Source organism: Triticum urartu, chromosome 6A, assembly GCF_056163025.1.
Source record: "Triticum urartu cultivar PI428250 chromosome 6A, HENAU_Tu73, whole genome shotgun sequence".
Lineage (NCBI taxonomy): Eukaryota > Viridiplantae > Streptophyta > Magnoliopsida > Poales > Poaceae > Triticum > Triticum urartu.
The window spans coordinates 183869574-183941662 of NC_141878.1; the positions used below are offsets into that span (position 1 = coordinate 183869574).

Consider the following 72089-nt stretch of genomic DNA (forward strand, 5'->3'; position numbering starts at 1 on the left):
ATCAGATTTCTTGGCCCGTATGACTTTCTTGATGCGAACGTGTGTGTCCTTTCCAAAATGATCAAAGGCGGCTGCTTTTGTTTCCAAATTTTGCCGACTTGCCAATTGTGCATTGCTCCTCGTACAAGTTGATCTTCGATACGAGCTAAGTAAAATAAATCCCGATGTCGCTTCTACACCTTCCTTCTACTAGAACCTTTCCGTTTGAGCCTGCAAAAAGAAAGGAAGACATTTTGCCTACATGTGATTATGGGCCTGCCTCTCATCGGGTAAATACGTGTGTGTGCCGGCCGGCCTGCGAATACTCCAGCATGTATGCATGCGTACGTGGCTGCCGCGTATAATCTAACAAAAGAAATACATGCATGCTATCTTACGTTTACGTGTGCATGTAAAGATATAAACTTGCCCTCCAGTGCAGTACGAGGCATGTAATAAACTTAACTTGGATGCATGTGCAAAATTAAACCAAAGACCAGCTAGCACAGGAGTGGGCTACTGTACAGGTACACGTATATGCATGGTTTGAGGCTTGCGGGTATTCGGGTATATACGGGCGCGAGCTTGCCGGCCGGCCGAGACACACGAGTACGTACATATAGCATAGAAATACTAGTCCAAGGCAAAACTCTTCGCGTACACGCAAACCCTCTATTTTTATTTTTGAACATGCATGCATAAGCTATGTACATATGATAATAAGCCCAATCTCACACATACATTACCTGTGCCAAAAAAACTCAAAGATAATCATTAGTAAAGAAAAATATCCATCGAACATAATTCTTGCTGTGCTCAATTGCTATGGATGAAGCAAACTGTTAAGGACTACGGCATCAACATGAAGAATGTGCCTCTCTTCTGTGACAATGAGAGTGCCATCAAGATTGCTCACAACCCAGTTCAGCACTCGAAGACAAAGCACATTCAGATTCGTCATCATTTTCTTCATGATCATGTGTTGAAGGGCGACATTTCTATTGAGCATGTGAAGACTGAAGAACAGCTAGCCGATATCTTCACAAAGCCCTTGGATGAGAAAAGATTTAGCAAGTTGCGGTGTGAGCTAAATATCCTAAAATCTTCGAATGTTCTTTGAAAAGTACACTCATCCTAATACTTATGCAAAATTGATGACTTAGATGTGCAACACATGAAGAAACGTTTTTCTTCAATTCAATGAAGAACAACACTCTTAGTGTGAAGAAATTAACGAAGAATTTGATTCTCAGAACCCTACGATAATTGTACGCGGTGTCTGAAATCATCATTCTTATACGGTGGGTCACGCCACCATCAAAAGTTGAAATTCCTCAATTATTCATATTCTTCAACTTTGCATTGTCTTCACTCTTTCTGTCGTTTTTCTTCATTGACTATGTGTGTGTGTGTGTTTATGTCCTCTACAACATTCACTTATTGCTAATTCTTCAAGTTGGTTTTTCTGCTAAGTGAATGTGATCGGACCCTTCCCCCTCTATGCTATACTCAACCCAATCTATTCACAAATTCTTCATGTGCGTTCTATTTGAAACTCGTTCAAAATCTTCACTGTGTCCTTGTCAGCTGAAGAAATTGCGAATGGAACTTTAAACCCTATCTTATCTAAATTTTCGGCTTTGCCGCTCAAACCATTCCGCATCCCACGTTATACTTATGCACTCACCCACGATCTAACACGATCTCCACCTCTCACTACGTGGGTGACACATGTCAAGCGAATGAGAAGGGTCAGGGGCACATTCGTCCAATTTCTTCAGGCGAGCAGTTTTTTCACCGTGGCTATAAATACCCCTCATTCCCTTCCTCACTTCTTTTACTCCGCTTGACCTCTCTCCAGCTCGAGCTTCTCAAACCCTAGCGCCGCCGCTACTTCATCGCCGCCGGTGAGGAAGAGCTTCACTGCCTCGACCTCGTCGCCGACGTACTCGCACCGACCGCGGAAATCTTCACTCCGCCGCCGCCGTAGCCGTCTTCCTCCGCCAAGTTAGGGCGTGGAAGATCTGCACAGACAAACTTCACATCTCCTTACTCCAGTTCGTTGTGTTCTTCGTCCAGGGTAATTAAAAGTTACTTTTACTACCCTCGTTGATTCGAATGATTATATTCAAAATCTTCAAAGGTGCTTTTTCTTCATAGTTTCACACACTAAACACCTCACAAGTCATCTGTTCTTAATTCGTTTCTCTAAGCATCATTTTTCTTTAAGATTCCTCAATTGCGTGGATCTTCGATCTATACAACTCTGGAACCTAAGACAAAGAACGCTTAGTTAAATTCTTCAAGACTCATCTGGTCAAATTCCTCAAACTTGTTCTTTTTGAAAAACCCTCTGAGAACGCATATGACCTCTCCAAATTCCTCGCAATTATACTCTGTTCACAGGTACACATGTCAGCTGCTGAATCACTAGGTTCTCATCAACTTAACTCATTTGCAGTGTTCCTCGAAGAAAAGTTGCATACTTCTTCAGAGAATTCAATTGTCCAAATTCCTCAACTGAAGAAAATGGCTGACGGTAAGAAGCTACAGAAGGGAGGAAAGAAGCCTGAGATCAATACAACGTTTGAGATCCCTGATGAAATATATGTTGGGTACTGCACACCTACTGAGAAAACCAAGAATGAGCGCAAGGTGCGCATTCAGAAAATAGAAAGGAGATGTGCAAGAGAGTGGAGGGAGTGCAGGTATGTAACTCCAAAGTACATGAAGAAATTCGCACTCAATCCTTCATGCCCAAGAGCTCCATTGGCACCTGGCCAAATCGCTGATCCCACCATCCTCAAGCGCGGTGAGGACTATCCTGATGAATGGGCCAAGCGCCAAGCCAAGTTGGCTAAGCAAGCCAAATAAGAAGTGAGGAAATTCAATGAAGACTTTGCTGCTGATGCCTCTGCTGAGGCCTTTGCTGTCAAGCCAAAGAAGGCTATGTCAAAGAAGCCTGCGCGTAAGCCAAGTGCTTCACCAACAATGCCCTCAAGGCCAAGTTCCTCAGCAATGCCCTCACGGCCAGAATCCTCAAAGCCCTCACGGCCAATTCCTCATGCTGCTCCTATTCCTCCAAAGTCCTCAGCTCCTCAGCCAAAGCCCTCAGCTGTTCCGACTAAATCCTCAACACCTGTGCATCTCGCCTCGTGCCAAAGGACTGCAGGCATCTCCATTGCCTCAGGTGTCTCAGCTAGTTTCTCAGCTGCACCAAGTTCCTCAACTGGCCCCTCACTGCTGAAGACAAAGGCCACTGCTGGACGAGGTCCTCGCCCAAGTCCTGAGAAGAAACAAGTCGTTTTCCAAGTGTAGTCTGAAGAAGACGGAGCTGATGATGATGAACTTGCAGAAATCATCAGAGACAGGCAAGTCAGGGCCGCTAGAGCCAAAGGATCAGAGGTGCCACTGCTTTTGGATCCCAAGTTGATCCTCGACTACATTGATGTCTGGCACAAGGACCCCAACACTCCCATGCCTGACTTTAAGCTGACTCCTGGCCAAAGTCACATGCTGGCCCACTTCATTCAAGAAGAAAAGTGGAAATTTGAGAAGGTCAGGCAGATCAAGAAAGTGCGGTACAAGAAAGAGCGCTATCTGAAGAAAAACGTTGTCTCTATGACAACTAAAGAACTTGTCACTATCCAGACTGAGATCAAGAAACTCAGTGATGACTTTGACGCATATCGCGCTGATTGGCTTGGAGCCAAGGTTCGTTTTGTGAAACTTGCGGATAACTTCACTTCCAATGTTGCAGCCCCAACGCAACAGGAAATTCCTCAGGCTTAAGCATCTGCTCAGCCTACCGAAGAAAATGCCAGCACCGCTGATGACAATCAGGCTGCTGAAGAAAATGTGAGTTCCAAGGCTGATGACTGCATTCCAGCCACTGAAGAAATTGCCAGGGCACCCACTAGTGGTGCGCCTGAAGAAACTGAAGAACTCAGGGCAACTGCATCAGTTGTGCCTGAAGAACATCAACCAGATTCCTCAGCTGCTCCTGCACCAACTTCAACTCCAATCCTTCCATCTGCATCAGATGCGAAGAAGACCAAGGCTGCAGAGCGTGCTGCAGTGAAGAAAAGGAAAGCATCAGTTGCTTCAGATTCTTCAGCTCCGAAGAAAATGAAGCTTATGACAAGTTCATTTGCAAATCCGATTGATGTTGTTCCCATCTCCATCAGTCCATCAAAGGACCTTGTTCCTTTTGATGAAGAATATGTGATCTCCAGCGGATCTGATAAAGAAACTCCTTCTGCTGCTTCGTCTGAACCGTTGGATGAAGAAATTGAAGTGGATGTGATCCCTTCAACACCTATCATCTCCTCGCCTATGCCTCAGTTCACAGCTGAAGAGGCTGGCGTTGAAGAAATGGAAGATGAAGATGTGGACGTTGGCTGCTCCATACCCATAATCAGTGATGAATTCTGGGAAAGTCAGCATCCAAACTCTCCAATGTTCATCCCTCTACAGCAAATTCCTTAGTCCCCCACACAAACTGTACAAATGGGCTCTGAAGAAACTCATCCCACTGCATCTGTCCATGAGGAAATTCCAGCCACTAGCACTGAAGAAACTGCTGCTGCTGAACAACCAACGACGCAGACTGCCACTGAGGAGGAACCAGAAATTCCTCAGCCTGAAGAACATGCGATTGAGATTCCTGAGGTCGTGATGCAACTCACTGACACTCCTCTGCCGAAGCCAAAGGATCCATTCTCACACAAGAAAAAGTTGAAGGCTGATGATTTCTTCGGCGAGCACGTATTCTTCGAAGATTACAACCCATATAACTCTGCTCGCATTAGGAAGAGGCATTTCTGGACTGCTAGTCAAGCCAATTTCTATTCCTCGGTGCTGTTCAAGAAGGAGAAGATCTTCTACCATGAGCATATTCCTCACGTGGATATGAAATCTCTGCCATGCTTCGCACCAGTCCTCAGTGTTCTTCACAATGCTGGACTGCTAAACTTTTGCTCTGACATCTGCGATTGGAATGAAGAACTGATTCTTCAATTCTATGCAACGCTGCACATCACCGGAGATGCTGAAGATGTGAATTCATGGGTGCTGGACTGGATGTCTGAAAACACTCACTACACTGCACCAGCCTCTGAATTGCTTCGTGCTCTACCACTCAGTCCTCCCCTTGAAGAAGATCGCTGCATCTACAGTGAACCTGAGCTCACACATCATTACATGCAGGTGGCTGATGAAACCTTTGAAGCCAGGTCAAGCACCAAGAACCAAATTCCTCGTGAAGGAATTGTTGTACGTGCCTATGACTGTCTATCGTATTCTTACGAGGACAATCAGTCCTATCAAAGGCCATGACTCATCTGATGAGGAAATTGTTGGCATCATGAAGAATCTGGTATTCAACATCGTTCATGGCATTCCTGTCAATTATGACGATTTCTTCATGAGGACTATGGCCAATGTTGCACTGTCTCCGTTTGAGCTGAAGCCTTATGCACCTTGGATTATGAGATTCCTCAAGACAAGGTCTTCACTCAACTACAAAGCTGATTTCCAGAATCACCTCAGCTACTTGCCCCCAATTGAAGTCTTCAAGCAGACATATTCCTAAGTTGATGGAAAGGGCAAGGCACCAGCTGTAATAGATGAAGGCATTCGTCCATTGGATGGTCAGTTTTGCAAAGCTGCATCTTATTCCACCAATGATGACTCTGCCACACATGACTCTGCCAATGCACCCAAGTCCACTGCTCAAGCCACTGCTCCGCGCGTGATGACTGACCGTGAACTTCTGCTTAGTCTTCACCAGAAGGTGGATCGAAATCACAAATGGGTTAAGCGTTAGTTTGGTTCACTTCTTCACAACATGACTGCCACACACAATGCAGTGAAGAAAAACCACTACTACCTCCATCAAGTCTTTGGTCGCACCTGGGCAATCCTGTCACATCTGTATGGTGAAGAAGATCTAAAGAACATGGGTCTCAAAGAAGATTTTGATTGGTCTGCACCTCCACCGAAGAAATTCAAGAAGGTCAAGGTTCCTTCTCTAGTGGCCAACTCATATTCTTCATCGCGCCACACTGATGAAAATGAAGACTTGGACGACACTGCGGCAGGCCCTACTACGACAAATGACCCCAACAACGCTGGCGCTCCTTCATCAACTTGATATTCTTTAGGGGCATTAGTCCTCATATTCGATCATTTTGGTCATTTGATGACAAAGGGGGAGAATTTTGAGTTAGTCTTCAAGCGGGTCTTTCTATATGGGCGTTCTTTGTTAAGTTACAACTCTCGTTCTTCTGAGACTTTATTGGATCGAGTTGTAAACTTAAACCCGATGGTGCTCTGATACTTTTGATATGTTTTGCTGCATGCTTATTCCTCATATATGCTAATGCACGCATGCTGAATTACATCAGTCACCATATTTCATCATGCATTTCAAATTCTTCTCTGTTATATGTCAAATGCGTGTATGAATTACAAGATATAGGGGGAGATCTCCATGATTCAACTCTTCAAGTGTGCATTGCTTCAAAAGCAAATTCCTCACTATGCACTTCTTCAGGGGGAGTTCTTCTATATCTTGCAATCAAATTCCTCAATATCAGTAGTTACACTTCATATGTTTATCCCCGTTGAAAACTTAACCTATATTGTCATCAATCACCAAAAAGGGGGAGATTGTAAGTGCATCTAGTGCCCCTTAGTGATTTTGGTGTATTGAAGACTTATAGGTTAAGGGACTAATGTGTTTGTGAGTGTACATAGGTCTATAAGTCTATGAGGAGCTTGATATTTACAGAGAAAGTCGACCCCTAAAAATGAAGTTCTTCGACTGAAGACTTTGGATCACTGAAGACTTTGAAAGTGAAGAAATTGGTGTGACCTTGAAGACTTGGTATTCGTTCGAGGAACATGAAGCGTGAAGACTTTTGTTTTCGTTGTTTCATTTTCTCTTTCTTGAGTCATAGGAAACACCGTACTATTAAAGGGGGTCAAGAAAATACTAAGGAAAATTTCCACGTGATGCTCAACTCAAAATCCTACACCTACCAATCCCTTTGAGTGAAGCCATTGGAAATCTCATACAGTTCAGTCAATTTCTTCAGTGACAGAGACGAAGTTCTTCTGGTCTCTGAGGAATTTGTCCTGACTGAGGAGTTAGGAATTCGCCAGTGCGGATTGCCTACACAGTGAGGAACATGATAACCCTGAGGATTTTGCTACTCAAAATTCTGACCGTTGCTGTGCTATGCGCCAGCTATCCCAAAATATCTATCCACCTAACGGTCTTATCATTGAAGAGCATTTATGTCTTATCATTGAAGAGCATTTATGTCTTATCATGTCGGACTGCTCCCTAGGCTATAAATAGACGCCCCCTACAACCACTAGTTGGTTGGCTGCTCCAAGAGAAACTGACACTTGTCATTTGATAGCAACCCATCCTCCGAGGACTTTGAGCGAAAATCATCAAGTGAGGAAAAACCAAAAACCCAAAACCCAAACACCTACAAACCCCAAGTGATTGAGCATCACTAAAGATATTGATCCTGCGTGGATCCGACGCTTGTTACCTTTGAAGACTGTGCTTCTTCCAGACGGTTAGGCATCATGGTCTAGAGCATCTAAGAGGAATTGTGGATCGCCGAGTGACCAAGTTTGTGAAGGTTTGGAAGTCGCCTGAAGACTTACCACGAGTGATTGGACGAGGTCTGTGTGACCTTAGTTCAAGGAGAATGGTGAGTACTGGGTGTCCTGAGTTGCGTGTTCAGGACTGGGTGTCTGGGACTGTGTGTCCTCGAGTTTAAATACTCAGCCGCTCCAACCAGACGTACAACTGAGACAGCAGTTGGAACTGGTCTACCAAATCATTGTCTTCACCAAGCTTACTGGTTCTATTTCCTCAACTCTTCCATTTCCTCATAACTGTGTTGTGTGCTTATTCATATCTGTGTTTGAAGACTTTGACTGAAGACTTTCTCAATTTCCTTAGTTAAATTTCTTCAGTTTGTTTGTCTTCATCCTGTGTTATCCTGTGTTTACGCTTCCTGTACTCTGTGCCTGTCTTCATTTCATCATGATGACTATGCTTGTCTTCTGTTATGTTTACTTTTGAGTACTTATTCCGCTGCTAGTAGTTCTTCGCTAAGGAATTTCTTCACCGGCAAATTCCTCAGTGAAGAATTTCATAAAAATTGCCTATTCACCCCCCTCTAGTCGATATAACGCACTTTCAGCTCTCTTCACGAATGAAGAGTGGGTGGAGGGGTATGTTGGGGAACGTAGCAGAAATTCAAAATTTTCTACGCATCACCAAGATCAATCTATGGAGTAATCTAGCAACGAGGGGAAGGAGAGTGCATCTACATACCCTTGTAGATCGCTAAGCGGAAGCATTCAAGTGAACGGGGTTGATGGAGTCGTGCTCATCGTGATCCAAATCACCGATGATCCTAGTGCCGAACGGACGGCACCTCCGTGTTCAACACACGTACAGCCCGGTGACGTCTCCTACGCCTTGATCCAGCAAGGGGAGAAGGAGAGGTTGGGGAAGACTCCATCCAGCAGCAGCACGACAGCGTGGTGGTGGTGGAGGAGCGTGGTACTCCAGCAGGGCTTCGCCAAGCACCGCAAGAGACGAGGAGGGAGAGGGGTGGGGCTGCGCCAAGAAGGAGATGTTCTCATGTGTATGGCAGCCCAAAACCTCAAGTATATATAGGGGAGGGGAGGGGCTGCGCCCCCACCTAGGTTTCCACCCCTAGGGGTGGCGGCCAGCCCTAGATCCCATCTAGGGGGGCGGCCAAGGGGGGAGAGAGGGGGGGCGCACCACTAGGTGGGCCTTAGGCCCATCTGAGCCTAGGGTTTCCCCCTTTTCCCTTCTCTCTTCGCCTTGGACCCTGGTGGGGGGGCACACCAGCCCACCTGGGGCTGGTCCCCTCTCACACTTGGCCCACGCATCCCTCTGGGGCAGGTAGCCCCACCTAGTGGACCCCCGGGACCCTCCCGGTGGTCCCGGTACGTTACCGATAGCACCCGAAACCTTTCCGGTGACCAAAACAGGACTTCCCATATATAAATCTTTACCTCCGGACCATTTCGGAACTCCTCGTGATGTCTGGGATCTCATCCGGGACTCCGAACAACATTCGGTAACCACGTATATCTATTCCCTATAACCCTAGCGTCATCGAACCTTAAGTGTGTAGACCCTACGGGTTCGGGAACCATGCAGACATGACCGAGACAACTCTCCGGCCAATAACCAACAGTGGGATCTGGATACCCATGTTGGCTCCCACATGTTCCACGATGATCTCATCGGAAGAACCACGATGTCGAGGATTCAATCAATCCCGTATACAATTCCCTTTGTCTAGCGGTACGATACTTGCCCGAGATTCGATCGTCGGTATCCCGATACCTTGTTCAATCTTGTTACCGGCAAGTCTCTTTACTCGTTCCGTAACACATCATCCCGTGATCAACTCCTTGGTCACATTGTGCACATTATGATGATGTCCTACCGAGTGGGCCCAGAGATACCTCTCCGTCACACGGAGTGACAAATCCCAGTCTCGATTCGTGCCAACCCAACAGACACTTTCGGAGATACCTGTAGTGAACCTTTATAGCCACCCAGTTATGTTGTGACGTTTGGCACACCCAAAGCACTCCTACGGTATCCGGGAGTTGCACAATCTCATGGTATAAGGAAATGATACTTGACATTAGAAAAGCTTTAGCAAACGAACTACACGATCTTTGTGCTAGGCTTAGGATTGGGTCTTGTCCATCACATCATTCTCCTAATGATGTGATCCCGTTATCAACGACATCCAATGTCCATGGTCAGGAAACCGTAACCATCTATTGATCAACGAGCTAGTCAACTAGAGGCTTACTAGGGACATGGTGTTGTCTATGTATCCACACATGTATCTGAGTTTCCTATCAATACAATTCTAGCATGGATAATAAACGATTATCATGAACAAGGAAATATAATAACCAATTTATTATTGCCTCTAGGGCATATTTCCAACAGTCTCCCACTTGCACTAGAGTCAATAATCTAGTTCACATCGCCATGTGATTAACACTCACAGGTCACATCACCATGTGACCAACATCCAAGAGTCTACTAGACTCAATGATCTAGTTCACATCACTATGTGATTAACACTCAAAGAGTTCTGGGTTTGATCATGTTATGCTTGTGAGAGAGGTTGTGGTCAACGGGTCTTGCCATATTCAGATCCCTATGTATTTCGCAAAACTTTATATCGTAGATGCTGCTACCACGTTCCACTTGGAGCTATTCCAAATTGTTGCTCCATTATACGTATCCGGTATCTCTACTCAAAGCTATCCGGATAGGTGTTAAGCTTGCATCGACGTAACTCTTTACGTCGAACTCTTTATCACCTCCATAACCGAGAAACATTTCCTTATTCCTCTAAGGATAATTTTGACCGCTATCTGGTGATCTACTCCTAGATCACCTTTGTACCCTCTTGCCAGACATGTGGCAAGGCACACATCAGGTGCGATACTCAGCATGGCATACCGTATAGAGCATATGACAAGAGCATAGGGGACGACCTTCGTCCTTCCTCTTTCTTCTGCCATGGTCAAGCTTTGAGTCTTACTCAACTTCACACCTTACAACTCAGGTAAGAACCCCTTCTTTGACTGATCTATTTTGAACTCCTTCAAAAACATGTCAAGGTGTGCGTTCTTTGAAAGTATCATCAGGCGTCTTGATCTATCTCTATAGATCTTGATGCCCAATATGTAAGCAGCTTTATCCAGGTCTTCCTTTGAAAATCACTCTTCAAACAAACCGTTTATGCTTTCCAGAAATTCTACATTATTTCGGATTAACAATATGTCATCCACATATACTTATCAGAAATGTTGTAGTGCTCCCACTCACTTTCTTGTAAATACAAGTTTCTAACAAACATTGTATAAACCTAAAAGCTTTGATTACTCCATCAAAGCATATATTCCGACTCCGAGATGCTTGCTCTAGTCCATAGAAGGATTGCTGGAGCCAGCATACCTTTTAGCATCCTTAGGATCGTCAAAAACTTTTATTGTATCACATACAACTTTTCTTACGAAAACTTGGTAAGAAAACTTGTTTTGACATCCATCTGTAAGATTTCATAATCAAAAAATACAGCTAATGCTAACATGATTCCGACAGACTTAAGCATCGCTACGGGTGAGAAATTCTCATCGTAGTCAACTCCTTGAACTTGTGAAAAGACTCTTTCCCACAAGTCGAGCTTCATGGACGGTAACATTACCGCCCACGTCCGTCTTCTTCTTAAAGACCCATTTATCTCAATGGCTTGCCGGTCATCGGGCAAGTCCACCAAAGTCCATACTTTGTTCTGATACATGGATCCTATCTTGGATTTCATGGCTTCTAACCATTTGTCGGAATACGGGCCCACCATCGCTTCTCCATAGATCGTAGGTTCATTGTTGTCTAACAACATGATATCTAAGACAGGATTACCGTACCACTTAGGAGTAGTACATATCCTTGTCGACCTACGAGGTTCGATAGAAACTTGATCCGAAGCTTCATGATCACTATCATTAACTTCCTATTCAACAGACGTAGGCGCCACAGAAAACATATTTCTGTGTTGCGTCACTCTCTGGTTGAAGTAAAGGTTCGACAACCTCATCAAGTTCTATCTTCTTCCCACTCAATTCTTTCGAGAGAAACTCCTTCTCGAGAAAGGACCTATTCTTAGCGACAAACAATTTGCCCTTGGATCTAAGATTGAAGGTATACCCAACTGTCACCCTTGGGTATCCTATGAAGATGTGTTTGTCCGCTTTGGGTTCGAGCTTCTTCGGCTGAAGCCTTAAGCATCGCAGCCCCAAACATTAAGAAACGACAACTTTGGTTTCTTGCCAAACCATATTCTTACGACGTCGTCTCAACGGACTTAGATGGTGTCCTATCTAAAGTGAATGCAGCTGTCTCTAACGCATAACCTCAAAATGAAAACGGTAGATTGATCATAAATCGCACCATATCTCATAAGGTTCGATTACGACGTCCGGACACACCATGACCCAGTGGTGTTCCAGGTGGCTTCAACTGTGAAACAATTCCACAATGTCTTAAGTGATTGCCAAACTCATAACTCAGAAAATCCCCTTTTGATCAGATCGGAGGAACATGATCTTATTGTTATGATGATTCTTAACTTCACTCTGAAATCGCTCGAACTTTTCAAACGTTTCAGACTTGTGCTTCATTAAGTAGATATACCTATATCTACCCAAATCGTCAGTGAAGATGAGAAAATAGCGATATCCACCGCACGCTTCAATTCTCATTGGATCACACGCATCAGCATGTATGATTTCCAACAAGTCACTTGCCCGTTTCATTGTACCTGAAAACGGGGTCTTAGTCATCCTGCCCATGAGGCATGGCTCGCATGTGTCAAGCGATTCAAAATCAAGTGACTCCAAACATCCATCGACATGGAGTTTCTTCATGCATCTTACGCCAATATGACCTAAGCAGCAATGCCACGAGAAAGTGGTACTATCATTATTAACTCTACATCATTTGGCGTGAACATGTGTATTACCACGACCGAGATTCAATGAACCATTCACATAGGGTGCATGACCATGAAAGGTATCATTCATGTAAACAGAATAACCATTATTCTCTAACTTAAATGAATGACCGTATTGCAATGAACATGATCTAATCATATTCATGCTCAACGTAGACACCTGATAACATTTATCTAGGTTCAATACTAATCCCGAAGGCAGATGGAGCGTGCGATGGTGATCTCATCAACTTTGGAAACACTTCCAACACACATCGTCACCTCGCCCTTAGCCAGTCTCCGTTTAGTCCGTAGCTTTTGCTTCAAGTCACCAATAATAGTAACTGAACCGGTATCCAATACCCAGGTGCTACTAGGAGTACTAGTGAGGTACACATTAATAACACGTATATACTTTGTTGAAGTTGCCAGCCTTCTTATCTACCATGCATTTGGGGTAATTCTGCTACCAGTGACCGTTCCCCTTACAATAGAAGCACTTAGTCTCGGGTTTGGGTTCAACGTTGGGTTCCTTCACTGGAGCGGCAACTAGTTTTCCATCCATGAAGTTTCCCTTCTAGCCCTTGCCCTTCTTGAAACCAATGGTCTTGTTAAACCATCAACACTTGATGCTCTTTCTTGATTTCTACCTCTTGCGGTCTTAAGCACCGCGAACAGCTCCGGGATCAACTCCATCCCTTGCATGTCATAGTTCATCACAAAGATCTAGTAACTTAGTGATAGTGGCTAGAGAACTCTATCAATCACTATCTTATCTGGAAGTTTAACTCCCACTTGATTTAAGTGATTGTAGCACCCAGACATTCTGAGCACATGCTCACTAGCTGAGCTATTCTCCTCCATCTTGTTGGCAAAAGAACTTGTCAGAGGTCTCACACCTCTCAACACGGGCATGAGCCTGAAATCCCAATTTCAGCTCTTGGAACATCTCATATGTTCTATGGCGTTCAAAACGTCATTGGAATCCCGATTCTAAGCCGTAAAGTATGGTGCACTAAACTATCAAGTAGTCATCAGGATGTGTCTGTCAGGTGTTCACAACATCCACAGACGACGTTGTAGGGGTTTGCACATCGAGCGGTGCATCAAAGACGTAAGCCTTCTGTGTAGCAGTGAGGACACTCCTCGGACTATGGACCTAGTCCGCATCAGTGCTTACAATATCTTCGAACTTGGTCTTTCTCTAGGAACGTATTGAAACAGGGAGCTACAACGTGAGCTATTTATCTACAACATATTTGCAAAGACAATTTAGACTATGTTCATGATAATTGAGTTCATTTAATGAACTCCCACTCACATAGACATCCCTCTAGTCATCTAAGTGAAACATGATCCGAGTCAACTAGGCCGTGTCCGATCATCACGTGACACGGACTAGTCAACATCGGTGAACATCTTCATGTTGATCGTATCTTCTATACGACTCATGCTCGACCTTTCGGTCTTCTGTGTTCCGAGGCCATGTCTGTACATGCTAGGCTCGTCAAGTCAACCAAGTGTTTTTGCTGTGTAAATTTGGCTTACACCCGTTGTATTCGAACGTTAGAATCTATCACACCCGATCATCACGTGGTGCTTCGAAACAACGAACCTTCGCAACGGTGCACAGTTAGGGGGAACACCTTTCTTGAAATTTTAGTGAGGGATCATCTTATTTAAGCTACCGTCGTTCTAAGCAAATAAGATGTAAAACATGATAAACATCACATGCAATCAAATAGTGACATGATATGGCCAATATCATTTTGCTCCTCGATCTCCATCTTCGGGGCTCCATGATCATCGTAGTCACCGGCATGACACCATGATCTCCATCATCATGATCTCCATCATCGTGTCTTCTTGAAGTTGTCTCGTCATCTATTACTTCTACTACTATGGCTAACGCTTTAGCAATAAAGTAAAGTAATTACATGACGTTTATGTTGACACGCAGGTCATAAATAAATAAAGACAACTCTTATGGCTCCTGCCGGTTGTCATACTCATCGACATGCAAGTCGTGATTCCTATTACAAGAACATGATCAATCTCATACATCACATAGATCATTCATCACATCCTTTTGGCCATATCACATCACAAGGCATATGCTGCAAAAACAAGTTAGACGTCCTCTAATTGTTGTTGCAAGTTTTTACGTGGCTGCTATAGGTTTCTAGCAAGAATGTTTCTTACCTACGCGAAAACCACAACGCGATATGCCAATTTCTATTTACCCTTCATAAGGACCCTTTTCATCGAATCCGATCCGACTAAAGTGGGAGAGACAGACACCCGCTAGCCACCTTATGCAACTAGTGCATGTCAGTCGGTGGAACCAGTCTCACGTAAGAGTACGTGTAAGGTCGGTCCGGGCCACTTCATCCCACGATGTCGCCGAATCAAGATAAGACTAGTAACGACAAGCAAATTGACAAAATCGATGCCCACAACTGCTTTGTGTTCTACTCGTGCATAGAAACTACGCATAGACCTAGCTCATGATGCCACTGTTGGGGAACGTAGCAGAAATTCAAAATTTTCTACGCATCACCAAGATCAATCTATGGAGTAATCTAGCAACGAGGGGAAGGAGAGTGCATCTACATACCCTTGTAGATCTCTAAGCGGAAGCGTTCAAGTGAACGGGGTTGATGGAGTCGTACTCATCGTGATCCAAATCACCGATGATCCTAGTGCCGAACGGACGGCACCTCCGTGTTCAACACACGTACAGCCCGGTGACGTCTCCTACGCCTTGATCCAGCAAGGGGAGAAGGAGAGGTTGGGGAAGACTCCATCCAGTAGCAGCACGACGGCGTGGTGGTGGTGGAGGATCATGGTACTCCAGCAGGGCTTCGCCAAGCACCGCAAGAGACGAGGAGGGAGAGGGGTGGGGCTGCGCCAAGAAGGAGATGTTCTCATGTGTATGGCAGCCCAAAACCTCAAGTATATATAGGGGAGGGGAGGGGCTGCGCCCCCACCTAGGTTTCCACCCCTAGGGGTGGCGGCCAGCCCTAGATCCCATCTAGGGGGGCGGCCAAGGGGGGAGAGAGGGGGGCGCACCACTAGGTGGGCCTTAGGCCCATCTGAGCCTAGGGTTTCCCCCTTTTCCCTTCTCTCTTCGCCTTGGGCCCTGGTGGGGGGGCGCACCAGCCCACCCGGGGCTGGTCCCCTCTCACACTTGGCCCACGCATCCCTCTGGGACAGGTAGCCCCACCTGGTGGACCCCCGGGACCCTCCCGGTGGTCCCGGTACGTTACCGATAGCACCTGAAACCTTTCCGGTGACCAAAACAGGACTTCCCATATATAAATCTTTACCTCCAGACCATTCTGGAACTCCTCGTGATGTCTGGGATCTCATCCGGGACTCCGAACAACATTCGGTAACCACGTATATCTATTCCCTATAACCCTAGCGTCATCGAACCTTAAGTGTGTAGACCCTACGGGTTCAGGAACCATGCAGACATGACCGAGACAACTCTCCGGCCAATAACCAACAGCGGGATCTGGATACCCATGTTGGCTCCCACATGTTCCACGATGATCTCATCGGATGAACCACGATGTCAAGGATTCAATCAATCCAGTATACAATTCCCTTTGTCTAGCGATACGATACTTGCCCGAGATTCGATCGTCGGTATCCCGATACCTTGTTCAATCTCGTTACCGGCAAGTCTCTTTACTCGTTCCGTAACACATCATCTCATGATCAACTCCTTGGTCACATTGTGCACATTATGATGATGTCCTACCGAGTGGGCCCAGAGATACCTCTCCGTCACACGGAGTGACAAATCCCAGTCTCGATTCGTGCCAACCCAACAGACACTTTCGGAGATACCTATAGTGAACCTTTATAGCCACCCAGTTACGTTGTGACGTTTGGCACACCCAAAGCACTCCTACGGTATCCGGGAGTTGCACAATCTCATGGTATAAGGAAATGATACTTGACATTAGAAAAGCTTTAGCAAACGAACTACACGATCTTTGTGCTAGGCTTAGGATTGGGTCTTGTCCATCACATCATTCTCCTAATGATGTGATCCCGTTATCAACGACATCCAATGTCCGTGGTCAGGAAACCGTAACCATCTATTGATCAACGAGCTAGTCAACTAGAGGCTTACTAGGGACATGGTGTTGTCTATGTATCCACACATGTATCTGAGTTTCCTATCAATACAATTCTAGCATGGATAATAAATGATTATCATGAACAAGGAAATATAATAATAACCAATTTATTATTGCCTCTAGGGCATATTTCCAACAGGGTATATATAGCCTCCACACAAAAACTAACCGTTACACACAATTTACCAATCTCGGTGAGACCGAATTGAGAAACTCGGTCGGACCGATTTAGCAAACCTAGTGACCGTTAGGATTTTCGGTGGGAATGAGATGCAACTCGGTAGGACCGATATGGTTAGGGTTAGGGCATAACGTAATCTTGGTGTGACCGATTACACAAACTCGGTGGGACCGATTTTGGTGATAAGCTAACTAGAGAGTTGGTCAGGTAAACTCGGTGGGACCGATTTGCTCATTTCGGTGGGACCGAAATGTTACAAAAGGGAAACAAAGAGTTTACATTGCAATCTCGGTGGGACCGATCACTCATCTCGGTAGGACCAAAACGTTACGAAGGGAAACAGAGAGATTACAATCCCATCTCGGTGTGACCAAGATCCCTATCGATGAGACCGATTTGCCTAGGGTTTGTGGCAGTGGCTATGACATCTGAACTCGGTGGCGCCGGATAAAAAGAATTGGTGGGGCCAAGTTTGACTTTTGGTTTAGGTCATATGTGGATGTGGGAAGGTAGTTGAGGGTTTTGGAGCATATCACTAAGCACTATGAAGCAAGAACCTCATCAAGCAACACCTCATCCCTCCTTGATAGTATTGGCTTTTCCTATAGACTCAATGTGATCTTGGATCACTAAAATATAAAATGTAGAGTCTTGAGCTTTGAGCTTAAGCCAATCTTTTTGTCCTTAGTATTTTGAGGGGTCCACTTTCCTCATCCATGCCATGCCATTCATTGAGCTTTTCCTGAAATATTAATCTTGGAATAGCATTAGCTCAATGAGCTATATGTTGTTAGAAATTACCAAAACCACCTAGGGATAGTTGCACTTTCAATATGAATCGCTGTTACGCAGTGGTGCACCACCAGCCGACATGTTTGTCTGTTACTTCGCTGACTGCAACAAGGTACATCAACAGCCTGGGTGTTCAGTAACGGAAATGAGACTTGGTTTGAATAACTGAAATGTAGGTTCGTCAACAATGCCGGAGATCAAGCCTAGATGAAACTACATATTGCCACAACCAAAACCCTAGCAATTCGGTTTGAATAAAAATGGATCCCGGTCCCACCGAGATGGCATTGCCAAGTTTCTGTATTGGCATTGTTTCACTTCGGAACCACCGAGTTGAAACAATCAGAAATTCCAAAATGAATTTTTGCCCTAGCCATTGCACTTCGGTCCCACCAAAAAGCACAACGTTCATATCTTTTACACAGATCGGTCTCACCGAGTTTATGTTCGATCTCACTGATTTGGGCAAAAGTGTGCAACGGTTGGATTTTGGGTGAAGGCTATTTATACCCATCCACCCCACTTACTCTCTAAGAGAGCCATCAGAACGAAATACTGCTTCCACCATTCGTTTTCTAAGAGAGAACCACCTACCCATGTGTTGAGATCAAGAGATTCCAATCCTACCATTTGAACCTTGATTTCTATTCTCTTCAAATTTCTTTCCACTCCAATCCTTCTCCTACCCAAGCCAAATCTACGAGAGATAGATTGAGTGTTGAGAAGACTATCATTTGAAGCACAAGAGCAAGGAGTTCGTCACCAACACAACATCTATTATCTTTTGGAGAGTGGTGTCTCCTAGATTCGTTAGGTGTCACTTGGGAGCCTTCAAGATCATGTGGAGTTGAACCATGGAGTTTGTAAGGGCAAGGAGATCGCCTACTTTGTGAAGATTTACTCAAGTGAGGCTAGTCCTTCGTAGACGTAAGCCATGGTGGACCCTTCATGGGTGGAGCCTTCCGTAGACTCAGACAACCGTTACCCTTCGTGGGTTGAAGTCTTCATCAACGTGGATGTACGATAGCATCATCTATCAGAACCGCGCCAAAAATCATCGTGTCTTCATTGCGTTTGAAATCTTCAATCCCTCCTTTATGTTCATATGCAAAGCATTTACTTTCCGCTGCACACCTCTTAGACTTGCATGTGTAAGGTGTATTTGACTTGGTAGAATTGCTAAAACTTGCCCACAACTAAAATTGAGAAAATGATAAGTTTTTATTTGATCAAGTAGTCTAATCATCCCTCTCTAGACATACTTTCGATCCTACAATGCAGCCGTCAGCCCGCAAGATTCCCGGAGTGCCAGAGGACGTCGCGCAATATTTGTGGGAGATCGAGATGCCATGCTTTTGTGTTTTAAAGGAGAGAGACTGTTTGGCTCTTATGGTTGAAACGGAATATATATTAATTAATTGGAAATAGGAGCGAGGCTGCTCGGTTCCTACACTGAGAACTAAACCATTAATGGAAAATAAAGCTGCTATTACTCCATTGGAAGTAGTATTGCATGTGTGTTTCATTAGCCAGCTGCAGCTAACTCGAAAATAAGAGATCTATTTAGTGGTTAAACAGAAAAATAAAAAAATGATGATGTGGCAGGCCGCATGTGCTTGTGTGGCATTATGGGGTATGTGTGATGAGGTGCAGGGGCGGAGCCAGAAAATTTGGCCATTGGGTTCGCTCATTCTCTTTATGAGAATTTGACTCTCTTTTTTCCAACCATTAATTGCAAATGCATCACTCCTAGTTTGTTCTTCATTGTAATCTCTAAAAAGGTATCAGCACAAACAAAAGGCCTTATGCAACTTGGCACTATGCTCAAGCCAACGACCATATTCATCAAACTAATCTGGATTAATTCTACGTTGAGTCTCTCCAACCTTCCTCTGCGAGTAATCAAAATTAGACGATGGCCTGTAAGGTTTCCTTGTTAAATATCTACGCCTAATCTCATCTTGCATCTTTGGATTTCTTCTATACTCTGAAATTATCTTTCGATCAGCTGGTTCATAAGGCAACTCATCTAAATTAATTTCGTTGTCTATAGTGGGCTTCGGAAGACTAGTTGAAGTAACATTTGATGCACTTTGCCTGTCTACTGGGTGACCTTGATGTGCATGTATCATTCTGGATTTGTGTCCGAGTTCTCTTTGAGTAATACCGCTTCATAGCCTTGATCAATCAAAGTCCATGAAGAAAAACAAATAAAAAACTAGGGCAAAAAAATCACTATTACCCTAAGTTAGTAGGCTAGATAGAACATACATAAGAGAGAGAAGATGAGGAGATGTGGCAATGTATTCTAATTACCTGAAATTTTGGGTTAAGGTGGTGTTTGGTTCTCTAGTCCTAGGACTTTTTCTAGTCCCAACTAAAAAGTTCTTAGTCCCTAAAAAGTCCCTCCCTATTTGTTTCCAGAGATTAAAAAGTTCCTAGTCCCTTCCTAGAGGTTATTAAATGACCATGTTGCCCCTAGTATATAGAAAAATAACAATCAAACAACACCATGGGGTGGCGGGCCAATAGATGCATGGAGGGGCATTGTTGGAAAAGTCCCAAAAAGTCCCAAAAAGACTCTCCTTGAGAGTCTTCTTCATTTTGTCTCAAATGCCTAGTTTAATCCCTAAAAAGTCCTTCCCGTTTGGTAAAAAAGTCTTTAAAAGAGACTTTTTTAGTCCCTACACAAAAAAGTCCCTGAAAACAAACACCCCTAAGACTGTTGCCGCTGTGGATCTGTAGCAGCCTGCCTGCTGCTGGTGTGCGGCGGCCGAGACGCTGCCGAGGAACACGAATAAACTAGAGGAGAGATGCGAATTGGAAAACGAACAGATGACGACCCGGGTCCCGAGGAGGCGTGTGGCTGCGTGCGTGCGTGCGTATACGTATACAAAATGTGAGTACAGACTACTAATCGCGGTTTAGGCCTGGCCAGCTGGGCGCCTAGACATTGACAACCCGTGAGCTTTTGGGCCCTTTGCTTACGCTGTTCACATGACCACCTCACGTTATTGGGGTTAGGCATGATTTTTTACTGGGTTCAGGTGAACCAAACATGCACTACACGCAGGTACGTAGAAAAAGTTGTTGGGTTCACTTGAACCCAACGCTTGTGTGCTGGCTCCGTCGCTGATGAAGTGAATAGACTGCATGTTAAGAGAAATAAGATAGTGGGAATGAACTATTTAAGTGTTATAGATAGGTTAGTTCTCAAAAATAATATAAAATTATATAGAAAGTATATAAGATTGATAATATAATATCATGAAATGAAAGAAATTATAGGTATATTGGAGACATATCAACATTCCAAGTTTAATTACTGCTCGTCTTCAAGTAGGTAAATGATGAAAACAAAATTTCTGATGTTGAATGCTACTCTTACCTACCATATTTATCATGTAATCTTTTTACGGTATAAATATTGAGAAACGATGAAGTAATTGACATCAACATAATAATATTCATGAATATTCGTAGAATGGTTTGACACGTCACATAGACACAATCTGAAAATTCGACAACGTTGTTTGTGTATCTTTTGTAGTGATACAAACGTGTAGAACATGTCAACCAAATATACAATTGCACTAATCACCCCACTAATCATGGTCGACTTCGCTAGCTGTGGTGTAACTCGTTAATCCACAGTGCATTCTCATCCTTCCATCAGCCATGCGTCAATCCCTTCTCTCTTCTTATCTCTGCTTCACATTTTCTTATTGTGTTTTGTAAATAGTCTCCGAGTTGTGAACCAACTTTTGCCAAGCCGTGGCCGGAAGTAATATTTTTCGAGCTCGAACCTAGCATAGCAACCAGCGCTTGGTCTCATCGGCCGGCATCTGCCTCCCTCACGAGTCACTCATCCAAGCACCTAAGTGCATGTACAATGAAAGCAGCACCATGATGCTGCCCCAGGCCATCCACATCAGCGCATGAAACTGAGACTTTCATGCAACTTCATGGACGAGACTTGCCTGCTCCTTCGGTGTGTGCCCATCCGTACTTCCGCGTACGTGGCTTGATTTGATTGGACAAAATAAGATCCGGACTCACCCTCTTAAAATCAGGGGAGAGAGATGATTAGATTAGAAAGAAAAAAGAAAAAAAGACAACTGTAGGATGAAGTGGGAGCACGGATGGGAGCATGTGAAAGAAGCAGGCAAGCCAGATCCCAACTTCATATGTATCCAACGCGTATATACCCTTATGACGTAAGGCCAACTCCACCGCACGGCCCCAAACGGACGTCCATTTTATTCAGATTTCGTTCGTTTGGGATAGCAATGAGGACGAAAATGAACATGCGTGTCCGTCTTATATTCGAGGCGCCCACCGCAATAGAGCGACCCAAAACGTCCGCCCTTGGAATCTCGCCGCGCTCGCTGAGCCCGGCTGCCCGCGTCGTCCCGCTCCCCCAACCACCACTCCCCACGGCGCCGCCCAGCCGCTCGTGGCCCTGCCGCGGCGACCCCGCCCCCGCCTCCGTTGAACGAGCTGGAGCTCGTGCGCCGCGTCGTGGGTGGAAGTGCAGCGGCACGCGCGCACGCCCGTCGTGCCCGCTGGGCAACAGCAGCCGGGCAAGGTTGTACGCGCCCACAGCTCGCCCGCCGCCTGGCACGCCCGCGGCTCGCACGGGTCGCCTTGCCACGCTCGTCGCCCGCCCTGCCTCGCCCTGACGCCGCGCCCGCGCTCGCGCACTCGTCCGCGCTCTCGCGTCCGCCACGCCCTAGCCTCGCCCCCTGCTCGCCCCGAGCCCCGCCGGCGCCCGAGCTCGCCACGCTCGGCCTGCGCCTGCGCCGGCCCGCGCCCGCAGCTGCCGCACAAGTCGTCGCCGCGCGCGCCCTCGCCCGCGCAATCGCCGCCGTGCGCCCGCTCCCCACGCGCCTGCTCGCCCGCGCACTCGCAGCCGCGGCCCCGCTCGTCGCGCTGCAGCTTTCGCCTTCGCGTGCAAGCGCACCCGTTCGCGAGCGGCAGGAACACCTCAGGCTAGAGCCGGATGCAGCCCGGCCTGCCCCGCAGCGCCTCGGCCTCGGCATCGCTGAGCCGCGCCGCGAACCCGGTGAGCACCAGCAAGCAGCTCCAACCGCGCCCTGCTGCCCCGCGCAGGCGCCCTGCTGCCCTGCTCCAGCCGCGCCCGCCCACCCCACGCCGCACGCCCGCAGCAGCTCCAGCCCGTGCCGCGCCCGCCTGCTTGCGACGCCGCCGGTTGCGCCGACGAGCTACTGCATGCCGCGGCGGTGCATGTAGTAGGCGGAGGTGGCGTGCGCTGGCATGTCTTGTGTGTGGAGCAGAAGAGAGAGAGGAGAAAAGGTGGAGAGAGAGGATGGTGGGTGGGTATGGTGGGCCATGGGAGATAAAAAAGAGAGAGGATGACAGATGGGTCAAGCCTCACATGCAGAGGACACAACCCGAACGAGAAGGACGCAAGAACTGTCCGCCCGTGTCCGTTTCAGACGCAAAGCCAACCCAAGTTTGCTCTCGGGATGGGGTGAGGCAGACAAAAAACGGACATTTTTTAAGGATGGGGTCGTGCGCTGGGACGTCTCGTTTGTCCGTTTACCCTAAACGGACAGGGCCGAACGATTTGGGATCGTGCGGTGGAGTTGGCCTGAGTTGTTTCCTTTTTTGCCCATTCTTTACGTTTGCTATCTCTTCCTGTCGTCCTATCTCTCTCTTCCCTTTTTGCTTTTTTCCATGAAGAGACCGTCTTCTGCAGGGATGAGACTTGCCTGCTCCCTCAGCGTGCTCCCATCCGTACTCCCGCATACGTGGCATGATTTGATTGGAACAAAATAAGGCCCGGAGAAGATGATTACATTAGAAAGAGAAAAAAGAGAAAAAAACAGCCGTAGAATGAAGTGGGAGTACGGATGGGAGCAGGCAAGCCGAATCCCTCCTGCAGAGGAGTCTCTGACACCTGCGGAGCAGCTGTTTGAGTAGCCACGGTGGCGTCCGAGCCAGAACCGGATCCTCTAACATTGAGAAGGAAAGTTAGAGAAGTTACAATACCATAACTTCCCTTCTTTCTATCCACATGATTAAGGTTAAAATGACTTAAATTAATTTGCAAATTGATGATCTACTGCGTATATTTATAGTAATTACATACAAACAAATTGATGGTGAAATAAAACTATTTTAAATTATTTATATCTATAGTAAATATCAACAGTAAACAACCTTCTAATTATCTACTAACCGTCCCTAACTTTCCTTCTTCATTTTACACTAGGCTAGCACTATAGCACGGTGACTTTCCTTCGCTATGTTAGAGGATCCGGTTCTGGCCTCTGAGGCATCAAGCTGGGGCGACCCATTGGCCATGCCCTAATCCAAAGCAGCTAAAAAACAAGAGTAAAATGCACTCGTGGTCATTGGACTTACCGTATAAGCTCACTTTGCTCATTGTATTCAAAAATACAGTCAATACGGTCACTATATACGTGTTGAGGTAATTATACGGTCACCGTAGATCATATAGCTCCGTATTTCATCTATTTGACTGGTCAAACTATCCACGTGCTGCCTCATCAGCTCATTTTCTCCGCGGGTCCTACCTATCAGTGGGTGGAGAAAGAAGTAGAGCCAAAAAGTAAAATGATGCACAAGCGTGGATTGCAACCGGAGAACAGATGCTCGAGTGCCATTAGTCTAACCAGCTGCGCCAGTGTCGCCTTGTTGTTGCATAGCTTTAAGTTCCCTTTCAGCGATGTATGCTCGCATCGATCAATAGACGGCCGGCCGGACCGGCGGAACTTAGTTAGATGCCGATCCACCGATGGCAGCTATCTAGCATGGACGACGATTTACAGTTTGGATGGATCGGCTCGCGCCTCACGCAGGTGTCTAAACAAGTGAAGAACAGTACTTATGAACTGATTAACAGCTAGCTCTTCTTATTAAGTAGCAGTATCTCTAAATCTAAGATGGAGCGCGTCCGTCCACCCCCATTGATCTATCTCGTTCGTCACATGCCATGCGCATAGCTGCTTCCCAATGCCTCGCCTGTTTGTTGAAATGGAATCTTGTCAAGTACAAGTAGCAGCTAACTAGCTGCATCGCTGCACGACTGATCCACGCATGCATCACGCACTTAACCGCGGTACTTAGTTCACTACTCAACTACTTGAACAGAAGCCGGAAGTTGTCATATGAGTAGTGAACTACTGGGAGCATTTAACTCAACACGTATTATTAAAAAAACTCAACACCTATATACTGGAAGCTTTTAACTCAACACGTATATATTTCAACTACTGAAAGCTTTTAACTCACGTGACAGTTTCCACGCAACAGGTAAAAGTTTCCGCTAGCTAAAGCACATACGCGAGAACTTTGGGTTCGAATCTCTGTTCGCGCGTAATTTTATTTCCGCTCTGCTTATTTCTCCCACCCACTGACAGGTAGGACCCACATGGGCAGAGAAAAAAAATGAGCTGACGAGATTGTTTGACCGGTCAAATAGATGAAATACGGAGCTATACGATTTGTCAGTGACCATATAATCACCTCAATACATATATAATGATCATCGTATTGACCGTATTCCTGAGTACAGTGACCAAAGTGAGCGTATACGATAAATCCAATGACCACGAGTGCATTTTACTAAAAAAAAAACAACTTCCCCGTAACAAACCCGGCAGAATCTACCGCACCCATCGGCGAGTAGATAGCATAGATCCGTCACTCTCATCCGCTCGTCGACAAAAAAGATCTCGCCAGCGCATCTCCCTTCCTGCCATCATCCCCGTCGTCGTCTTCCTCGCTCGCTGTGCCACTGCCACGCCTCGCCATTTTTGTCATCTCGCCGCGGATAAGGAATGGCGAGGCAGCAAGCAACCGGCCAAAGACTAAACTAATCAGGCAAGTAAGAGGAAGCAAAGATCGGCTGCGGAAGGCAAGGCAGGGACGCAATCCGGAGGGAATTAATTGCTTTCCTTCCTTCCTTTCCGTGGAAAGGGACCGGCGCTCGCGGCGACCAGGAAGGCAAGGAACGCGTCCGGTTCTTGGATAAGCGGAGGCGCGGCACCGCACCGCACGCGGCATTCGTCAATATAAGAAGGCCGCCGGGGGTGGGAGGCGGAGGGACAACTCCGTCTACACAAGCGCGCGCGCACCCACCAAAGTCTTCTGCCGATTTCTTCGTCTCCGCTCTCCTCGTGTTCGGGTTGTTGGCCGAGCGACAGTTGGGATTCTGTAGAGGTATGAGATTGAGATGCTACTCTCTGGCGCTTGTTTTTCTTTCCATGGTGGTAGGATTGGGTTAGCTTCGTCTGGGGTTTTGTCCCCAATCCAGTTGTCTGATCTGGTTGGTATATGCCCTGGAGAAGTTTGTCTTGGATTTGGGGGAAATTCCAAGATTTAGACGTTGCGCTGAATGTTTGTCCATTCTTGTACCGAACATCTTATGATTGAATAATGATACTGCTACATGTGTTCTACTGCCGGAAATGGCACTCGAAGTTTGTTGCTTTATGTGGTTTCGTTTCCTGTTTGTCATCAAGCCAGACTTTGTACATCCTGTCAAATGTGTCGGTCAAATAGTTAGTTGTAACTTGAAAGCTTAGTTCTTTCCTGAATAATCACGATCACCATTTCCCCAAGATAAATGAAACTCGGATTCTGCTTTCTTGATTCATGACAAGGTAGATACCTCTACAGATGATAGATTAGGAAAATGTAATCAAAGGACGGGAATTCAGATTTAAGGTTTTTTATAATGGTAACCTGAATATATTTCAAAAGAAATTCAGATTTATGATGAAATCTGTCTCTTGTCCTAATTGAAAATTTGCACGTACAGGAGGTTGAAAGTACTTGAAACAAATGGGGATTGGGGATGCATCACCTAGTGAAAACCAGTCTGCACACAAGGAACAGAGGGATGAGACCACGCCACTTCTCCCGGTCAAGGCGGAAGAGGAAGATGGGATCCATGAGTTCAATGGAGCGTCTTTCTCGGGTGCAGTTTTCAATCTGTCGACAACCATCGTGGGGGCTGGAATTATGGCCCTGCCAGCAAGTATCAAGATGCTAGGCATTATCCCTGGTATTTTGATGATCATCCTTGTGGCATTGCTCACTGAGGCATCAATTGACATGATGGTCAGGTGCAGCCACCAGGCCAAGATTACATCCTATGGCTGGCTCATGGGTGACTCTTTTGGTCAATGGGGGAGGATTGCACTGCAAGCATCTGTGGTCATAAACAACATTGGCGTCATGATTGTATACATGATTATCATCGGTATGCCTGTGACACGACCCTTTTCTGTTATGCCTACTTGAATATCGATAATTGGCAGTATACGTTCAGGTGCTATATTTTTAGTCCATGATTTACATAAAATGGAACCCATGGAAACTAAGTAATAACTTCTTAATTAATTACTTATAGTGAATGCTGATACATTTTTCGGTGAATTATCATCGGTATGCCTGTGACACGACCCTTCTCTGTCATGCCTACTTACCATCGAGAGTTGTAATGTTGAATATCGATAATTGGCTGTATACGTTCAGATGCTATACTTTTAGTCGCTGATTTACATAATATGTAATCCTTGGAAGCCTAATTAGTTACTCATAGTCAACACTGATACATGTCTTCGGTAGAACACTTATTTGGTTCGCTGCGGCTGGATTGTTGACTTAGATCTTTTCATTGATGTTGGATTTCTGTTTCCTATAATTCTTAAGTCTGATCGACCTCCCTAAAAGAAATCACCACTATGCTCCTATGTGTGTCCAAGCGATGTGTTGCATGGCACATCGAAATAAGTGCAAAAAAATGCTCTGTCTTCTTTTAGGAATTGGTTGAATCCTTATTTGGACCATGCAATTCGCTTCAAACTATTATTGATACTGCTTGTTCATCTTTTTTCTAGGTGATGTGCTATCGGGAACATCTACAACTGGTGTTCATCACCGGGGTATCTTTGAGGGGTGGTTTGGGCCTCATTTCTGGAATTCTCGTCCAGTTGTTCTCCTTGCCACAACTATTTTTGTGTTTGCTCCATTGGTGAGCTTTAAGCGATTGGGTAAGTTTGTTTTGCATTGAAGAAAGAGGTCCATTTTGCTATTTCTCTTATGGTATCTGAACTAAATTACTAACGGAGCATCTTTGGTCGCAGATTCATTGAGATACACATCTGCTCTGTCAGTTGCTCTTGCTGTGGTTTTTGTTGTCATCACTGCTGGAATTGCTATTCTCAGACTGATAGAAGGTACCGCGGAGATTCCCAAACTCTTCCCTGAGATACATGAACTCAATTCCATCTGGGAACTCTTTACAGCTGTGCCGGTTCTTGTCACTGCCTATATTTGCCACTACAATGGTGTGTCTCCTACTTTATACTTGGTTTGATCTTGCTGTAGTTCATTTCTCTGAGATCTAAAACATCTGCTTTTCATGATTGGACAGTTCACAGCATCGATAACGAACTGGAAGATAGAAGTCAGACTAAGCCAATTGTGCGAACTTCATTGGCTCTCTGTTCAAGTGTTTATGTTGCAACAAGCTTCTTTGCATATTTACTCTTCGGCGAGGGTACCCTCTCCGATGTGCTCGCTAATTTTGACTCTGACCTTCATATTCCATTCAGCTCTGTCTTCAATGATATAGTCAGAGTGAGCTATGTAGTCCATGTCATGCTGGTCTTCCCTATAGTCTTCTTTGCCCTTAGGCTCAACCTGGATGGACTCCTCTTCCCCACCTCAAGGCACATTTCTCATGACAACCGAAGGTTTACCATTATCACCGTCTCACTCCTCGCTGTGATTTATCTTGCTGCCAACTTCATACCAAGCATCTGGGATGCGTTCCAGTTCACCGGTGCTACAGCTGCTGTCCTGATTGGTTTCATCTTTCCTGCCATGATCATACTGAGGTAATCAGCATTCTGTTTGTGATGTGTGCCCCGATGTTTGTGGGTTTCCTTTTGGTTTACGTGTTCAATAATTTTATTCTGCTCATTGTTTCTTCAGGGATTCTTATGGGATTGCAACCAAGCGCGACAAGGTTTTAGCTGTAACCATGATTGTGCTTGCTGTGCTCTCCAATTCAGTGGCCCTGTACAGCGATGCGATGAGCATCTTCTACAGGAAGGTGGAGGCCTAGTCTGCTCCATGCCTCCATACTCCAAGGGAATAAGTCCAATGCACATGCACAATTCGGAGTGATTATTGAGCTTTAGTTAGTATATTGCGCAGTCAAGCAATGTGATTTCATGGTGGCCACTAATTTTTGTTTTGGACACTTGAGAGGATTTTGTTTGCTGCATTTGTCTAGTTCCTTGAACATGTAATCCGGCTCAGCATCTAGATGAGCAATTTGTGATCTGGTCGCAGGTGTTTGTATTTATTGGCAAGAACAAGATTTTTATTTACTTTTTGGGGTCATGTACATGTTCATATTCGATCATCTTGAAATGGATGTTTGAGAAAGCTCTTTGTATGCAATGAACTGAACCATATTCTAGGGGGAGACATTGTTGTGGATATATCATGTACATTTGCACCGACGTTTTCCTCACCTGTGAAAAAGGCGAACACCGAGCCGCAAACCTAGGCACGACTATCGTGGTTGTGTCTTCTCTTGTGGCCACAAGTAGGGGTCAGGATCTTCTACGGTCCCATTAGGTAGAAAAACTTTGACTTACCCTTTTATTCTTTTTTTTTTTCATGTTTTGAAAATGTGACATGTAGCGTGGTGCGTGCTATCAATGGTGTCCAATCACCACACTTCACACCCTTAATTTCATAGAAAATGAAAAATGATACATAGTCTGAATTGTGCAATCCTATAAGGCACCGTTTACCATAGCGCACAATCAGACAATTCACATTAGTAGAAAAATAATGCCAAAAGGTTTACCCTAATAACATATAAAAATAGGTTGTCGTACTTACCGCACAATTAAAATAGGTTGCGTATTGAAGATACTAAAAATCATAACTGTCAACATTTTTCTTTGAGGAATATTGTGAAACAGTTTGTGACGTGGCCTCTAAATAGCAATTCTGTCGATAAAAACGCTTATGTTCCCTTTGGTTTGCAAGAATTTTATAGTAATGCTATAGGATAAGATTTTTACAGAAAAATGTATTTTTTTAGGACCCTTTGGTTTGCAGAATGGATTGCTATTCTTATCTAGAATTGGTTTCTACCATTCCCAGTTCAAGGAAAGAATTTTTTAGCTCAGACCTACTATAACAAATCTCATCTTATGAATCAAACAACATCTCCATAGCCTATAGGTATTGACATACATGTCATCTTTTTTCTTGAGGTAAAACATACATGTCATCTGATTTCCCAAAAAATTCTCTTTTTTTTGAGACAAATTTCCCAAAAATTCTTATTCTTATTCTTAAGTACGGGCCTTCCATTTTATATTGGGTCCCATCATGACGGCCCAGCAAACTGCATTTGTTTTTTTTAGCGGACAGAGAAGTTCTCAGCAGAGCAGACAGGCGAACGAGCCCAAGCCCGATTCCTACTCGGCGGGAGCGGGTGGAAGCGCCGGCGATGGCGACCCCGGCGAAGGAGGAGGCGGCGGCAGGGAAGAGAGACGAGCTCGCCGACTCGCTGTCCGAGCTCTTCACCAACGTCTCCCTCATGGTCCGCGGCGAGCTCCAGGTCCGTCCATCCGCCACACTCGAGCCCACCCCTCACAATCCCCGCGGCATCTCCAAAGCTTTAGACGGCGAATCACGGCCTTCACGAGGCCCCCTGATCTCAGCTGTCGTGTGCAAATGGACGAAAAGAAGAGCGATTTGATTCCGCACCCAACTGTTTGGTGTTGATTTGATGATTGGCTAACGCGATAAAAAAAAATCGTGCCATAACCCTAGCGCCGCAGAGCCCGTGGTCGTTCGTTCAGATTTCCTAGCTTGGACTGGTGCACGGATTTTTCTAGGTATTTTCTGGATCTGATACGCTCACGGGGGCTTCGTTAACGTTTGCCCCCATTTGGTTTCGATGCCTCAGTTCGAAGGACTGGTAGTGGCAGAGGAAAGCAATCACTGATCATGTAGTGCTAAAGTGGATTTTCTACCATGGAATTGGTACGCCAAAATGGATACATGTCCGCTGCATTCTCTGGACACCAGTAGTTGCTACGCAATGTGCTTTAGTGCATCCATTCCCAGGTTATTTCTCATTTATGCTTGAAGGCACGAAACTCGGTTGGCTTTATTTGTGATTTGAAATGGCTGTGTTCAGAATTTGTAGCCTAGGCTATGGGGTCTGTGCTCGGTTCTTTGTTTCTCGAGGGATTGAGTACTTATTCAGGGGCCAAAAATGCATCACAACTCAGATAGTACTACACTTTTGTAGCTCACAGATGACACATTTATATAGGCGTTGCTTCGTTTAACATGACAAGGTATCACTGAAGTGCATGAATTTAGATTGGCAGCAGAAGTCGCAGAATATTGATTTGCTTACTTAATCAAAAGAAGAAAAGTAGATCAATGGTATTGACATTGACAGACCTTTGCACAGATAGAGGCCATCCACTTGGTTTGGTTCTTGTGCTATGTCGTGTACCAAACGGCTTTCGGGTACTGTACTAATTCTCATACAGTGAGATTATTTTCATGTTTGCCAACAAAGCGTTATTTTCATTTGAGCAATAAATGGTGTACTTCTAGTCTAGTTTTGACGGGAAGCGCTTTGGTAGCTAAGGGTAATTAAATGTATTTGTAAATAACTTCACCAAACCATGTAGATTTATTGAAGGTTAAGAGATGGTTAATATTTTCTTAATCTGAATCTTCAGTGAAAAATGACAGATTTAATATAACTTTAGATTTAACTTTCTAAATTGTATTTAAAAAAAAGGTCAACTCTCCATTGCTGATGTTTATCGATAGTGTTACTGACTTCTGGTGTTATCAGCATTTGTTATATGTCAGCATTTATTTTTCTCTTAAGATGTCACATCCTTTTCAGGGAACCAACAACCAGCTCTCGCTGCTTGAAAAGATGAATCAACGTGTGACCGAGGAATACAGCAATTATGGAGACGTTGTGTCCGGTCTGCGAGTTTTTGTAGAACAACTGAATGAGAAAAACCAACGATTTGACGAGTATACAACGCAGATCGACGCGATAGACCAGCAGGTGAGTGAGTTTGAGGCAGTGGTGTCCATGCTTGATAAGCATGTCTCCATGTTGGAGAAGAAAGTGAAGTCCGCATATCACATTGCTCCCACGCAATGATTCATGTCCAAGCATCCCATCATGTCCTGTTCTCTTCACAATAATCGAGCATATATGTATCTAGTAGCTAAACACGTTTGGATGGGGAAAGTTACACTCTGGCCCTAATGTTTCCACCATTGCTGTACTTTCAGTCTTGTGGTGCAACTGCATAGACGAGTTGCGGTGTTCCTTCCAGGCACTTGTATAATACTCCCTCCGTTCCAAATTACTCGTTGCAGAAATGGATGTATCTAGAACTAAAATACATCTAGATACATCCATTTCTGCGACGAGTAATTCGGAACGGAGGGAGTACGTACTACTTGCTATTATGGAGACAAATAGACAGCACCATAAGATTTCCCTCCCCCACTTGTCATTCCTGCGATGAACGCTGGGGAATCTTTGAACGAGATGATTGTTGTTGCGGATCATCTGTTGCTGCTATGGTGGCTAATACACAGCAGTGTAAGATTTTGTTCCCACTTGTCTTTCCTGTGATGAAATGTTATCTTTTGGTAGCGAATGAGATGATAGTTGCAGAGCTTAATCATGCAGTTTCACCTTAACTATTGTGCAACCAGCATGTCTCCGTTGTGCAACTCTGATGGCTGGACTGGCATTCTCATGTGCACGTTAGTGTTACAAAGATTCGCGCGAATTTTCAATCCATGGAATCGATCTCGTAAGGACTGGTCAATGACAAATGACATGTGGTGACAGAGGAGTTGAAGCCCCTCCTGCCACTGAATTTCTTGGTCTGTCACGTTTTCACATGCGACTTGGCATCATGCATGCCTCTGTATCATTGCAGCTGTGCTCATGGACTTGACTGACTCCAAATTTCTTACACAAGCTCATATGTAAAATATCTTCAAAAGAAAATCATGACACTTTAGTATCCAAACCGAAGTGTAGAGAATGATTTGGTGTGTCGATAATTGATTGGTCATCACCAAAAACTGTAAAACTGTCATCACCTTCCTTGATAAGATAGAAGAATCGCGTACTTTGTCCACCCTCGAACGCTCCTTGCGCACCCAAGTGGCTTTCTCGCTGCATCGGCACAACGCTCTTTCCGCGCTTTACTTGCGCCAACGTGCCAAAATTAAAGATTGTGCCCTCGGAGATGAGAACTCAGAGTATTTCCACCTTTGTGCCACTATTCGTATGCGTAAAAACCAGATAAAGGCCTTCACCGTAAATGGCGTTGATGTTTCCTCTCACTCAGGCAAACATCAGGCCATGCGCGAGTACTTTAAAAAAAATCATCGGCTCTCCTATCGCCTATGACATGCCCCCCAACCTGGATGAGTTGGTTTCAACATCTCGGCTCAATTCGTCTCAGTCCAACGCTCTATGCGTGCCTTTCACCCTAGATGGGCTCAAGAAGGCCTTGCTCTCCATGAAAGACAACGCGAGTCCAGGCCCCGATGGCTTTGGGCCGGCTTTTTATAAAGCAAATTGGGACCTTGTTAAAAACGATCTGATGCATCTTTTAGCTTCTTTTCACTCTTGCACCACCGACCTTACAAGCATCAACAAGTCCTTTATCGTTCTCATTCCTAAAAAACTAGGAACTTCTGAGCCCGATCACCTTCGGTCCATCTCTCTACAGAACTGCTCTGTAAAACTCTGCTCCAAATGCCTAACCAATAGAGTTCAACCGCTTATTCCGGACCTCATCCACCCTGACCAATCTGGGTTCATTAAAGGACGAAACATTGCGGAAAATTTCATCCTTGCTGCGGATATTGTCCAAGCTTGCCACAAGTGGAATTGTCCGGCTATAGTTCTAAAATTAGACTTTAAGAAAGCTTTCGACTCAGTCTCCTGGGACTGTCTGTGCAATATCCTCAAGGCGAAAGGTTTCCCGGACACTTGGATTCGTTGGATTATGATGTTAAATAACTCCAGTCAATCAGCCATTCTGCTAGACGGTGTCCCTGGGAATTGGATCCAATGCAAAAATGGCCTTAGGCAAGGCGATCCTATCTCTCCATACCTATTTATAATTGTTGCCGACATACTGGAACGTATGATTCTTCACGCCTCTAACCAAGGTCTTCTGCAACATCCAATTATCCCAAACTCCCCCTGTCCGGTGTTGCAGTATGCCGAAGACACTCTCATTATCATCAAGGCCGACTCCGACCATCTAGCCCACCTTAAACTTATTTTGCATAACTTCTCTTTGGCTACTGGGCTTACGATCAACTTTGAAAAAAGCACGTTCGCCCCGGTCCATGTAAACCCTCACTCTGCTACGGTTATGGCGTCCTCTCTAGGTTGCTCAGTTGCCTCTTTCCCTCAAAATTACCTTGGCCTCCCTTTATCTACGCATAAATTACGGCTGCTAGATTTCCACCCTATGATCGCTAAGGTTGACAAGCGGTTGGTCGGTTGGCGAGGACACCTTCTCTCTATAGCCGGTAGGGCGGTCCTCGTCAAGTCTGTTATTCGTGCCCTCCCTACCTACGCCATGAGCGCTATGCTTCTTCCTGCTGGCACCATTCTAGAGATTGACAAACGTTGTCGCGCTTTCTTTTGGGCGGGTGACGGCACTGTCAATGGGGGACAGTGTAAGGTTGCTTGGGATGAGGTTTGTGCCCCGATTAGCAAAGGCGGTCTCGGTTTTCGTTGCCTACGCACCCACAATATTTGCCTCCTCCTCAAATCGCTAAGTAAAATCCACTGCCCAGGCAACGCCTCCTGGGAGACGTGGCTTGCTAACACCTACGGCTGGGCCGGTGGGCACTACATCGGAGACCCACATAGGTTACACACGAACGTCTGGAAAGATCTAACTTCCGGCCTTTCCTTTTTTTTCGCTCAATCGCACATGTCAAAATTGGCAACGACATCTCTACTGCCTTCTGGCTGGATCTCTGGATCGGCGTGGTGCCTCTAGCTTCCCACTTTCCAAATCTCTTCTCACACACCACCAAACCGAATGTCTCAGTTGCCTTCATGCTAGCCGATGTGGACCTACGACCCTCGCTACAGCCACGTTTAACCAACGCTGCTAACTCCGAACTTCAATCCTTTGTGATCCCTATTAGCCACCGTTACCTTAATGGCGCATGTGCCAGATTCACGTATATGCAGGATTAACGACAAACCCCTCACTGTTGCTTATGCATATGATGCGGCTTTTGCCTCTCGGCCAGAGGATCTGTTCGCAGACTTCATCTGGGGGAAGAACTATGCGACTAACCGATGCAGGTTGTTTCTCTGGCTCGCACACAAAGGGCGATTATTCACCAACGAGCGTCGATTCCGAAGAAGTCTGTCAGACTCTGACTCCTGCCTGTTCTGCTCGGAAACTGAATCAACTTCCCACATGCTGCTACACTGCACAACGGCCTCTGGGGTCTGTACAGTTGTCGACTCCCTAAACATTGCTCCTGCTGATTGTGAGACAATACATGACCTGCAAAATCCACAGCATACATGCAAGGCCCGCAACACGGTCATCATGGCTATCCTCTGGAGTGTCTGGAAAAGAAGAAATGCCAAAATTTTCAGAAACGAGGTGGAATCTTTGGGAACTGTTCTCCGTCGTGCTGCTCAAAAAAATCTTCTTTTGGTTAAGCAGATGTGCTAATGAGTCCCGGAAACAAACTCTGATTGAATGGGGGATTATGTTGTCCCGGCTGGATGTAGCTTAGTCCCTAGCTTTTTATTTTCTCCTTACCCCCCTCCCGCACTCTCTGTAAATACTATGTAAAACAAAATCAATAAAATGAGTTCAGGTTGGCCTTACCCACCGTAGTTCCCTCAAAAAATTTGATTGATCATGCACTAGGCACATATATATATAGGTACAAGGGGTGCGACCGATATCTTTTCTCCTAAGATACATGTACATACAGAGGGACACAGACACTACAAGTACTGCATACAAAACACAGACCTACGTACATGTACACATGTTTAACACCCTCCCTCCCCGCAGTCGAAGCGTAGCCGGTGATGCAGAGACTGGACCGAAAGCACTCGAATGTCGAGGTGGGTAGTCCCTTCGTCATAACGTCGGCGAACTGCTGATCGGTGGGCACATGGAGAACTATTGATCGTTGGGCACATGGAGAACGCGAACACGACCAAGTGCGACGTGCTCCCTGACGAAGTGTATGTCGAGCTCAATGTGATTCGTTCGTCGGTGATGGACAGGGTTAGCAGCTAGGTACACCGCGGAGACGTTGTCATACTAGAAAAGCGTCGCCTTGGTAACCTCACAGAGCAACTCTTGAAGTAGTTGTTGATGTCTACTACACAACCTTCTTCTTGTAGATGTTGTTGGGTCTCCAAGTGCAGAGGTTTGTAGGACAGTAGCAAATTTCCCTCAAGTGGATGACCTAAGGTTTATCAATCCGTAGGAGGCATAGGATGAAGATGGTCTCTCTCAAGCAACCTTGCAACCAAATAACAAAGAGTCTCTTGTGTCCCCAACACACCCAATACAATGGTAGATTGTATAGGTGCACTAGTTCGGCGAAGAGATGGTGATACAAGTGCAATATGGATAGTAGATAAAGGTTTTTGTAATCTGAAAATATAAAAACAGCAAGGTAACTAATAATAAAAGTGAGCGTAAACGGTATTGCAATGATAGGAAACAAGGCCTAGGGTTCATACTTTCGCTAGTGTAAGTTCCCTCAACAATAATAACATAATTGGATCATATAACTATCCCTCAACATGCAACAAAGAGTCACTCCAAAGTCACTAATAGCGGAGAACAAACGAAGAGATTATGGTAGGGTACGAAACCACCTCAAAGTTATTCTTTCCAATCAATCCGTTGGGCTATTCCTATAAGTGTCACAAACAACCCTAGAGTTCGTACTAGAATAACACCTTAAGACACAAATCAACCAAAACCCTAATGTCACCTAGATACTCCAATGTCACCTCAAGTATCCGTGGGTATGATTATACGATATGCATCACACAATCTCAGATTCATCTATTCAACCAACACATAGGACCTCAAAGAGTGCCCCCAAAGTTTCTACCGGAGAATCACGACGAAAACGTGTGCCAACTCCTATGCATAGGTTCATGGGCGGAACCCGCAAGTTGATCACCAAAACATACATCAAGTGAATCACGTGGTATCCCATTGTCACCACAGATACGCACGGCAAGACATACATCAAGTGTTCTCAAATCTTTAAAGACTCAATCCGATAAGATTACTTCAAAGGGGAAACTCAATTCATTACAAGAGAGTAGAGGGGAAGGAGAAACATAAGATCCAACTATAATAGCAAAGCTCGCGATACATCAAGATCGTGCCAAATCAAGAACACGAGAGAGAGAGATCAAGCACATAGCTACTGGTACATACCCTCAGCCCCGAGGGAGAACTACTCCCTCCTTGTCATGGAGAGCACCGGGATGATGAAGATGGCCACCAGAGAGGGATTCCCCCCTCCGACAGGGTGCCAGAACGGGTCTAGATTGGCTTTCGGTGGCTACGGAGGCTTCTGGCAGCGGAACTCCCGATCTAATCTCTGTTCTGGAAGTTTTAGGATACGTGGGTATATATGGGTGAAAGGAGTACGTCGGTGGACCGAAGGGGGGGCCACGAGGCAGGGGGCGCGCCCAGGGGGGTGGGCACGCCCCTACCCTCGTGAGCTCCTCCTTCATCTTCTGACGTAGGGTCCAAGTCTATCCGGTAGGTTTCCGTCCAAAAATAACTTCTCCAGTTGATTTCGTTCCGTTTTGACTCCGTTTGATATTCCTTTTCTTCGAAACACTGAAATAGGCATAAAACAGCAAATCTGGGCTGGGCCTCCGGTTAATAGGTTAGTCCCAAAAATAATATAAAAGTGGAAAATAAAGCCCAATATTGCCCAAAACAATAGATAATATAGCATAGAGCAACAAAAATTATAGATACGTTGGAGACGTATCAGGCATCCCCAAGCTTAATTCCTGCTCGTCCTCGAGTAGGTAAATGATAAAAAGAGAATTTTTGATGTGGAGTGCTACTTGGCATAATTTCAATGCAAATCTTCTTAATTGTGGTATGAATATTCAGATTCGGAAGATTCAAGACAAAAGTTCATATTGACATAAAAATAATAATACTTCAAGCATACTAACAAAGCAATTATGTCTTCTCAAAATAACATGGCCAAAGAAAGTTCATCCCTACAAAATCATATAGTTTAGTCATGCTCCACTTTCGTCAGACAAGAATGCTCTCATTATGCACAACCCCGATGACAAGCCAAGCAATTGTTTCATACTCTAGCAATCTCAAACTTTATAAACCTTCACGCAATACATGAGCGTGAGCCATGGATATAGCACTATGGGTGGAATAGAATATGATGATGGGGGTTATGTGGAGAAGACAAAAAAAGGAGAAAGTCTCACACCAACGAGGCTAATCAATGAGCTATGGAGATGCCCATCGATTGATGTTGATGCAAGGAGTAGGGATTGCCAGGCAACAGATGCAATAGAGCTATAAATTTATGAAAGCTCAACAAAAGAAACTAAGTGAGTGTGCATCCAACTTGCTTGCTCACGAAGACCTAGGGCACTTGAGGAGGCCCATTGTTGGAATATACAAGCCAAGTTCTATAATGAAAAGTTCCCACTAGTATAAGAAAGTGACAAAACAAGAGACTCTCTATCATGAAGATTACGGTGCTACTTTGAAGCACAGGTGTGCTAAAAGGATAGTAGCATTGCCCCCTTTTATATATATATTTTTGGGCCTTCTTTTTTTTCTTTGGCCTTTCTCTCTTTTTTTGGGACAATGCTCTACTGAATGATGATCATCACACTTCTATTTATTTACAACTCAATGTTTACAACTCGATACTAGAACAAAGTATGACTCTATATGAATGCCTCCGGCGGTGTACCGGGATATGCAATGAATCAAGAGTTACATGTATGAAAGAATTATGAACGGTGGCTTTGCCACAAATACTATGTCAACTACATGATCATGCTAAAGCAATATGACAATGATGAATGTGTCATGATGAACGGTATGGTGGAAAGTTGCATGGCAATATATCTCGGAATGGCTATGGAAATGCCATAATAGGTAGGTATGGTGGTTGTTTTGAGGAAGATATAAGGAGGTTTATGTGTGACAGAGCATATCATATCACGGGGTTTGGATGCACCGGCGAAGTTTGCACCAACTCTCAATGTGAGAAAGGGCAATGCACGGTACTAAAGAGGCTAGCAAGGATGGAAGGGTGAGAGTGCGTATAATCCATGGACTCAACATTAGTCATAAAGAACTCACATACTTATTGCAAAAATCTACAAGTCATCAAAAACCTCGGCACTACGCGCATGCTCCTAGGGGGATAGATTGGTAGGAAAAGACCATCGCTCGTCCCCGACCGCCACTCATAAGGAGGACAATCAAATAACACCTCATGTTTCAAATTTGTTACACAACGTTTACCATACATGCATGCTACGGGACTTGCAAACTTCAACACAAGCATTTCTCAAATTCACAATTACTCTACTAGCATGACTCTAATATCACCATCTCCATATCTCAAAACAATTATCAAGTATCAAACTTCTCATAGTATTCAACACACTCATAAGAGAATTTTATTATTCTTGAATACCTAGCATATTAGGATTTTAAGCAAATTACCATGCTATTTAAGACTCTAAAAATAAGTGAACCATGAGATTTCATCTATTTCTTCAAAATAAAACTACCACCATGCTCTAAAAGATATAAGTGAAGCACTAGAGCAAATGACAAACTACTCTGAAAGATTTAAGTGAAGATCAATGAGTAGTCGAATAATAATGCAACTATGTGAAGACTCTCTAACATTTAAGAATTTCATACCTTGGTATTTTATTCAAACATAAAGCAAAACTAAATAAAATGACGCTCCAAGCAAAACACATATCATGTGGCGAATAAAAATATAGCTCCAAGTAAAGTTACCGATGAACGAAGACGAAAGAGGGGATGCCTTCCGGGGCATCCCCAAGCTTAGGCTCTTGGCTATCCTTGAATATTACCTTGGGGTGCCTTGTGCATCCCCAAGCTTAGGCTCTTGCCGCTCCTTATTCCATAGTCCATTGAATCCTTACCCAAAACTTGAAAACTTCACAACACAAAACTTAACAGAAAACTCGTAAGCTCCGTTAGTATAAGAAAGTAAATCACCACTTCGAGGTATTGTAGTGAACTCATTCTTTATTTATATTGGTGTTAAACCTACTGTATTACAACTTCTCTATGGTTTATAAACTATTTTACTAGCCATAGATTTATCAAAATAAGCAAACAACACACGAAAAACAGAATCTGTCAAAAACAGAACAGTCTGTAGTAATCTGAATCAAACGTATACTTCTGGAACCCCAAAAATTCTAAAATAAATTTCTGGACCTGAGTAATTTATCTATTAATCATCTTCAAAAATAATTAACTAAATAGCACTCTCCAAATAAAAATGGCAGCAATTCTCGTGAGCACTAAAGTTTCTGTTTTTGACAGCATGATCAACAAGACTTTCCCCAAGTCTTCCCAAAGGTTCTACTTGGCACAAACACTAATTAAACACATAAAACCACATCTAAACAGAGGCTAGATGAATTATTTATTACTAAAGAGGAGAAAAAAGCAAGAAACTAAAATAAAATTGGGTTGCCTCCCAACAAGCGCTATCGTTTAACACCCCTAGCTAGGCATTATGATTTCAATGATGCTCACATAAAAGATAAGAATTGAAACATAAAGAGAGCATCATGAAGAATATGACTTGCACATTTAAGTCTAACCCACTTCCAATGCATAGGGATTTCGTGAGAAAACAACTTATGGGAACAATAATCAACTAGCATAGGAAGGCAAAACAAGCATAACTTCAAGATTTTAAGCACATAGAGAGGAAATTTGATATTATTGCAATTCCTACAAGCATACATTCCTCCATCATAATAATTTTCAGTAGCATCATGAATGAATTCAACAATATAACCAGCACCTAAATAATTCTTTTCATGATCTACTTGCATAGAAAATTTACTACTCTCCACACAAGCAAAATTCTTCTCATTCGGAATAGTGGGAGTATCATAAGAGACTTGAATACTATAAATTGTTTCCACATTAAAAGAGTAATGTTCAGAGAAGGGGTAATCATAATCATGACAATTTTTATAAATATAATCACTACTTTTTATAGCATGAGTATCATCACAATAATCATTATAAGTAGGAGGCATGCTATCATCATTATAAACTTGCATATCAAAACTTGGGAGACTAGAAATATCATCTTCATTAATCATAGCATCCCCAAGCTTGGGACAAACATTAATTGCAGCAAATATATTCTCAAAAACATCATCTTCATCAAACATAGCATCCCCAAGCTTGGGCCTTTTCATATCATAAGCATAATCACTCTCATTATTAATAGTATGGATAGCACCAATAGTATAGCAATTATCATATTCTTCCAAGCAAGTGCCAAAAAGATTTTCAAGATCATAAGAAGTATCATTATCTTCCACAATTATATTTTCATGAGGCACAATAGTAATAGGAGCAGCATTACTTGAGAGAGATATCTTTTTACCTCTCTTCCTTTTTCTTTTCTTCTTCTTCTTCTTCACCACATCATGTGTGGGTTAAATCCTCTTTTTGGAGCTCCTTATTAATGAGATTGGTTGAATAGGAGGCTCCTCCTCGTTACCTGATTCATCATAAGAAATAATAGGAGGATATTGGGAAGTCTCTTCCCTTTCATTAGTATTCTCTTCATCTTCTATTTGTTTTCTTTTCTTTATGCAATTGGCAATATAAGGATTTTCAATGCAATTCACCGCACAATACATATAAATTTTCTCTAGATCAAAATGAAGAACTTTATCAAGGGCAAATTTTGGAATATCCTTAGTTATACGTTTAATTTCTTCATAACCCAAGAGCAAACTAAGTTCATTATGATGTGCAAGGGAAATCAAGTCATCACAATTTTTGGACACGACACGATCATGAAACAATTTGCATTGGGTACTAAAATGATAACGTTCATTGCAAAGTTCACAAGTAGGGCTAAGAAAATTTAAATTTTCAGCACATTCATCTAGCTCTTCTTGCAACAATTTGGTTTCTAAGTACTTATGCCTCTTGCAATATCTATCTTCCCTATTTGGTGTGTACTTACAAACCCAATGCACTCCACAAAAATTGACATCTTTATAGGAGACATTCTCATCATAACTACTGCAATCATCATTAGTATCATGGATATTCAAAGAATTCGTACTAACAACATTGCAATCATGCTCATCATTCACATATTTTATGCCAAGCATTCTATGTAATTCTTCTTCTAGCATTTGAGCACAATTTTCCTTTCCATCATACTTACGAAAGATATTAAAAAGGTGAAGCGTATGAGACAAACTCAATTCCATATTTTTGTATTTTTCTTTTATAAACTAAACTAGTGATAAAACAAGAAACTAAAAGACTCGATTGCAAGATCTAAAGATATACCTTCAAGCGCTAACCTCCCCGGCAACGGCGGTAGAAAAGAGCTTGATGTCTACTACACAACCTTCTTCTTGTAGACGTTGTTGGGCCTCCAAGTGCAGAGGTTTGCAGGACAGTAGGAAATTTCCCTCAAGTGGATGACCTAAGGTTTATCAATCCGTAGGAGGCGTAGGATGAAGATGGTCTCTCTCAAGCAACCCTGCAACCAAATAACAAAGAGTCTCTTGTGTCCCCAACACACCCAATACAATGGTAGATTGTATAGGTGCACTAGTTCGGCGAAGAGATGGTGATACAAGTGCAATATGGATAGTAGATAAAGGTTTTTGTAATCTGAAAATATAAAAACAGCAAGGTAACTAATAATAAAAGTGAGCGTAAACGATATTGCAATGATAGGAAACAAGGCCTAGGGTTCATACTTTCGCTAGTGTAAGTTCCCTCAACAATAATAACATAATTGGATCATATAACTATCCCTCAACATGCAACAAAGAGTCACTCCAAAGTCACTAATAACGGAGAACAAATGAAGAGATTATGGTAGGGTACGAAACCACCTCAAAGTTATTCTTTCCAATCAATCCGTTGGGCTATTCCTATAAGTGTCACAAACAGCCCTAGAGTTCGTACTAGAATAACACCTTAAGACACAAATCAACCAAAACCCTAAGTCACCTAGATACTCCAATGTCACCTCAAGTATCCGTGGGTATGATTATACGATATGCATCACACAATCTTAGATTCATCTATTCAACCAACACATAGGACCTCAAAGAGTGCCCCCAAAGTTTCTACCGGAGAATCACGATGAAAGCGTGTGCCAACCCCTATGCATAGGTTCATGGGCGGAACCCGCAAGTTGATCACCAAAACATACATCAAGTGAATCATGTGGTATCCCATTGTCACCACAGGTACGCACGGCAAGACATACATCAAGTGTTCTCAAATCTTTAAAGACTCAATCCGATAAGATTACTTCAAAGGGGAAACTCAATTCATTACAAGAGAGTAGATGGGAAGGAGAAACATAAGATCCAACTATAATAGCAAAGCTCGCGATACATCAAGATCGTGCCAAATCAAGAACACGAGAGAGAGAGAGAGATCAAACACATAGCTACTGGTACATACCCTCAGCCCCGAGGGAGAACTACTCCCTCCTCGTCATGGAGAGCACCGGGATGATGAAGATGGCCACCGGAGAGGGATTCCCCCCTCCGGCAGGGTGCCGGAACGGGTCTAGATTGGCTTTCGGTGGCTATGGATGCTTCTGGCGGCGGAACTCCCGATCTAATCTCTGTTCTAGAAGTTTTAGGATACGTGGGTATATATGGGTGAAAGGAGTACGTCGGTGGACCGAAGGGGGGGCCACGAGGCAGGGGGCGCGCCCAGGGGGGTGGGCACGCCCCTACCCTCGTGAGCTCCTCCTTCATCTTCTGACATAGGGTCCAAGTCTATCCGGTAGGTTTCCTTCCAAAAATAACTTCTCCAGTTGATTTCGTTCTGTTTCGACTCCGTTTGATATTCCTTTTTTTCGAAACACTGAAATAGGCATAAAACAACAAATCTGGGTTGGGCCTCCGGTTAATAGGTTAGTCCCAAAAATAATATAAAAGTGGAAAATAAAGCCCAATATTGCCCAAAACAGTAGATAATATAGCATGGAGCAATAAAAAATTATAGATACGTTGGAGACGTATCAGCTGTCGTAGCCAAGAGCACTCCGCGACGGCGTTGGCCATAGCCCGGTACTCAGCCTCGGCGCTCGATCGTGAGATCGTGGGTTGTCGTTTAGACGACCACGAAATCAGAGAGGGCCCAAGGTAGACGCAGTAGCCGAAAGTGGAGCGTCGAGTGTCGGGACACCCAGCCCAGTCGGCATCGGAGTAGGCGACAAGGCTGGTGTTAGATGATGCCGTCAGGGTGAGACCCATGGCTATGGTGCCACGTATATACCGAAGAATACATTTCACTAGAGCCCAATGAGTGTCACGAGGAGCATGCATATGAAGGCACACCTGCTGGACAGCGTACTGAATGTCCGGACGCGTCAGCGTGAGGTACTGAAGTGCACCGACGATGGAGCGGTAGGAGGGAGCGTCGGACGCCGGAGAGCCATCGACGGCGGGCACCTTAGCATTTGTGTCGACATGCATAGAAGCAGGATTGCAGTTAAGCATGCTCGCTCGCTCTAGAAGCTCGTAGGCGTACTTCTTCTGGTGCAGGAAGAAGCCAGTGGCCCGGTGCACAACCTCGATGCTGAGGAAGTAGTGAAGAGCCCCCAAGTCCTTGAGGGTGAAGTCAGTGCCGAGGCGAGCTGTGATCTGCTGAAGGAGCGCTAGCGAGGATGCAGTCATGATGATGTCATCAACGTACAGGAGGAGGTACGTGGTGGTGGGGCCCTGGAGATAAACGAACAAGGAGGCATCAGACCGTGTGGCCCGGAACCCCTGCTGCTGAAGGAAGGCCGCAATCCGCTGGTATTAGGCCCGAGGCGCCTGCTTCAGCCCGTAGAGAGAACGGGAGAGCAAGCACACGTGGTCCGGATAGTCGGTGTCAACGAAACCAGTAGGCTGCTGACATAACACATGCTCGTCGAGATGGCCATTCAAGAAAGCATTAGACACATCGAGCTAGTGGACTGGCCAGGCGCGAGAAACAGCAAGCTGGAGGACAGCGCGAATCGTGCCCGGTTTGACAACCGGGGCGAAGGTGTCGGTGAAGTCCACGCCGGCACGCTGGCGGAAGCCGCGCACCACCCAATGCGCCTTGTAGCGCTCGAGAGAGCCGTCGGGGCGAGTCTTGTGGCGGAAGACCCACTTGCCAGTGATGACATTGGCACAGGGAGGCCGCAGGACAAGCTGCCACGTACGGTTGCGCTGCAAGGCGTCAAACTCCTCACGCATCACAGCTAGCCAGTTCGGATCCCGAAGGGCTGCGCGAGCGGAGGTGGGGAGCGGAGACGGCGCCAAGGTAGACGCAGCAGGCGTGTATTCAACAGACGGGTAGCGCGTGCTAGGACGAAGCATCCCAGTCCGAGCTCGAGTGACCGCGGAGGAGGCCGCAACGGGGACGGTCGTGGGGGCCGCGTTGGCGGGGGTCGTGGCGACGGGGGCCTCGACAGGAGCCAAGGCGACGGGGGCCGCGGCAGGGGGGCCACGACGGGGGCCGCGGCGACAGGGGCCGCCGGCGCGGGGAGCACGGGCAGGGCAGAGCCCAGTGCGCGGCTGGGCGGTTCGCCGGAGGTGGAGGCAGGGGCGTGATACGTCTCCGTCGTATCTATAGTTTTTGATTGATCCATGCCAATATTCTACAATTTTCATATACTTTTGGCAACTTTTTATACTATTTTTGGGACTAACATATTGATCCAATGCCCAGTACCAGTTCCTGTTTGTTGCATGTTTTTTGTTTCGCAGAATATCCATATCAAACGGAGTCCAAACGGGATAAAAACCAACGGAGAATTTTTTTGGAATATATGTGATTTTGGGGAAGAAAAATCCATGCGAGACGATGCCCGAGGGGGCAAGAGGCAGGGGGCGCACCCCAGGGGGTCAGGCGCACCCTGGGCCCTCGTTGCCACCCCGTAAGGCGGTTGATGCCCTTCTTTCGCCGCAAGAAAGCTAATATCCGGATAGAGATCGTGTTAAAATTTCAGCCCAATCGGAGTTACAGATCTCCGGGAATATAAGAAACGGTGAAAGGGCAGAATCTAGGAACGCAGAAACAGAGAGAGACAGAGAGACAGATCCAATCTCGGAGGGGCTCTCGCCCCTCCCGTGCCATGGAGGCTGCTACCTCTTGAGCACTGTGTTGGATTTCCTTGAAGAGGAAAGGATGATGCAGCAAAGTAGCGTAAGTATTTCCCTCAGTTTTTGAGAACCAAGGTATCAATCCAGTAGGAGGCTACACGCTATTCCCTCGTACCTGCACAAAACAAATAGCTCCTCGCAATGAACACGATAAGGGGTTGTCAATCCCTTCACGATCACTTACGAGAGTGAGATCTGATAGATATGATAAGATAATATTTTTGGTATTTTTTTGATAGAGATGCAAAGTAAAATAAACGCAAAGTAAATAAATAAGTATTGGAAGATTAATATGATGAAGATAGACCCGGGGGCCATAGGTTTCACTAGTGGCTTCTCTCAAGAGCATAAGTATTTTATGGTGGGTCAACGAATTACTGTTGAGCAATTGACAGAATTGAGCATAGTTATGAGTGTATCTAGGTATGATCATGTATATAGGCATCACGTCCGAGACAAGTAGACCGACTCCTGCCTACATCTACTACTATTACTCCACTCATCGACCGCTATCCAGCATGCATCTAGAGTATTAAGTTCATGGAAACAGAGTAACGCCTTAAGCAAGATGACATGATGTAGAGGGATAAATTCATGCAATATGATAAAAAAACATCTTGTTATCCTCGATGGCAACAATACAATACGTGCCTTGCTGCCCCTACTGTCACTGGGAAAGGACACCGCAAGATTGAACCCAAAGCTAAGCACTTCTCCCATTGCAAGAAAGATCAATCTAGTAGGCCAAACCAAACTGATAATTCAAAGAGACTTGCAAAGATAACCAATCATACATAAAAGAATTCAGAGAAGATTCAAATATTGTTCATAGATAATCTTGATCATAAACCCATAATTCATCGGTCTCAACAAACACACCGCAAAAATAAGATTACATCGAATAGATCTCCACAAGAGAGGGGGAGAACTTTGTATTGAGATCCAAAAAGAGAGAAGAAGCCATCTAGCTAATAACTATGGACCCGAAGGTCTGAGGTAAACTACTCACACTTCATCGGAGAGGCTATCGTGTTGATGTAGAAGCCCTCCGTGATGGATGCCCCCTCCGGCGGAGCTCCGGAACAGGCCCCAAGATGGGATCTCGTGGATACAGAAAGTTGCGGCGGTGGAATTAGGTTTTTGGCTCCGTATCTGATCGTTTGGGGGTACATAGGTATATATAGGAGGAAGGAGTACGTCGGTGGAGCAACAGGGGGCCCACGAGGGTGGAGGGTGCGCCTTGGGGGGGGGGTAGGCGCGCCCCTACCTCGTGGACTCCTCCTTTGTTTCTTGACGTAGGGTCCAAGTCTCCTGGATCTTGTTCGTTCCAAAAATCACGTTCCCGAAGGTTTCATTCCGTTTGGACTCCGTTTGATATTCCTTTTCTTCGAAACCCTAAAACAGGCAAAAAAAACAGCAATTCTGGGCTGGGCCTCCGGTTAATATGTTAGTCCCAAAAGTAATATAAAAGTGGATAATAAAGCCCAATAATGTCCAAAACAGTAGACAATATAGCATGGAGCAATAAAAAATTATAGATACGTTGGAGACGTATCAAGCATCCCCAAGCTTAATTCCTGCTCGTCCTCGAGCAGGTAAATGATAAAAAAGATAATTTTTGATGTGGAATGCTACCTAGCATAATCTTGATCATGTATCTAATCATGGCATGAATATTAAGATACAAGTGATTCAAAGCAATAGTCTATCATTTGACATAAAAACAATAATACTTCAAGCCTACTAATAAAGCAATCATGTCTTTTCAAAATAACATGGCCAAAGAAAGTTATCCCTACAAAATCATATAGTCTGGCTATGCTCCATCTTCACCACACAAAATATTCAAATCATGCAAACCCCGATGACAAGCCAAGCAATTGTTTCATACTTTTGACGTTCTCAAACATTTTCAACTTTCACGCAATACATGAGCATGAGCCATGGACATAGCACTATAGGTGGAATAGAATGGTGGTTGTGGAGAAGACAAAAAGGAGAAGATAGTCTGACATCAACTAGGCGTATCAACGGGCTATGGAGATGCCCATCAATAGATATCAATGTGAGTGAGTAGGGATTGCCATGCAACGGATGCACTAGAGCTATAAGTGTATGAAAGCTCAACAAAAGAAACTAGTGGGTGTGCATCCAACTCGCTTGCTCACGAAGACCTGGGGCATTTTGAGGAAGCCCATCATTGGAATATACAAGCCAAGTTCTATAATGTAAAATTCCCACTAGTATATGAAAGTGACAACAAAGGAGACTCTCTATCATGAAGATCATGGTGCTACTTTGAAGAACAAGTGTGGTAAAAAGAATAGTAGCATTGCCCCTTCTCTCTTTTTCTCTCATTTTTTTGTTTGGGCTTCATTGGCCTCTTTTATTTATTTATTTTCGTCCGGAGTCTCATCCCGACTTATGGGGGAATCATAGTCTCCATCATCCTTTCCTCACTGGGGCAATGCTCTAATAATGATGATCATCACACTTTTATTTACTTACAACTCAAGAATTACAACTCAATACTTAGAACAAGATATGACTCTATATGAATGCCTCCGGTGGTGTACCGGGATGTGCAACGACTCATGAGTGACATGTATGAAAGAATTATGAATTGTGGCTTTGCCACAAATACGATGTCAACTACATGATCATGCTAAGCAATATGACAATGATGGAGTGTGTCATAATAAATGGAACGGTGGAAAGTTGCATGGCAATATATCTCGGAATGGCTATGGAAATGCCATAATAGGTAGGTATGGTGGCTGTTTTGAGGAAGGTATATGGTGGGTGTATGTGGTATGTGGGTGGACCGGTGCTTGGGTACTGTCCTTACTTGGACAAGCATCCCACTTATGATTAACCTCTATTGCAAGCATCTGCAACTACAACAAAGGTATTAAGGTAAACCTAACCATAGTATGAAACATATGGATCCAAATCAGCACCTTACAAAGCAACGCATAAACTAGGGTTTAAGCTTCTGTCACTCTAGCAACCCATCATCTACTTATTACTTCCCAATGCCTTCCTCTAGGCCCAAATAATGGTGAAGTGTTATGTAGTCGACGTTCACATAACACCACTAGAGGCTAGACAACATACATCTCATCAAAATATTGAACAAATACCAAATTCACATGACTACTAATAGCAAGACTTCTCCCATGTCCTCAGGAACAAACGTAACTACTCACAAAGCATATTCATGTTCATAATCAGAGGGGTATTAATATGCATATAGGATCTGAACATATGATCTTCCACCAAATAAACCAACTAGCATCAATTACAAGGAGTAATTAACACTACTAGCAACCTACTAGTACCAATCCCGGACTTGGAGACAAGAATTGGATACAAGAGATGAACTAGGGTTTTGAGAGGAGATGGTGCTGATGAAGATGTTGATGGAGATTGCCCTCTCCCAATGAGAGGAGCATTCGTGATGACGATGGCGATGATTTCCTCCTCCCGGAGGGAAGTTTCCCCGGCAAAACAGCTCTGCCGGAGCCCTAGATTGGATCCGCCAAGGTTCCGCCTCGTGGCGGCGGAGTTTCGCTCGGGAAGATGGATTATGATTTTTTCCTTATCGAAAGACACCATATAGCAGAAGATGACCATCAGAGGGCCACCAGGGGGCCCACAAGGTAGGGGGCGTACCCAGGGGGTAGGACGCGCCCCCACCCTCGTGGGCAGGGTGTGCCCCCCTGGTGAACTTCTTCCGCTGAGTATTTTTATATATTCTGAAAACATCTTCCGTGAAGTTTCAGGACTTTTGAAGCTGTGCAGAATAGGTCTCTAATATTTGCTCCTTTTCCAGCCCAGAATCCCAGCTGCCGGCATTCTCCCTCTTTATGTAAACCTTGTAAAATAAGAGAGAATAGGCATAAGTATTGTGACATAATGTGTAATAACAGCCCATAATGCAATAAATATCGATATAAAAGCATGATGCAAAATGGACGCATCAGTATGATACCGGCGAAAGGTGCGCGGTATTAGAGAGGCTAGCAATGGTGGAAGGAGGAAAAGTGCATATAATCCATGGACTCAACATTAGTCATAAAGAACTCATATACTTATCGCAAAAATCTACAAGTCATCAAAGAAAAGTAATTACGCGCATGCTCCTAGGGGGATAGATTGGTAGGAAAAGACCATCGCTCGTCCCCGACCGCCACTCATAAGGAAGACAATCAAAAAATAAATCATGCTTCGACTTCATCACATAACGGTTATCATAAAGTAAAAAGCAAAGTAAATAAATAAGTATTGGAAGATTAATATGATGAAGATAGACTCCGGGGCCATAGGTTTCACAAGTGGCTTCTTTCAAGAGCATAAGTATTTTACGGTGGGTGAACGAATTACTGTTGAGCAATTAACAGAATTGAGCATAGTTATGAGAGTATCTAGGTATGATCATGTATATATGCATCACGTCCGAGACAAGTAGACCGACTCCTGCCTGCATCTACTACTATTACTCCACTCATCGACCGCTATCCAGCATGCATCTAGAGTATTAAGTTCATGGAAACAGAGTAACGCCTTAAGCAAGATGACATGATGTAGAGGGATAAATTCATGCAATATGATAAAAAAACCCATCTTGTTATCCTCGATGGCAACAATACAATACATGCCTTGCTGCCCCTACTGTCACTAGGAAAGGACACTGCAAGATTGAACCCAAAGCTAAGCACTTCTCCCATTGCAAGAAATGTCAATCTAGTAGGCCAAACCAAACTGATAATTCGAAGAGACTTGCAAAGATACCCAATCATACATAAAAGAATTCAGAGAAGATTCAAATATTGTTCATAGATAATCTTGATCATAAACCCACAATTCATCGATCTCAACAAACACACCGCAAAAAGAAGATTACATCGAATAGATCTCCACAAGAGAGGGGGAGAACTTTGTATTGAGATCCAAAAAGAGAGAAGAAGCCATCTAGCTAATAACTATGGACCCGAAGGTCTGAGGTAAACTACTCACACTTCATCGGAGAGGCTATGGTGTTGATGTAGAAGCCTGCCCCCTCCGGCGGAGCTCGGGAATAGGCCCCAAGATGGGATCTCGTGGATACAGAAAGTTGCGGCGATGGAATTAGGTTTTTGGCTCTGTATCTGATCGTTTGGGGGTACGTAGGTATATATAGGAGGAAGGAGTACGTCGATGGAGCAACAGGGGGCCCATGAGGGTGGAGGGCGCGCCTAGGGGAGGGGGGGGGTAGGCGTGCCCCCTACCTTGTGGCATCCTCCTTTGTTTCTTGACGTAGGGTCCAAGTCTCCTGGATGTTGTTTGTTTCGAAAATCATGTTCCCGAAGGTTTCATTCCGTTTGGACTCAGTTTGATATTCCTTTTCTTCAAAACCCTAAAATAGGCAAAAAAACCCAGCAATTCTAGGTTGGGCCTCCGGTTAATAGGTTAGTCCCAAAAGTAATATAAAAGTGGATAATAAAGCCCAATAATGTCCAAAACAGTAGATAATATAGCATGGAGCAATCAAAAATTATAGATACATTGGAAACATATCAGAGGCCATGGACCAGAGGGGAAACCCTTATCCCATCTAGGGGGGAGGTCAAGGAAGAAGAAGAAGGGGGGCTCTCCCCCCTCTCTCCCGGTGGCGCCGGAACGCCGCCGGGGCCATCATCATCACCGCAATCTACACCAATAACTTCACCGCCATAATCAGCAACTCTTCCCCCCTCTATGCAGTGGTGTAACCCCTCTTTTGCCCGCTGTAATCTCTACTTAAACATGGTGCTCAACGCTATATATAATTTCCCAATGATGTATGGCTATCCTATGATGTTTGAGTAGATCCACTTTGTCCTATGGGTTATTTGATGATCAAGATTGGTTTGAGTTGCATGTTTTATTATTGGTGTTGTCCTATGGTGCTCTCCGTGTCGCGCAAGCATGAGGGATTCCCGCTGTAGGGTTTGCAATATGTTCATGATTTGCTTATGGTGGGTGGCGTGAGTGATAGAAGCACAGACCCGAGTAACTAGGTTGTTTGCATATGGGATAAAGGGGACTTGATACTTTAATGCTATGGTTGGGTTTTACCTTAATGATCTTTAGTAGTTGCGGATGCTTGCTAGAGTTCCAATCATAAGTGCATATGATCCAAGTAGAGAAAGTATGTTAGCTTATGCCTCTCCCTCAAATAAAATTGCAATAATGATTACCGGTCTAGTTATCGATTGCCTAGGGACAAATAACTTTCTCGTAACAAAAAGCTCTCTACTAAAACTAATTTAGTTGTGTCTTTATCTAAACAACACCTAATTTTTATTTACATAATCTTTATTACCTTGCAAACCTATCCAATAACACCTACAAAATACTTCTAGTTTCATACTTATTCTAGGTAAAGCGAACGTCAAGCGTGCGTAGAGTTGTATTGGTGGTCGATAGAACTTGAGGGAATATTTGTTCTACCTTTAGCTCCTGCTTGGGTTCGACACTCTTACTTATCCAAAACTGTTGTGATCCCCTATACTTGTGGGTTATCAAGACCTTTTTCTGGCGCCGTTGTCGGGGAGCAATAGCATTTGGTGAATATTCTCGCGTGTGCTTGTTTGCTTTATCACTAAGTAATTTTTATTTGCTGTTCTTTATCTTTAGTTATGGATATGGAACACGAAATACAAAAAAATAGGTGTACTTGCTGCTCATGGAGATGAGGAACCTCCTAAAACCCTCGAAGCTCGTTATGTGACAGATATTATGTACTACTTTGATAATCCAGAGAAAACCCCATTCAATTTGGTAATGGGAGACACGTTGAATCAACATGAATACTTTAGGGATTATCGCTTGACTCAACAAGGGAAACTATTATGGGATCAAATTTATATGTTGAAGTGGTATGCTAGGCAACTATGTTTGAGATATGATTATACTTGTTTCTCTAGGATGAAGTCTCCACACCTTCCCTTTTCATGCAAATTTAATGATAATGAAACCTTGGCTTCTTGTGCTAGAGGTATATATGACTACTATGATGTGGAACAAATAGAAGAATTTGTTGCTTTTATGGGTGCTTATGAAATTGAATCTATGTACAAAGAATATGAAAATCTTTATGATGCTGTTTACAGAACTGAAAATTTAGCTATCCTTAAGTATTGTTATGATAATTATGAATACAATTCCGACATTGATGCGTTTATTTAGAAAGTCTCCGTTGTCCAAGAAGAGACTAATATTTTGCAGGAATCTATGGAAGAAAAAATTGACGAAACTATGAGCCCATTGGATGAAAAAGATGAGGAGGAGAGCGAAGAACAAAAGGAGGAACAGTGGATTGATCACCCGTGCCCACCTTCTAATGAGAGTAACTCTTCAACTCATACATTGTTTAATTTCCCTTCGTGCTTACCGAAGGATGAATGCTATGATAATTGCTATGATCCCGTTGATTCTTTTGAAATATCCCTTTTTGATGATGCTTGCTATGCTTGTGGCCAAGATGCCAATATGAATTATGCTTATGGAGATGAACTTGCTATAGTTCCTTATATCAAACATGAAATTGTTGCCATTGCACCCACACATGATAGTCCTATTATCTTTTTGAACTCTCCCAACTACACTATATCGGAGAAGTTTGCTTTTATTAAGGATTATATTGATGGGTTGCATTTTACCGTTGCACATGATGATTTACATGAATATAATATGCATGTGCTTGCTGCTCCTACTTGCAATTATTATGAGAGAGGAACTATATCTCCACCTCTCTATGTTTCGAACACGATAAAATTGCAAGAGACTGTTTATATTATGCATTGGCCTTTATTATGTGTGCATGAATTGTTCTTTTATGACATGTTGATGCATAGGAAGAGAGTTAGACTTCGTTGTTGCATGATATATGTTACTTTATGCTCATTACTAAATGCCAAATCATTGTTAATTAAAATTGGCTTTGATATACCTTGGGATCCGGGTGGATCCATTACTTGAGCACTATATGCCTAGCTTAATGGCTTTAAAGAAAGCGCTGCCAGGGAGACAACCCGGAAGTTTTAGAGAGTCATTTATTTCTGTTGTGTGCTTTTATATAGTTTAAAAACAAAAAAATAAAGAGGGGAACCCAAAACTTTTCAAAAAGAAAAGTGAGAGTGAGATAGACGAGCATTGTGAAAGTGGGGGATGTCCTTGAACTTTGTTCATGCCCATGGAAACTTTGTGAATCTTAATTACATAAACTTTTCAACAAAAATAATTATCCTCTTGTACAATTCCATTGTATTATAAAAATAATGTGCCAAGGTTTGCCTTTAGGATGTTTTAGATGCTTGTTGGTTTGTACGGTGCTGGACAAAAACTTTGGCTGTAGCGCGTGATTTTAAATTTTTTTCTGGAACGTCAAATGGTTCTGATTCTTTTTGAACTGTATTTATATACAAATTGTTTATTTTTACTAATTTTGGTAGAATTTTTGGAGTACCAGATGTATGGTGAATGTTCAGATTATTACAGACTGTTCTGTTTTCGACAGATTCTGTTTTTGATGCATATTTTGCTTGTTTTGATGAAACTATCGATTTATATTAGTGGATTAAGCCATGAAAAATTTATATTACAGTAGCTACAATGCAAAACAAAATATGAGTTGGTTTTCAACGGTACTTAGAGTAGTGATTTGCTTTATTATACTAACGGATCTTACCGAGTTTTTTTGTTGAAGTTTTGTGTGGATGAAGTGTTCGATGATCGAGAAGGTCTCGACGTGAGAAGAAGGAAGAGAGGCAAAAGCTCAAGCTTGAGGATGACCGAGGCACCCCAAGTAAATATTCAAGGAGACTCAAGCGTCTAAGCTTGGGGATGCCCTGGAAGGCATCCCCTCTTTCTTCATCAAGTATCGGTATGTTTTCGGATTCGTTTCATTCATGTGATATGTGCAGATCTTGGAGCGTCTTTTGCATTTAGTTTTCATTTTTCTTTTACGCACCATGCTGGTATGATATAGTCCTTGGTTTATTTATAGAATGCTCTATGCACTTCACTTATATCTTTTGAGTATGGCTTTATAGAATGCTTCATGTGCTTCACTTATATCATTTGAAGTTTGGATTGCCTGTTTCTCTTTACATAGAAAACCGCCATTTGTAGAATGCTCTTTTGCTTCACTTATATTTGTTAGAGAGTGGGCATATCTTTTGTATAAAGAATTAAACTCTCGTGCTTCACTTATATCTATTTAGAGAGATGACAGGAACTGGTCATTCACATGGTTAGTTATAAAATCCTACATAAAACTTGTAGATCACTGAATATGATATGTTTGATTCCTTGCAATAGTTTTGCGATATAAAGATGGTGATATTAGAGTCATGCTAGTGGGTAGTTGTGGATTGTAGAAATACTTGTGTTGAAGTTTGTGATTCCCGTAGCATGCACGTATGATGAACCGTTATGTGATGAAGTCGGAGCATGATTTATTTATTGATTGTCCTCCTTATGAGTGGCGGTCGGGGACGAGTGATGGTATTTTCCTACCAATCTATCCCCCTAGGAGCATGTGCGTAGTACTTTGTTTCGATGACTAATAGATTTTTGCAATAAGTATGTGAGTTCTTTATGACTAATGTTGAGTCCATGGATTATACGCACTCTCACCCTTCCACCATTGCTAGCCTCTCTAGTATCGTGCAACTTTCGCCGGTACCATAAACTCACCATATACCTTCCTCAAAACAGCCACCATACCTACCTATCATGGCATTTCCATAGCCATTCCGAGATATATTGCCATGCAACTTCCATCATCATCATATACATGACTTGAGCATTCATTGTCATATTGCTTTGCATGATCGTAAGATAGCTAGCATGATGTTTTCGTGGCTGGTCCTTTTTTGATGTCATTACTACGCTAGATCATTGCACATCCCGGTACACCGCCGGAGGCATTCATATAGAGTCATATATTTGTTCTAGTATCGAGTTGTAATATTGAGTTGTAAGTAAATAAAAGTGTGATGATCATCATTATTAGAGCATTGCCCCAGTGAGGAAAGGATGATGGAGACTATGATTCCCGCACAAGTCGGGATGAGACTCCGGACGAAAAAAAGAGAAAGGCCAAAAAAAGAGAGACGGCCCAAAAAAAGAGAAAATAAAAAAATGAGAGAAAAAGAGAGAAGGGGCAATGCTACTATCCTTTTTCCACACTTGTGCTTCAAAGTAGCACCATGTTCTTCATATAGAGAGACTCTTGAGTTATCACTTTCATATACTAGTGGGAATTTTTATTATAGAACTTGGCTTGTATATTCCGATGATGGGCTTCCTCAAATGCCCGAGGTCTTCATGAGCAACCAAGTTAGATGCACACCCACTTAGTTTTCAGTCTGAGCTTTCATACACTTATAGCTCTTAGTGCATCCGTTGCATGGCAATCCCTACTCACTCACATTGATATCTATCGATGGGCATCTCCATAGCCCGTTGATATGCCTAGTTGATGTGAGACTATCTTCTCCTTTTTGTCTTCTCCACAACCACCATTCTATTCCACCTATAGTGCTATGTTCATGGCTCATGCTCATGTATTGCATGAAAGTTGAAAATGTTTGAGAACGTCAAAAGAATGAAACAATTGCTTGGCTTGTCATCGGGGTTTGCATGATTTGAATATTTTGTATGGTGAAGATGGAGTATTGCCAGACTATATGATTTTGTAGGGATAACTTTCTTTGGCCATGTTATTTTGAAAAGACATGATTGCTTTATTAGTAGGCTTGAAGTATTATTGTTTTTATGTCAAATGATAGACTATTGCTTTGAATCACTTGTATCTTAATATTCATGCCATGATTAGATACATGATCAAGATTATGCTAGGTATCATTCCACATCAAAAATTATCTTTTTTATCATTTACCTACTCGAGGACGAGCAGGAATTAAGCTTGGGGATGCTGATACGTCTCCGGTGTATCTATAATTTTTGATTGTTCCATGCCAATATTCTACAACTTTCATATACTTTTGGCAACTTTTTATACTATTTTTGGGACTAACATATTGATCCAGTGCCCGGTGCCAGTTCCTGTTTGTTGCATGTTTTTTGTTTCGCAGAATATCCATATCAAACGGAGTCCAAACGGGATAAAAACTGACGAAGATTTTTTTGGAAATATGTGATTTTTGGGAAGAAAAATCCACGCGAGACGATGCCCGAGGGGGCCACGAGGCAGGGGGCGCCCCCCAGGGGGTCAGGCATGCCTCGGGCCCTTGTGGTCATCCCGTAAGGAAGTTGATGCCCTTCTTTCGCCGCAAGAAAGCTAATATCCGGATAGAGATCGTGTTAAAATTTCAGCCCAATCGGAGTTACGGATCTCCGGGAATATAAGAAATGGTGAAAGGGCAGAATCGGGGAACGCAGAAACAGAGAGAGACAGAGAGACAGATCCAATCTCGTAGGGGCTCTCGCCCCTCCCGTGCCATGGAGGCCATGGACCAGAGGGTAAACCCTTCTCCCATCTAGGGGGAAGGTCAAGGAATAAGAAGAAGAAGAAGAAGGGGGGCTCTCTCCCCCTGCTATCTCTTGAGCACTGCATTGGATTTCCCCGAAGAGGAGAGGATGATGCAGCAAAGTAGCGTAAGTATTTCCCTCAGTTTTTGAGAACCAAGGTATCAATCCAGTAGGAGGCTACGCACGAGTCCCTCGTACCTACACAAAAACAATAGCTCAACGCAACCAACGCGCTTAGGGGTTGTCAATCCCTTCACGGTCACTTACAAAAGTGAGATCTGATAGAGATGATAAATAATATTTTGGTATATTTGGTATAGAGATGCAAAGTAAAACGTAAAAGGCAAAGTAAAAGCAAAGCAATAATAAAGTGGTGGAGATTAATATGATGAGAAAGAGACCCAGGGGCCATAGGTTTCACTAGTGGCTTCTCTCAAGAGCATAAGTATTCTACGGTGGGTGAACAAACTACTGTTGAGCAATTGACATAATTGAGCATAGTTATGAGAATATCTAGGTATTATTATGTATATAGGCATCACGTCCGAGACAAGTAGACCGACTCCTGCCTGCATCTACTACTATTACTCCACTCATCGACCGCTATCCAGCATGCATCTAGAGTATTAAGTTCATGGAAACAGAGTAACGCCTTAAGCAAGATGACATGATGTAGAGGGATAGTTTCATGCAATATGATAAAAAAAACCATCTTGTTATCCTCGATGGCAACGATACAATACGTACCTTGCTGCTCCTTTTTTCACTGGGAAAGGACACCGCAAGATCGAACCCGAAGCTAAGCACTTCTCCCATGGCAAGAACAACCAATCTAGTAGGCCAAACCAAACTGATAATTCGAAGAGACTTGCAAAGATAACCAATCATACATAAAACAATTCAGAGAAGATTCAAATATTATTCATAGATAGACTTGATCATAAACCCACAATTCATCGGTCTCAACAAACACACCGCAAAAAGAAGATTACATCGAATAGATCTCCACGAGAGAGGGGGAGAACATTGTATTGAGATCCAAAAAGAGAGAAGAAGCCATCTAGCTACTAACTATGGACCCATAGGTCTGAAGTAAACTACTCACACTTCATCGGAAGGGCTTGGATGATGATGTAGAAGCCCTCCGTGATCGATGCCCCCTCCGGCGGAGCTCTGGAACAGGCCCCAAGATGGGATCTCGTGGATACAGAAAGTTGCGGTGGTGGAATTAGGTTTTTTGCTCCCTTTCTGATCGTTTGGGGGTACGTGGATATATATATAGGAGGAAGAAGTACGTCGCTGGAGCAACAAGGGGCCCACGAGGGTGGGGGCGCGCCTGGTAGGGTAGGGTGCGCCCCCTACCTCGTGGCCTCCTGTTAGCTGGCTTGACGTAGGGTCCAAGTCTCCTGAGTTGTATTCGGTGAGAAAATCACGTTCCCGAAGGTTTCATTCCGTTTGGACTCCGTTTGATATTCCTTTTCTTCGAAACCCTAAAACAGGCAAAAACAACAATTCTGGGCTGGGCCTCCAGTTAATAGGTTAGTCCCAAAAATAAATAATGTCCAAAACAGTAGATCATATAGCATGGAGCAATAAAAAATTATAGATACGTTGGAGACGTATCAAGCATCCCCAAGCTTAATTCCTGCTCGTCCTCGAGTAGGTAAATGATAAAAACAGAATTTTTGATGCGGAGTGCTACTTGGCATAATTTCAATATAAATCTTCTTAATTGTGGTATGAATATTCAGATTCAAAAGATACAAGAAAAAATTTCATGTTGACATAAAAATAATAATACTTCAAGCATACTAACAAAGCAATTATGTCTTCTCAAAATAACATGGCCAAAGAAAGCTATCCCTACAAAATCATATAGTCTAGCTATGCTCTATCTTCACCACACAAAGTATTTAAATCATGCACAACCCCGATGACAAGCCAAACAATTGTTTCACACTTTTGACATTTTCAAAACTTTTTTGATCTTCACGCAATACATGAGCGTGAGCCATGGATATAGCACTATATGTGGAATAGAATGGTGGTTGTGGAGAAGACAAAAAGAGGGGAAGATAGTCTGACATCAACTAGGCGTATCAATGAGCTATGGAGATGCCCATCAATAGATATCAATGTGAGTGAGTAGGGATTGCCATGCAACGGATGCACTAGAGCTATAAGTATATGAAAGCTCAACAAAAGAAACTAAGTGGGTGTGCATCCAACTCGCTTGCTCACGAAGACCTAGGGCATTTTGAGGAAGCCCATCATTGAAATATACAAGCCAAGTTCTATAATGAAAAATTCCCACTAGTATATGAAAGTGACAGAATGAGAGACTCTCTATCATGAAGATCATGGTGCTACTTTGAAGCATAAGTGTGGTAAAAGGATAGTAAGATTTCCCCTTCTCTCTTTTTCTCTCTTTTTTTTGTTTGGGCCTATTTTCTCGTCCGGAGTCTCATCCCGAATTGTGGGGGAATCATAGTCTCCATCATCCTTTCCTCACTTGGGACAATGCTCTAAAAATGATGATCATCACACTTCTTTTTTTCTTACAACTCAACAATTACAACTCAATACTTAGAACAAAATATGACTCTATATGAATGCCTCCGGCGGTGTACCGGGATATGCAATGAATCAAGAGTGACATGTATGAAAGAATTATGAACGGTGGATTTGCCACAAATACGATGTCAACTACATGATCATGCTAGCAATATGACAATGATGGAGTGTGTCATAATGAATGGAACGGTGGAAAGTTGCATGGCAATATATCTCGGAATGGCTATGGAAATGCCATGATAGGTAGGTATGGTGGCTGCTTTGAGGAAGGTATTTGGTGGGTGTATGATATCGGCGAAAAGTGTGCGATATTAGAGAGGCTAGCAATGGTGGAAGGAAGGAAAGTGCGTATAATCCATGGACTCAACATTAGTCATAATGAACTCATATACTTATTGCAAAAATCTAGAAGTTATCAAAGAAAAGTATTACGTGCATGCCCCTAGGGGGATAGATTGGTAGGAAAAAACCATCGCTCATCCCTGACCGCCACTCATAAGGAAGACAATCAATAAATAAATCATGCTCCGACTTCATCACATAACGGTTCACGATACGTGCATGCTACGGGAATCACAAACTTTAACACAAGCATTTCTCAAATTCACAACTACTCAACTAGCATGACTCTAATATCACCATCCTCATATCTCAAAACAATTATCAAGCATCAATTTTTTCTTAGTATTCAATGCACTCAAAAGAAAGTTTTACAAATCTTGAATACCAAGCATATTATTATTAAGAAAATTACCATGCTATTAAGACTCTCAAAATAATCTAAGTGAAGCATGAGAGATCAATAGTTTCTATAAAACAAATCCACCACCGTGCTCTAAAAGATATAAGTGAAGCACTAGAGCAAAATTATATAACTCAAAAGATATAAGTGAAGCACATAGAATATTCTATCAAATTCCAAATTATGTATGGATCTCTCAAAAGGTGTGTACAGCAAGGATGATTGTGGTAGACTAACAAGTAAAGACTCAAATCATAAAAGACGCTCCAAGCAAAACACATATCATGTGGTGAATAAAAATATAGCTCCAAGTAAAGTTACCGATAGAAGTAGACGAAAGAGGGGATGCCTTCCGGGGCATCCCCAAGCTTTGGCTTTTAGGTGTCCTTAGATTATCTTGGGGGTGCCATGGGTATCCCCAAGCTTAGGCTCTTTCCACTCCTTGTTCCATAATCCATCAAATCTTTACCCAAAACTTGAAAACTTCACAACACAAAACTTAAAGTAGAAAATCTTGTGAGCTCCGTTAGCGAAAGAAAACAAAAGACCACTTCAAGGTACTGTAATGAACTCATTATTTATTTATATTGGTGTTAAACCTACTGTATTCCAACTTCTCTATGGATTATAAACTATTTTACTAGCCATAGATTCATCAAAATAAGCAAACAACACACACAAAACAGAATCTATCAAAAACAGAACAGTCTGTAGTAATCTGTAGCTAGCGCAAGATCTGGAACCCCAAAAATTCTAAAATAAATTTCTGGACGTGAGGAATTTATCTATTAATCATCTGCAAAAATAATTAACTAAATAGAACTCTTCAAATAAAAATGACAGCAGTTCTCAGGAGCGCTAAAGTTTCTGTTTTTACAGCAAGTTCAACAAGACTTTCCCCAAGTCTTCCCGACGGTTCTACTTGGCACAAACACTAATTAAACACAAAAAACACAACGAAAACAGAGGCTAAATAATTTATTTATTACTAAACAGGAGCAAAAAGCAAGTAATAAAAATAAAATTGGGTTGCCTCCCAACAAGCGCTATCGTTTAACGCCCCTAGCTAGGCATAACAAGCAAAAATAGATCTAGGTATTGCCATCTTTGGTAGGCAATCCATAAGTGGCTCTCATGATAGATTCATATGGTAATTTTATTTTATTTCTAGGGAATTGTTCCATGCCATTTTTTAATGGAAATTGGAATCTAATATTCCCTTCCTTCATATCAATAATTGCACCAACCGTTCTAAGGAAAGGTCTACCGAGAATAATAGGGCAAGAAGGATTGCAATCTATATCAAGAACGAGAAAATCTACGAGCACATAATTCCTATTTGCAACAATAAGAACATCATTAATTCTTCCCATAGGTTTCTTAATAGTGGAATCCGCAAGATGCAAGTTTAGAGAGCAATCATCAAAATTACGGAAATCTAGCAAATCACACAAAGTTTTGGGAATAGTAGAGACACTAGCACCCAAATCACACAAAGCATAAAACTCATAATCTTTAATTTCAATTTTAATAGTTGGTTCCCACTCATCATAAAGTTTTCTAGGGATAGAAACTTTCAATTCAAGTTTTTCTTCATAAGATTGCATCAAGGCATCAACGATATTTTTAGTAAACGCTTTATTTTGACTATAAGCGTGAGTAGATTTTAGCACGGATTGCAACAAGGAAATACAATCAATCAAAGAGCAATTTTCATAGTTAAATTCCTTGAAATCCATAATAGTGGGTTTAGCAACATATAGGGTTTTAATTTCTTCAATACCACTTTTATCAAATTTAGCATCAAGATCAAAAGATTCAGAATTATTGGAACGGCTTCTAGGTAAAGGTGGATTATATTCAGTCCCATCATTATCAAGATTCATATTGCAAAACAAAGATTTAATAGGGGACACATCAATAAATTTTATACCTTCATCATTATTTTCATAGGAACTAGAAGAACACGCTTTTATAAAGGCATCTTTCTTAGCACGTATCCTAGCGGTTCTTTCTTGCACGCATCAATGGAAATTCTCATGGCTTTGAGAGACTCATTGATATCATGCTTAGGTGGAATAGATATAAGTTTCAAAGAATCAACATCAAGAGCAATTCTATCAACGTTCCTAGCCAAATCATCAATCTTAAGCAATTTTTCTTCAATCATAGCATTAAAATTCTTTTGCGAAGTAATAAATTATTTAATATTAGATTAAAAATCAGAGGGCATCTTATTATAATTTCCATAAGATTTGTTTTAGGAATTACCATAATTATTAGAGGGATTACTAGGATAGGGCCTAGGATTGAAATTTCCTGTATACGCGTTGTTACCAAAATTGTTCCTACCAAAAAAATTCACATCCATAGATTCATTATTATTCTCAATCAAAGTAGACAAGGGCGCATCATTAGGATCAGAAGAAACACTCTTATTAGCAAATAATTTCATAAGTTCATCCATCTTTCCACTCAAAACATTAATTTCTTCTATCGCATGCACCTTTTTATTAGTAGATCTTTCAGTATGCCATTGAAAATAATTAACCATAATATTATCTAGGAGTTTAGTAGCTTCTCCTAAAGTGATTTCCATAAAAGTGCCTCTCGCGGCCGAATCTAAAAGATTTCTAGAAGCAAAATTCAATCCGGCATAAAAATTCTGAACAATCATCCACAAATTTAAACCATGAGTAGGGCAATTACGTATCATTATTTTCATTCTCTCCCAAGCTTGTGCAACATGTTCATGATCAAGTTGCTTAAAATTCATAACATCGTTTCTAAGAGAGATGATCTTAGCGGGAGGAAAATACTTAGAGATAAAAGCATCTTTGCACTTGTTCCATGAATCAATACTATTTTTAGGCAAAGATGAAAACCAAGCTCTAGCATGATCTCTAAGCGAAAAAGGAAATAGCTTCAATTTAACAATATCATTATCGACATCTTTCTTCTTTTGCATGTCACACAAATCAACGAAGCTATTAAGATGGGTAGCGGCATCTTCACTAGGAAGGCCGGAGAACGGATCTTTCATGACAAGATTCAGCAAAGCAGTATTAATTTCACAAGATTCAGCATCGGTAAGAGGAGCAATTGGAGTGCTAAGGAAATCATTATTATTGGTATTGGTGAAGTCACACAATTTAGTATTATCTTGAGCCATCGCGACAAACAAGCAAACTAACACACAAGCAAACAAAAAGCAAACGGGCAAAAGAGGCAAATAGAGAAAGAGAGGGAGGATAGAGAGAGAGAGGGCGAATAAAACGGCAAGGGTGAATTGGGGGAGAGGAAAACGAGAGGCAAATGGACAATAATGTAATGCGGGATATAGGGATTGCGATGGGTACTTGGTATGTTGACTTTTGCGTAGACTCCCCGGCAACGGTGCCAGAAATTCTTCTTGCTACCTCTTGAGCACTGCGTTGGATTTCCCCGAAGAGGAGAGGGTGATGCAGCAAAGTAGCGTAAGTATTTCCCTCGGTTTTTGAGAACCAAGGTATGAATCCAGTAGGATGCTACGCACGAGTCCCTCGTACCTACACAAAAACAATAGCTCAACGCAACCAACGCGCTTAGGGGTTGTCAATCCCTTCACGGTCACTTACGAAAGTGATATCTGATAGAGATGATAAATAATATTTTGGTATTTTTGGTATAGAGATGCAAAGTAAAAAGTAAAAGCAAAGCAATAATAAAGTGATGGAGATTAATATGATGAGAAAGAGACCCAAGGGCCATAGGTTTCACTAGTGGCTTCTCTCAAGAGCATAAGTATTCTACGGTGGGTGAACAAATTACTGTTGAGCAATTGACAGAATTGAGCATAGTTATGAGAATATCTAGGTGTTATCATGTATATAGGCATCACGTCCGAGACAAGTAGACCGACTCCTGCCTGCATCTACTACTATTACTCCACTCATCGACCGCTATCCAACATGCATCTAGAGTATTAAGTTAAAAACAGAGTAACGCCTTAAGCAAGATGACATGATGTAGAGGGATAATTTCATGCAATATGGTAAAAAAAACCATCTTGTTATCCTCGATGGCAATGATACAATACGTGCCTTGCTGCCCCTTCTGTCCCTGGGAAAGGACACCGCAAGATCAAACCCAAAGCTAAGCACTTCTCGCATGGCAAGAACAACCAATCTAGTAGGTCAAACCAAACTGATAATTCGAAGAGACTTGCAAATATAACCAATCATACATAAAAGAATTCAGAGAAGATTCAAATATTATTCATAGATAGACTTGATCATAAACCCACAATTCATCGGTCTCAACAAACACACCGCAAAAAGAGGATTACATCGAATAGATCTCCACGAGAAAGGGGGAGAACATTGTATTGAGATCCAAAAAGAGAGAAGAAGCCATCTAGCTACTAACTATGGACCCGTAGGTCTGAAGTAATCTACTCACACTTCATCGGAAGGGCTTGGATGATGATGTAGAAGCCCTCCGTGATCGATGCCCCCTCCGGTGGAGCTCCGGAACAGGCCCCAAGATGGGATCTCATGGATACAGAAAGTTGCGGCGGTGGAATTAGGTTTTTGGCTCCCTTTCTGATCGTTTGGGGGTACGTGGATATATATAGGAGGAAGAAGTACGTCGGTGGAGCAACAGGGGGCCCACGAGGGTGGGGGCACGCCTGGTAGGGTAGGGCGCGCCCCCCTACCTCGTGGCCTCTTGTTAGCTGGCTTGAGGTAGGGTCCAAGTCTCCTGAGTTGTATTCGGTGAGAAAATCACGTTCCTGAAGATTTCATTCCGTCTGGACTCCGTTTGATATTCCTTTTCTTCGAAACCCTAAAACAAGTAGAAAACAACAATTATGGGTTGGGCCTCCGGTTAATAGGTTATTCCCAAAAATAATATAAAAGTGGATAATAAAGCCCAATAATGTCCAAAACAGTCGATAATATAGCATGGAGCAATAAAAAATTATAGATACGTTGGAGACGTATCACCCCCTCTCTCCCGGTGGCGTCGGAACGCCGCCGGGGCCATCATCATCGCCGCAATCTACACCAACAACTTCACCGCCATGATCAGCAACTCTTCCCCCCTCTATGCACCGGTGTAACCCCTCTTTTACCCGATGTAATCTCTACTTAAACATGGTGCTCAACGCTATATATTATTTCCCAATGATGTATGGCTATCCTATGATGTGTGAGTAGATCCGCTTTGTCCTATGGGTTATTTGATGATCAAGATTGGTTTGAGTTGCATGTTTTATTATTGGTGATGTCCTATGGTGCTCTCTGTGTCGCGCAAGCGTGAGGGATTCCCGCTGTAGGGTTTGCAATATGTTCATGATTTGCTTATGGTGGGTGGTGTGAGTGACAGAAGCACAAACCCGAGTAAGTAGGTTGTTTGTGTATGGGATAAAGGGGACTTGATACTTTAATGCTATGGTTGGGTTTTACCTTAATGATCTTTAGTAGTTGCGGATGCTTGCTAGAGTTCCAATCATAAGTGCATATGATCCAAGTAGAGAAAGTATGTTAGCTTATGCCTCTCCCTCAAATAAAATTACAATAATGATTACCGGTCTAGTTATCGACTGCCTAGGGACAAATAAATTTCTCGTAACAAAAAGCTCTCTACTAAAACTAATTTAGTTGTGTCTTTATCTAAACATCACCTACTTTTTATTTACGTAATCTTTAGTATCTTGCAAACCTATCCAACAACACCTACGAAGTACTTCTAGTTTCATACTTGTTCTAGGTAGAGCGAACGTCAAGTGTGCGTAGAGTTGTATCGGTGGTCGATAGAACTTGAGGGAATATTTGTTCTACCTCTAGCTCCTCGTTGGGTTCGACACTCTTACTTATTGAAAATTGTTGCGATCCGCTATACTTGTGGGTTATTAGGGCGAACCGCGCCGCGGGAGACGCTGAGGGTGATAGTACCTGCTGAAACGGGAACACCGGCTCTTCAAAGTACACGTGCCGCGAAGTAAAAACATGGTGGGACACTGGATCATAGCACCGGTAATCTTTGGTGTTGGGAGGATAACCAAGGAAGATGCAAGGAAGCGACCGGGGAGCGAGTTTGTGAGGAGCAATGGACGCGGTGGTAGGATAACAGAGACACCCAAAGATGCAAAGACCATCATAAGATGGAACTGCACCGAAGAGGAGTTGGTGAGGAGTGTAGTTCCAGTGTGAACGACACGGCCGAATGTTAATAAGGAGGCTGGCGGTCGCGAGCGCGTCCGGCCAGAACCGAGGAGGCACGTAGGAGTGGAAGAGCAACGTACGAACACAGTCATTAAGAGTGCGAATGACGCGCTCAGCGTGACCATTCTGCTGTGACGTGTAGGGACAAATGAGGCGAAAGACGGTGCCGTGGGACGCAAGAAGATTGCGGACGGCGACGTTGTCAAACTCCTTGTCATTGTCAGTTTGCAAGGCGAGAATAGGACGACCGAACTGTGTGGTGACATATGAATAAAATGTTGTGAGTGTGGCAAGAGCGTCGGATTTGCGACGGAGAGGGAATGTCCACACATAATGAGAAAAGTCATCCAATATCACCAAATAGTATAAGTAGCCCGTGTTGCTCGCAACCGGGGACGTTCAAACATCACTATGCAATAACTGAAACGAAAAGGTGGAAATGTTTGTAGACTCGCTAAAGGGAAGACGAACATGCTTGCCAAGACGGCAAGCCTCACAAGTGTGGTCGTCAACCTTATTACATGAGAAAGAAAAACTCCGAAGAATCAGACGCATAACGATGGAGTTGGGATGACCGAGACGGGCTTGCCAAAGATCGACACTACCAGCGAAGGGGGCCGTTCAGCTTAACCCATAGGGCGCGGGCGTTGTCATCGGCGCTCACAACTGTGTGGAACAGGTCCTTGGAGATGCTGGTGAAGAACCACCGGATGATCGTGGCGTCGATCGTGGTCCACTCGGAGTCGTCCACCATGGCGCGGGAATCAACGGTGTCGTCCACATGATCCATGAGGTTGTTCTCGTGGAAAAGCAGCGAGAAGTACGTCTTCCACACGAAATACATGGAGGTGGAGGCGTCGAGGACGACGGGGATGTGTGCGGGACGTTGGTGCCGCTTATTTCAGCAGGGTCGGCGACGAACGGGTTAGAGTAGGTGAAGGCGTTGGATGACATGGCAGCGAGGGGTGATACTTCTCCATCGTATCTACTTTTCCAAACACTTTTGCCCTTGTTTTGGACTCTAAATTGCATGATTTGAATGGAACTAACCCGGGCTGACGCTGTTTTTAGCAGAATTGCCATGGTGTTATTTATGTGCAGAAACAAAAGTTCTCGGAATGACCTAAAACTTCACGAAACATCTTTTTGGAAATAATAAAAAATCATTGCAAAATATGAAGACCAGGGGGCCCACCACCTATCCACGAGGGTGGAGGGCGCCCCCCTAGGGCGCCCCCTACCTCGTGGGCCCCCTGGAGCTCCTCCGACCTCAACTCCAACTCTATATATTTGGTTTCAGGGAGAAAAAAATCAAGGAGAAAGATTCATCGCGTTTTATGATACGGAGCCACCGCCAAGCCCTAAAACCTCTCGGGAGGGCTGATCTGAAGTCCGTTCGGGGCTCCGGAGAGGGGAATCCGTCGCCATCGTCATCATCAACCATCCTCCATCACCAATTTCAAGATGCTCACCGCCGTGCGTGAGTAATTCCATCGTAGGCTTGCTGGACGGTGATGGGTTGGATGAGATCTATCATGTAATCGAGTTAGTTTTATTAGGGTTTGATCCCTAGTATCCACTGTTCTGAGATTGATGTTTCTATGACTTTGCTACGCTTAATGCTTGTCACTAGGGCCCGAGTGCCATGATTTCAGATCTGAACCTATTATATTTTCATCAATATATGAGTGTTCTTGATCCTATCTTGCAAGTCTATAGTCACCTACTATGTGTTATGATCCGGCAACCCCGAAGTGACAATAATCGGGACCACTCCTGGTGATGACCATAGTTTGAGGAGTTCATGTATTCACTATGTGCTAATGCTTTGTTCCGGTACTCTATTAAAAGGAGGCCTTAATATCCCTTAGTTTCCATTAGGACCCCGCTGCCACGGGAGGGTAGGACAAAAGATGTCATGCAAGTTCTTTTCCATAAGCCTGTATGACTATATTCGGAATACATGCCTACATTATATTAATGAATTGGAGCTAGTTCTGTGTCACCCTATGTTATGATTGTTACATGATGAACCGCATCCGGCATAATTCTCCATCACCGATCCATTGCCTACAAGCTTTCCACATATTGTTCTTCGCTTATTTACTTTTCCGTTGCTATTGCTATCATCACTACAAAATACCAAAAACATCACTTTTGCTACTGTTACCTTTTGCTACCGTTACCACTACTATCATATTACTTTGCTACTAAATACTTTGTTGTAGATACTAAGTTTCCAGGTGTGGTTGAATTGACAACTCAGCTGCTAATACTTGAGAATATTCTTTGGCTCCCCTTGTGTCGAACCAATAAATTTGGGTTAAATACTTTACCCTCGAAAACTGTTGCGATCCCCTATACTTGTGGGTTATCAAGACTATTTTCTGGCGCCGTTGCCGGGGAGCATAGCTCTATTCTTTGAGTCACTTGAGATTTATATCTGCTTATCATTATGAAGAACTTGAGAGATCCAAAAACCAAGATTTATCCCTCAACTACGAGGGGAGGTAAGGAACTGCCATCTAGCTCTGCACTTGATTCACCTTCTGTTTTGAGTAAGCTTGCGACACCTAAACCTGCTTCTGCTATTCGTTCTGATATGTCGCATGTTATTGATGATGCCACTTCTGCTATGCATGACACTTATGATGAAACTACTTCTATGCTTGATACTACTGTGCCACTTGGTGAATTTCTCGATGAACAACTTGCTAGGGTTAGAGAGATTGAAAATATTGAATCTGATAATATTAATGCAAGTGATGATGGAGATGTTGGGGAACGTAGCAGAAATTCAAAATTTTCTACGCATCACCAAGATCAATCTATGGAGTAATCTAGCAACGAGGGGAAGGAGAGTGCATCTACATACCCTTGTAGATCGCTAAGCGGAAGCGTTCAAGTGAACGGGGTTGATGGAGTCGTACTCGTCGTGTTTCAAATCACCGATGATCCTAGTGCCGAACGGACGGCACCTCCATGTTCAACACACGTACATCCCGGTGACGTCTCCTACGCCTTGATCCAGCAAGGGGAGAAGGAGAGGTTGGGGAAGACTCCATCCAGCAGCAGCACGACGGCGTGGTGGTGGTGGAGGAGCGTGGTACTCCAGCAGGGCTTCGCCAAGCACCGCAATAGACGAGGAGGGAGAGGGGTAGGGCTGCGCCAAGAAGGAGATTGAATCGTGTCTATGGCTGCCCAAAACCTCAAGTATATATAGGGGGAGGGGAGGGGCTGCGCCCCACCTAGGTTTCCACCCCTAGGGGTGGCGGCCAGCCCTAGATCCCATCTAAGGGGGGCGGCCAATGGGGGAGAGAGGTGGGCGCACCACTAGGTGGGCCTTAGGCCCATCTGAGCCTAGGGTTTGCCCCCTTCCACTCTCCCTTGCGCCTTGGGCCTTGGTGGGGGGGCGCACCAGCCCACCAGGGGCTGGTCCCCTCCCACACTTGGCCCATGCAGCCCTCCGGGGCTGGTTGCCCCACTTGGTGGACCACCGGGACCCTCCCGGTGGTCCCGGTACATTACCGATAAAACCCGAAACTTTTCCGGCGACCAAAACAGGACTTCCCATATATAAATCTTTACCTCCGGACCATTTCGAAACTCCTCATGACGCCCGGGATCTCATCCGGGACTCCAAACAACATTCGGTAACCACATATATCTATTCCCTATAACCCTAGCGTCATCGAACCTTAAGTGTGTAGACCCTACGGGTTCAGGAACCATGCAGACATGACCGAGATAACTCTCCGGTCAATAACCAACAGCGGGATCTGGATACCCATGTTGGCTCCCACATGTTCCACGATGATCTCATCGGATGAACCACGATGTCACGGATTCAATCAATCCCGTATACAATTCCCTTTGTCTAGCGGTACGATACTTGCCCGAGATTCGATCGTCGGTATCCCGATACCTTGTTCAATCTCGTTACCGGCAAGTCTCTTTACTCAATCTGTAACACATAATCCCGTGATCAACTCCTTGATCACATTGTGCACATTATGATGATGTCCTACCGAGTGGGCCCAGAGATACCTCTCCGTTTACACGGAGTGACAAATCCTAGTCTCGATTCGTGCCAACCCAACAGACACTTTCGGAGATACCTGTAGTGTACCTTCATAGCCACCCAGTTACGTTGTGACGTTTGGCACACCCAAAGCACTCCTACGGTATCCGGGAGTTGCACAATCTCATGGTCTAAGGAAATGATACTTGACATTAGAAAAGCTTTAGCATACGAACTACATGATCTTGTGCTAGGCTTAGGATTGGGTCTTGTCCATCACATCATTCTCCTAATGATGTGATCCCGTTATCAACGACATCCAATGTCCATGGTCAGGAAACCGTAACCATCTATTGATCAACGATCTAGTCAACTAGAGGCTTACTAGGGACATGGTGTTGTCTATGTATCCACACATGTATCTAAGTTTCCTATCAATACAATTCTAGCATGGATAATAAACGATTATCATGAACAAGGAAATATAATAATAACCAATTTATTATTGCCTCTAGGGCATATTTCCAACAGTCTCCCACTTGCACTAGAGTCAATAATCCAGTTCACATCGATATGTGATTAACACTCAAGCTCACATCCCCATGTGACTAACACCCAAAGAGTTCTAGGTTTGATCATGTTATGCTTGTGAGAGAGGTTTCAGTCAACGGGTCTGCAACATTCAGATCCGTATGTACTTCACAAATTTCTATGTCATCTTGTAGATGCAACTACTACGCTACATTTGGAGCCA

The 72089-nt window shown here is 43.7% G+C and overlaps 2 protein-coding genes and 1 pseudogene across 2 annotated transcripts; all 3 read left to right on the forward strand.

Moving 5' to 3' along the window:
* Positions 1-25456: 25456 nt before the first annotated feature.
* On the forward strand, positions 25457-29095 carry LOC125512109 (amino acid transporter AVT6A). Its single transcript, XM_048677175.2, has 6 exons — positions 25457-25910; positions 26512-26955; positions 27596-27748; positions 27842-28045; positions 28132-28597; positions 28695-29095. The coding sequence occupies exons 2-6, from the start codon at positions 26535-26537 to the stop codon at positions 28825-28827; spliced, it is 1377 nt and encodes a 458-aa protein (XP_048533132.2). The 5' UTR covers positions 25457-25910; positions 26512-26534; the 3' UTR covers positions 28828-29095.
* Positions 29096-30123: 1028 nt separating this feature from the next.
* On the forward strand, positions 30124-32110 carry BLOS2 (biogenesis of lysosome organelles complex 1 subunit-like protein). The gene is made up of 2 exons (XM_048677176.2): positions 30124-30348; positions 31666-32110. Exons 1-2 carry the CDS (start codon positions 30238-30240, stop codon positions 31933-31935), a joined length of 381 nt encoding a protein of 126 aa, XP_048533133.1. The 5' UTR covers positions 30124-30237; the 3' UTR covers positions 31936-32110.
* Positions 32111-33814: 1704 nt separating this feature from the next.
* On the forward strand, positions 33815-35331 carry LOC147964675 (uncharacterized; annotated as a pseudogene).
* The last annotated feature ends 36758 nt before the right edge of the window (positions 35332-72089 follow it).

Coding starts and splice junctions, on each gene's coding strand:
- BLOS2 (XM_048677176.2), top strand. CDS start 30,238: ATGGCGACCCCGGCGAAGGAGGAGGCGGCGGCAGGGAAGAGAGACGAG. Junction 30,349..31,665: donor TGGTCCGCGGCGAGCTCCAG/GTCCGTCCATCC, acceptor CATCCTTTTCAG/GGAACCAACAACCAGCTCTC.
- LOC125512109 (XM_048677175.2), top strand. CDS start 26,535: ATGGGGATTGGGGATGCATCACCTAGTGAAAACCAGTCTGCACACAAG. Junction 27,749..27,841: donor GGTGAGCTTTAAGCGATTGG/GTAAGTTTGTTT, acceptor CTTTGGTCGCAG/ATTCATTGAGATACACATCT. Junction 28,046..28,131: donor CTATATTTGCCACTACAATG/GTGTGTCTCCTA, acceptor ATGATTGGACAG/TTCACAGCATCGATAACGAA.